The 69,171-nt window shown below is 43.6% G+C and overlaps 8 protein-coding genes and 1 long non-coding RNA gene across 10 annotated transcripts; 5 read left to right on the plus strand and 4 right to left on the minus strand.

Annotated features, from left to right (window-relative positions):
* The first annotated feature begins 522 nt into the window (after positions 1 to 522).
* LOC4352832 (5-methyltetrahydropteroyltriglutamate--homocysteine methyltransferase 1-like) lies at positions 523 to 6,846 on the plus strand. Its single transcript, NM_001404751.1, has 14 exons — positions 523 to 588; positions 2,192 to 2,545; positions 2,643 to 2,730; positions 3,428 to 3,555; positions 3,633 to 3,824; positions 3,929 to 4,131; positions 4,246 to 4,409; positions 4,547 to 4,627; positions 4,720 to 4,886; positions 4,965 to 5,070; positions 5,219 to 5,469; positions 5,560 to 5,632; positions 5,701 to 5,829; positions 5,913 to 6,846. The coding sequence occupies exons 2-14, from the start codon at positions 2,196 to 2,198 to the stop codon at positions 6,279 to 6,281; spliced, it is 2,301 nt and encodes a 766-aa protein (NP_001391680.1). The 5' UTR covers positions 523 to 588; positions 2,192 to 2,195; the 3' UTR covers positions 6,282 to 6,846.
* Positions 6,847 to 12,771: 5,925 nt separating this feature from the next.
* Positions 12,772 to 18,497, plus strand: LOC4352833 (5-methyltetrahydropteroyltriglutamate--homocysteine methyltransferase 2-like). Of its 2 annotated transcripts, none has more exons than NM_001404755.1 (14): positions 12,772 to 12,841; positions 13,976 to 14,329; positions 14,428 to 14,515; positions 15,259 to 15,386; positions 15,464 to 15,655; positions 15,760 to 15,962; positions 16,077 to 16,240; positions 16,369 to 16,449; positions 16,542 to 16,708; positions 16,789 to 16,894; positions 17,047 to 17,297; positions 17,386 to 17,458; positions 17,544 to 17,672; positions 17,763 to 18,497. In NM_001404755.1, exons 2-14 carry the CDS (start codon positions 13,980 to 13,982, stop codon positions 18,129 to 18,131), a joined length of 2,301 nt encoding a protein of 766 aa, NP_001391684.1. In that variant the 5' UTR covers positions 12,772 to 12,841; positions 13,976 to 13,979; the 3' UTR covers positions 18,132 to 18,497. The 2 variants fall into 2 exon arrangements, with proteins under 2 accessions (NP_001391684.1, NP_001391685.1); NM_001404756.1 differs by lacking the exon at positions 12,772 to 12,841 and adding an exon at positions 13,688 to 13,868 and having other exon boundaries at positions 17,763 to 18,427.
* A 124-nt stretch (positions 18,498 to 18,621) lies between these two features.
* On the minus strand, positions 18,622 to 20,284 carry LOC4352834 (extensin). Its single transcript, XM_015764366.3, has one exon. It carries the CDS (start codon positions 20,139 to 20,141, stop codon positions 18,819 to 18,821), a length of 1,323 nt encoding a protein of 440 aa, XP_015619852.1. The 5' UTR covers positions 20,142 to 20,284; the 3' UTR covers positions 18,622 to 18,818.
* A 4,258-nt stretch (positions 20,285 to 24,542) lies between these two features.
* Positions 24,543 to 26,786, plus strand: LOC4352835 (cation/calcium exchanger 1). The gene has a single exon (XM_015763312.3). The coding sequence runs from the start codon at positions 24,694 to 24,696 to the stop codon at positions 26,455 to 26,457; it is 1,764 nt and encodes a 587-aa protein (XP_015618798.1). The 5' UTR covers positions 24,543 to 24,693; the 3' UTR covers positions 26,458 to 26,786.
* Positions 26,787 to 29,665: 2,879 nt separating this feature from the next.
* On the minus strand, positions 29,666 to 33,970 carry LOC107276352 (uncharacterized). Its single transcript, XM_026021822.2, has 5 exons — positions 33,072 to 33,970; positions 31,968 to 32,048; positions 31,776 to 31,895; positions 30,426 to 31,513; positions 29,666 to 30,259 (listed from the first exon to the last, which is right to left on the minus strand). The coding sequence occupies exons 1-5, from the start codon at positions 33,852 to 33,854 to the stop codon at positions 30,247 to 30,249; spliced, it is 2,085 nt and encodes a 694-aa protein (XP_025877607.2). The 5' UTR covers positions 33,855 to 33,970; the 3' UTR covers positions 29,666 to 30,246.
* A 2,287-nt stretch (positions 33,971 to 36,257) lies between these two features.
* Positions 36,258 to 39,002, plus strand: LOC136354659 (uncharacterized). The gene is made up of 2 exons (XR_010738227.1): positions 36,258 to 36,559; positions 36,652 to 39,002. It is a non-coding gene; the product is annotated as an uncharacterized lncRNA (long non-coding RNA).
* Positions 39,003 to 42,266: 3,264 nt separating this feature from the next.
* LOC4352837 (protein SINE1) lies at positions 42,267 to 44,948 on the minus strand. The gene is made up of 3 exons (XM_015763246.3): positions 44,771 to 44,948; positions 43,280 to 44,571; positions 42,267 to 42,972 (listed from the first exon to the last, which is right to left on the minus strand). The coding sequence occupies exons 2-3, from the start codon at positions 44,552 to 44,554 to the stop codon at positions 42,484 to 42,486; spliced, it is 1,764 nt and encodes a 587-aa protein (XP_015618732.1). The 5' UTR covers positions 44,555 to 44,571; positions 44,771 to 44,948; the 3' UTR covers positions 42,267 to 42,483.
* Positions 44,949 to 49,088: 4,140 nt separating this feature from the next.
* On the plus strand, positions 49,089 to 51,924 carry LOC4352838 (uncharacterized). The gene is made up of 2 exons (XM_015762856.3): positions 49,089 to 49,190; positions 50,733 to 51,924. The coding sequence occupies exons 1-2, from the start codon at positions 49,122 to 49,124 to the stop codon at positions 51,591 to 51,593; spliced, it is 930 nt and encodes a 309-aa protein (XP_015618342.1). The 5' UTR covers positions 49,089 to 49,121; the 3' UTR covers positions 51,594 to 51,924.
* A 2,224-nt stretch (positions 51,925 to 54,148) lies between these two features.
* On the minus strand, positions 54,149 to 58,849 carry LOC4352839 (cysteine synthase-like). Its single transcript, NM_001404761.1, has 11 exons — positions 58,525 to 58,849; positions 58,332 to 58,379; positions 58,100 to 58,209; positions 57,842 to 57,899; positions 56,150 to 56,413; positions 55,934 to 56,071; positions 55,762 to 55,813; positions 55,319 to 55,398; positions 55,051 to 55,110; positions 54,830 to 54,910; positions 54,149 to 54,475 (listed from the first exon to the last, which is right to left on the minus strand). Exons 1-11 carry the CDS (start codon positions 58,768 to 58,770, stop codon positions 54,386 to 54,388), a joined length of 1,227 nt encoding a protein of 408 aa, NP_001391690.1. The 5' UTR covers positions 58,771 to 58,849; the 3' UTR covers positions 54,149 to 54,385.
* Positions 58,850 to 69,171: the final 10,322 nt, after the last annotated feature.

Consider the following 69,171-nt stretch of genomic DNA (forward strand, 5'->3'; position numbering starts at 1 on the left):
TGAAGCTAGAAATACATATAAAAGAAAACATAAATAATCATACCAAACAACACAAGACATAAAGGAAGAAACAATCCCAAAATATCTATACTCATTTTAAAAGGGAGTAGTGGCGGTGGTGAGCGATAAACTGGTAAATGTGCCACCACTCCCACCACCAACTCCCTTCCCTGTAGAAAGTAAAATGACATGCGGGGTCAGAAGTTTCACATGGACCAAAGAGCTTATATGTCGGTAATAAATATATATAGAAATAAGAATTATATAGGTAAAAACTAACGATAATAATAGTTTAATAACAAATTTTAATTAAAATTCCGTTACAACACAGTAACAATATATTACTCCATGAAAAAGATGAAACTTTTCATCTAAAAAACCGTGCACCACCAGATCGATCTCACCAACCCCCAACCCCCACCATCCAAAAGCACACTCTCACACATCACAAAAAACCAAGAAAAAAAAAGCAAAGCATATATATCCTCTCTTATAAATAAGCCCTCCCAAACCCCTTCTCCCTCCCGTCCGTCCTCCTCCTCCTCCTCTCTTCCATCGCCGCTGCTCGCTTCCTCCCCCTCTCCCACGGTAAGCCCCGCACCGCCGCCTCTCTTCCTCTCCTCTTTTTTGCGTTCGTGCGTCGATCCGTGTCCATTCGCGTTGCGATCCTGTTCGTCGTCTTGATTGGATGCATGGATGGATTGATTGATCGAGAGTCTTTGTTCCGAGTTGATGGGATCCGATCTGAATGATGTGTGGTTAGGTGCTTAGATCTGGGGGATTATGCTCCGGAAATGGAGTGGAAGATTATTTAGATTTTTTTTTTGTTTCTGTCGGTGTGTGTTGCATGGGTCCGGTTACGATTGGATCTGCGGTTCTTCCGCCGAAAAAGTTTAGGTTTTATTTTAAATTTCAAGTGTTCATGCCAAGCGTGGTTTGTTCACTACTCACTCGTCTATCCATCCGGTGGTTGGGTTTTGGATCTGATGCTGAGGTTTAGTCCGGGTTGACTTATGTTTTTCTCTATTTCTGTTCTGATATTCTATTATATACTAGAAAAATTGCCTGCTCGTTGCAAACAGGAAAAATTAAAATTACATAAACATTGGTACCTCCATTCAGTTTTATTGGGCATATTTTGATTTTGAATAATCAAACTCTGAAATTTTGATTTTTGACCAACAATTGATAAAAAGTTTATTTAATAGATTTATTATACTTCAACGTGCTTTCACAAAAAAAAGGTTTTATAAGTATTAAGAGTTTAAACATGAATATGCATCTGGTCCTGATGTTGACCATTCCTCTGGGTCTGAAGATTGAAAGAACAAAAATTGCAACAGAAGAGTAAACAGTAATATCTCAGCTTTTGTCCCTTTTGTTGTATCCAGAAAGTTCTATAAAAGAATATTGATATGTTAAGAGAATCTAGAATGCCATAATATTTTGTTTGTCAGGACGCTCACTAACTCACCTTAATTCTAGGAATGCTTCACACCTGACATGAACACTTCAATTTTTTTAAGTAGGTAAAGAAATGCATTACGGTGTACTAGACCGTGCGATCTGTACATGTAGGATCGTGCTTCCAGTACTATCGCATCTACTGTCATTTGGTTTCCATCTCAGTGTTATTGATTAGAAGTTAGGAATTTTCTGTATGTTAATAATGAATTGTTGTTTGTATGGTATGCCAAACAACACCCATCAACTTTGCTGCGGGCGGGTGTGAGAGGGACAGTGATCTCCCACCAATTTTAGTTGGTCTTATGTACCCACCCTTTGGGGCTCGGTCCTACATTCTAGTGCTGGTTGGTGGTGTACCTAACCCATATACTAGTATTAGTTTAGTTTATTCTTCTAGTGCCACTGGATCTGGTGATATAACCCCATCTATAGGGATCAGAAGATTTGTGGGAGAACATAAAACAGAAAAAGTATGTTTTAATAGTTGGATGGCATAAAATGTTTTTGGATAACCGCTTCAAACGTGATGTTAGTATCCGTTCAGTTGGAAAACAGTGGCATGCCTTTCATTATCGTGTTTTTTTATTTAACAAGGAGTTCTACATCTAGTGGTTAGAATATGGATCTGAGTAATCCTGTTAGCTAAATCATGAATTTTCCTATGTATTCACATGGCATTTATTTGAATCAAACTGATGGTAGTACAATTGTATTTTTTTTATAGAAAGATGGCGTCTCACATTGTTGGGTACCCCCGCATGGGCCCCAAGAGGGAGCTCAAGTTTGCCCTGGAGTCTTTCTGGGATGGGAAGAGCAGCGCTGAGGATTTGGAGAAGGTTGCGACCGACCTCAGGGCCAGCATCTGGAAGCAAATGGCTGACGCTGGGATCAAGTACATCCCCAGCAACACCTTCTCGTACTATGATCAGGTTCTTGACACGGCTGCCATGCTTGGTGCTGTCCCAGAGCGCTACTCATGGACTGGTGGAGAGATTGGGTTCAGCACCTACTTCTCGATGGCTAGGGGCAATGCCACTGTCCCTGCCATGGAGATGACCAAGTGGTTTGACACCAACTAGTAAGTCCTTTGCTTCCATTTAAGCTGTCTGACAGTAACATTTTATTTAGATTTCACATTCAACATTTTGCTAACTGCTGCTGTTGTGCCTTTACAGCCACTTTATCGTCCCTGAACTTGGTCCCAACACCAAGTTCTCCTACTCTTCCCACAAGGCTGTGAATGAATACAAGGAGGCTAAGGCGGTAAGATACTAGGATTACATCTTACGTCTCTGTCTGGTTCATGATTGTTTTCTCTGCCTGACTACATAGGCGTTGCTAACACATTCTTATTGTCATTAATGTCTTAGTTCGTAAAGTTACTTATTAGTTTAGCGTGTTGCTTTCTGCTATTATAGTGCATTTGCTTAATAATTTTGTCCTAGAAAAGAAATTCTGATGTACATTAAATGGCATGCTTACCATGATTTTTTTTGAAGATTGTCACTCCTTCAGATTGATGGCCTGTAAATCACATGCCCTCCAAGTGACAGTTTGTTTAAGTTCAGTGTTAATACTCGTGTCCAAGCAAATTTTTGGCCCCTTGTTTAGTATTTTGAAACTAGCAATTTCAGATTTGCAAAGACTAAAATTCACTTTACATTTATGAAATAATGTTTTTTTAGCACTATATGTTGTTTCCATCTTTCTCAAAAGATGTCCATGTTGTTTGTGGCGAAATTGTCTGATTTTACCTATGCTTAATTGGTGAGTTTACCTGAAACATGCTTTGGTTGAATTTACTATCTTGTTCCAGTTTGTGAATAGTAACATTTCTATTTTTAAGCATCAAATTCTGAATTAAGTAGTATTCCTTCTGGATTGAAAATCATAGTGTTTTCTTAAAAATTAAGATGTAATCTGGTCGTTTGTATGTCTCATGTAATTGTTCTTCATGCAGCTCGGCGTTGACACCGTGCCAGTACTTGTTGGACCAGTTTCATACTTGTTGCTCTCCAAACCTGCCAAGGGTGTAGAGAAGTCGTTCGCTCTTCTTTCCCTTCTGAGCAGCATCCTTCCTGTCTACAAGTAAGTGTACAAACAAGTCTATAACTGCTGCTAGCGCTAAATCTTCAGTTCATAATTTGATGCATGATGATTTGTAGGGAGGTTATTGCTGAGTTGAAGGCAGCTGGTGCTACTTGGATTCAGTTTGATGAACCCACACTTGTTCTTGACCTTGACTCTCACCAATTGGCTGCATTCTCTGCTGCATACACAGAACTTGAGTCGGCACTTTCTGGATTGAATGTGCTTATTGAGACATACTTCGCTGACATTCCTGCTGAATCATACAAGTATGTTTATTTCCTGTACTATCGTATCATTACCAAACCCGCCTTTCCTTTAGCATGCTTTTTCTTTTTAGTGGCAGAACACTGATACTGCCTTTTCACTGCAGGACCCTCACATCCCTGAACAGCGTGACTGCTTATGGTTTTGACCTTATCCGTGGAGCCAAGACTCTTGACCTTATCAAGAGTGCTGGTTTCCCCTCTGGAAAGTACCTCTTTGCCGGTGTTGTGGATGGACGCAACATCTGGGCTGATGATCTCGCTGCATCTCTCACTACCCTTGAGTCTCTTGAGGCTATTGTTGGAAAGGGTAAGCAATTAAGCATGAAGTTATTATATCTGTTATATTTTAATAGGTACAATTTGCTGTATCCAATAATATCCTCAATTTCTGCACATCCAACAATACCTTTCATTTCTGCAGACAAGCTTGTGGTCTCGACTTCCTGCTCACTCATGCACACCGCTGTGGATCTTGTAAATGAGACCAAGCTCGATAGCGAGATTAAGTCATGGCTCGCTTTTGCTGCCCAAAAGGTGGTTGAGGTGAATGCCCTTGCTAAGGCATTGGCTGGACAGAAGGATGAGGTATGGTACTCTCTTTCACCCTTTATTTATTCTCTCACCTCTTAGTAAGAGATCAGGCTTAGTTCTCAATATTATTCGGAGAAACTTCTGCTGCTGCTCAGGCTTACTTTTGTACATTTGTAAACAATATTGTACAGGCTTACTTTGCAGCAAACGCTGCTGCTCAGGCCTCCAGGAGGTCATCACCTCGTGTGACAAACGAGGAAGTCCAAAAGGCTGTAAGTACCTTGCGTTTTTGGCCAGCATTTGCTGATTTCATATCAACATAACTTCACATGTTTTTCTTAAACACATGATATTGTTTGTGAAGGCTGCTGCTCTGAAGGGGTCTGACCACCGCCGTGCTACCAATGTTAGCGCTAGACTGGACGCACAGCAGAAGAAGCTCAACCTTCCAGTCCTTCCTACAACCACAATTGGTTCATTCCCACAGACTGTGGAGCTCAGGAGAGTCCGCCGTGAGTACAAGGCAAAAAAGTGAGTAACAGTCCACATCAACGCTTCACTTGTTTCCCTTCTTTCGTCTATATTACTCATAGCAAAATACTGCTACAGGATCTCTGAGGAGGAGTACATCAGTGCCATCAAGGAGGAAATCAGCAAGGTTGTTAAGATCCAGGAAGAGCTTGACATCGATGTCCTTGTTCACGGCGAGCCTGAGGTCAGTATCCTTGTGTACTGTTTGTGTTTTCTAGACTTTGCACCTGGCTGTTTGAGAAAACAAAATAAATATATTTATTGAAGCATTAACAAAGTTTGGTTTGTTCTGCATTGAAGTAAGCTAATTGGCATGTATTTTATACTTTCAGAGAAACGATATGGTTGAGTACTTCGGTGAGCAGCTTTCTGGTTTTGCATTCACTGCCAACGGATGGGTGCAATCTTATGGATCACGGTGTGTCAAGCCACCAATTATCTATGGTGATGTGAGCCGCCCCAACCCCATGACTGTGTTCTGGTCCAAGTTGGCGCAGAGCATGACCTCTCGCCCCATGAAGGGAATGTTGACTGGTCCCGTCACAATCCTTAACTGGTCTTTTGTCAGGAATGACCAGCCGAGGTCAGTGCCTGTTGTTGATAATGTAATCTAATTTGTTCTGGTTGTGAATGAGCATTCTTTTCTGAGTCTGACATTCATACGCTGGCTCAGGTTTGAGACATGCTACCAGATTGCTCTTGCCATCAAGAAGGAGGTCGAGGACCTTGAGGCTGGTGGTATTCAGGTTGGTCCTGTTCTATAATTTGGTTCTCAAGAGAATCTTGCTTACGTTTTTTTAATGGTCCTTTGCAGGTCATCCAAATCGATGAGGCTGCTTTGAGAGAAGGTCTGCCACTCCGCAAGGCGGAGCATGCTTTCTACTTGGACTGGGCTGTTCACTCCTTCAGAATCACCAACTGCGGTGTTCAGGACACCACCCAGGTAATTTGCCTTGATTACACTGTCGCTGGAGCCTCGCATTGTCATCGCCTATCTTCTGGAGCTAAGAAATTTCTCTTTGACAGATCCACACCCACATGTGCTACTCTAACTTCAACGACATCATCCACTCCATCATCAACATGGACGCTGATGTGATCACCATCGAGAACTCCCGGTCCGACGAGAAGCTGCTCTCCGTCTTCCGCGAGGGTGTGAAGTATGGTGCTGGCATTGGCCCTGGTGTCTATGACATCCACTCCCCAAGGATCCCGTCCACAGAGGAGATTGCGGACCGCGTCAACAAGATGCTCGCGGTGCTCGACACTAACATTCTCTGGGTGAACCCTGACTGCGGTCTCAAGACCCGCAAGTACAACGAGGTCAAGCCCGCCCTTACCAACATGGTTTCGGCCGCCAAGCTCATCCGCACCCAGCTCGCCAGCGCGAAGTGAGGATATCCATAGCTGCAAGTTCCCTTCGGTTGCGAGGACGATGCCGTCATAGCCATCTGTTTTTGAATAATCTGGGTCCAGTGGATCCAATTGTCTGTGGTTAGGTTTAGTCAGTCTCGGTGGGAAGATCCCTCATACCCGTTTTACTTTTGAATCAATTTGGTGGTTTTTGAGGCAGTTTGTCGGTGTATTTGTATTGTGTGTAATCTGAGTGGGAATCAGCAGTGTTTCATCTGCATCTGAATCGTTGCGGATCAAATTACAAAATTTTCAAGGAGAGTTCTTGATGTTATGGTCTTCCAACTACCTAAGTGTTTTGTGTCAGTTGTTCACCTGAGTTGAGAGTGGTTGATTTCTGATGATTCCTTGCTGGTGGAGATCACTTTGCATTTTATTTAGATATAAAGCCAGTCACTTGAAATAGTTAGATGTTGGGATTTGAACACATTGTTGTAAGCATGCAACATTAGCAAACTGTTCATGGTCATTTCTGGTCTGGTTGCTTGGATCAGGACATGAAATGGATTGAAAGTGGAACAAAAGTATGCTTGCAATGAGCAGTACCATTTTGGTTATTGTGGTCTTTGAGTGTATGCATTTGCATTGCAGGTGGTGTTAATTTACATGTAAATCTCATTAGCTTAACAAATACTGTACTTAATTACATATCACAATTGGCAAATTCATGCTCTTTTTCGTCAGAGACATGAGAAGAGTGGCTGTCTTGCTTCTTTCTAGCTACCACGGTGCGACACGGGACATGAGTCATGACAAGCACCGTCGTATGGGTCCACGCATGAATCTATTAAAAACCTATTAAAAACGTTTTCTTATAATGTGAAACGGGTGTTCCATCGGTTGCTCATATTTCCTAATAAATTTAAACAGCTTATTAGGGAATAAAAATTATTTTATACATAAAACTTTTATATATTTGTTCGTAGCGAATTAAAAGTCAATGATAAAAAAAATTACGTTAAAAATATCTCAAAAATCAATTTCCAAATCAAGTTGAAAATTTTAAATTTTGGTTTATTAGGCGAACCGACGGGGGTTTATTGGATCATGACATGTTTCAGCGTGTGGCCTTGACAAAGATAGTGATGTGCAAGTAGAAAATCCATGGAAATTATCGACGAGTTTTTAGTTTTGACCCCAGCACAGAGATGATTGGCTCTATCTACTACTCCATCTTTGGTGAATCACAGCCATAATAATTTTTTTTTCTGTTCAAAATCTGAATTTTGTGACTGCACTCCCATTTTCACCCAAGTAAGTGTGAACTTCCCCTGATTGCAACCTTGAAAAAATGAAGTGCATATGCATAGAGTCAGAATAACATTTCATTATCCACCAACCCCCATGGGAGTTAGGAGCGCCTAACATTTCTTCTTCTTTGATATCCACCAACCCCCATGGCCCCACATAAGTAAGCATCATTGATCAACTCCCCTCTACCATGACATGAACACATAAACTCCTGCCTAATATTCTCAACAAAATGGACTTCCCATGATACAAAAATACTCAACTTCATGCATGCAAAATGAGGAGATATTTGCAGCTAAGGTGACCCCATCATGGTTGTTAAGAGTAGGAGGAGCACCAATTGAAGGATTTCAAGTATATTCCATGTTCATTCTTGATTGGCACGATCTAATCAAGATTCCAGTAGTTTCAAAAAAGAAAAAAAAAGAAAATCAAGATTCCAGTGAAGCACTTTAAATTTCCACTACTCCTACTGCTCCAGTCTCCACATGGTTTGCATTGAGTTCTAAGATAGTCAGTGCTCAGTACCATGTTGTATATGATGAACATTCATTTGCATTTGGAGTTGGACAAAAGGAGTTCTGCAAATGTAAACTGAGTTTCAGACTTTTTATACATTTCTGATTTCAGTAACATTGCATCTACAGCATAAACGATCTGCTTAACTTTATGGCTAACTTTATACATTGGTTGGCTAAACTCTTGTTAGAGTACTTCCTAAGTGGGATTTGGTATAAGTAAAGGTTCATTGAATCCAGACATATTGCAGACTATCCCAGATCGACAAAAAACTGTGGCTTGAAAGTTCAGTCACACCTCATCTCAAGAAAATTTCCTCTCCAAGCTCTTCTCAGGATTCATCAAAAGTTGGTTAATTTACTGAACCCAAAGCCAGACACAATTTTATTTTTTCAAGGAGCTTGGATCCAACACTGATGTGATTAAAAAACCCCAAACCTGGATCAAATAAATCTTGTACTACTACAATAGTACTCTACTGTACTAGTACTGCAACTACAAACAAGACACATGAAGACAATGTCACGTGAAGATCTGCCATTGGTCCGTGCTGCCTCCAATGGCGATAAAAAACTGTTTACTTTGTCGGTAACTGTAATTAGCGACTGATAATTCGTGTTTACTTATTATAAGCTTGAGGCTCTATATGTTGCAGGACAGCATGGACAGCAATCATGCAAGAACGTGCTATCACAGTCAGTACTCACAGCCTCTTGTCCCTTTCTATGGGAATATAATAGTCCCTTCAATTCTTTTTCTTAATTTTTCTCCTCTAAAATGAATGACTGAATTGTCTAAATTAAGTTGTATGCGAGATTGTTTGTGCAGCATTTTAAGGTAGACTATAGTGGAGAATTTGTTGGTGTTCAGTTTTCTCTTTTGAGAAATAGTGTCATCAGTATGTTTTACTAGCTTGTACCCAAAATTTCCCTACTTCCTTATTTATCATTTAAAATTGTCTCTTCCACTGTGTTTTCATAATTTTAAGAGGGTGGGTAGACAGGAATCAAAGTGGTAAAGAGCTTTAGTAAAATGTCTAGATCCCTCACAGATTCCTTCACAAATTATTCAAGAGGACTGAATTCTCTGGATACAAAATATTTCTTTGTTGATCGTATCTCATATCACAATCCATTGGAAAAGATGGAGGGTAATTCCAAAGGAAAAGTGTATACTGGACTAAACTAAATTAAACAATTTTTAAACTTCACACAAAATGAAACTATGACAACCGTGCAAGAGCCTCCAGGCCACCATCTCACCAACCACAGCCTCTCTCACCAACTCTGCTCCTCCAATTGTTAATTTAAGGAGAGAATGACTTTTCTTTTAGCTAATAACTATACTAATACTATATTTGTGCTCAATAATTACGTGACTTTCGGCACTAAAAAAATGGAGTTACATTTGTACATGTATAGCTAGCTAGCATTAGCCCATAATACGATGTGGTAAACCATTATTTAATTTAGTCGTCATGCCTCATCATGCATAAACGTGGAAAAGGCAGACAAACTTTCTCAAAGGCAGCTTTTTTTGTTTTTGGTGGAAACACAATTGGCTTGAGTTGGGTACATGATCATAGCTACACACAGAAAAAAAAACTTCTGAAATAATCAGATATGTAAACCTTAGCTAACAATAAACAATTATTTTTGAACAGCTTGGTCAGAATATATTTTCAAACAACAGTAATGAAAAACAGGTCAAACTTACAACAAATAATATGAAAAATATTTCTCCATTTTCTTGAGAAAACAAATCAAATCACAACCCACATGTATATTTGAAACTACTATTAAAAATGGATATTTTAGCCACCGAGATATTACATAATAATTTCTAAATTAGTTTTCTATGCGGCAAGAGATGAGGATCATAATCATTAAAAGTATGCATATTATGATACTATGTTAAGTGGAACAAGTCCTAATTTGTAGTGATCCATCATTTAACCTGGACAATTAATCTCTACCCACACTAAAATGGTGCAAGCTTAGCTACACATCATACACAGAAAAACACAATATTGCACAATCTAGAGATGCCGTAGACTCGAATAGTCATTTTCCATGTAAATATGATATTATAATTAACTCATGCGTAGGCTAATGTAGCAATAGGGATATGGACATTGTCAAAAGTGGTTTAAAAGAAGGTTAATTATGATGATATGTGGTAACTGGAGCACGACCTAATTTACGGTGATCATCCATAACTTAACATTGACAATTACTCTTACCGACAATAAAAAAAGGTTCATGACTAATGAAATACTACCAGATTTGAGTATTGTACTGCACAAGCTGGTGTACTTGCACGACACAAACTTGTTTTCAGATAAATATCCCATACTGCAATACTTTTGAATACATATTTTTGTAAATGGAGATGTCATTGGAGCGGTCCGAAGAACTATGATGACATGGTAACTCAAGTACGACCTAATTTACAGTGATCATCCATAACTTAACATTGACAATCAATCTTACGGTCTTACCAACACTAAAAAGGCTCATGGTGAAATGAAATGCTACCATATTTGAGTATTTGACATGGGACACCCCATACCAACTTGTTTTTAGGGGGAAAATAAATATTTAGGACTGGTTTTGTCTGGGGCTTGACCTTAACAATTTTTGCTAATGTTAAATTTCGGCATAGCCTCTTTTGACAATGTAATACTATTAAAAATACCAAATATTTGTAAGGCCAATTTAGGCCACAAATGAAACCAACCTGAATCTCTTTTATTAATATATTCTTATTCTATATCCTTTATAAATGAATTTCCCTAAAAAATTAGCCCCAATCCTATATGCTTAATCCATAAATTATTCTAACCATCAACTAAAAAAACCCTAAAAAAGTTTATTCTTGCAATTGCTCATGATACCCTCTTGTAGCTCATAGGTATATTTTTTCTAAAGTTCAATATTGTCGACGAGTGATACTCGCGGACCGGATGAGTAGAGTATTGGGGTACGTTGGAACGAGGGTTTACATAGTACGACATCAAAGCAGACAAAAGGCAAGGATTATACTGGTTCAGACCCTTATCAGGTAATAGCCCTAGTCCAGTTTATATGGGATTGATGATGATGAGAACAGATTACAAAGAGAGTAGTCAAAACAGATGATACCGACGAGATCGTAGTCGAGGGTTTCGACGAGATCTCTCGGCAAGTTGGCTCCGCGTACTCCAGCTTCGTAAGCTTTGGTGGGTGTGTTGGCGAAGAGATTCTGATCCGAACCTCTCCCAAGGGGTCCCCTTTTATACCGTGAGTCATCTTGATCCCCAAGAAAGGTTTTGAGGATATCGGACCTGGGACGGTCTAACGGAAACTTTATCCCTTACGAGTAGAACTTTATAAATCACTTGACTCGTAAAGATATTTTCCTTAATTTGAAGTAACTTCCATACGACATATATGTAAATAATCCGTATACGTAAAGGTATACCATATTGGTATATTTCACAAGTCGCAGGATAGAAGGTATGCCTTATCCGTAACCCTGACAAATATCCCTCTTACTAACTAGAAATAAAATAATTAGTTCAAACTCCCAAAATGGTGCTATCTATATAGACACTATATATATTACCATTTGCAAAAAAAAAAAGAAGAAGAAGAAGAAGAAGAAAAATATTCCCTTCATTTTTATCTAGTTGACGCGGGTTAGTTCCATTTTGCACTAACCAACATCAAATTTTTTAAAAAGGAGGGATTGTATATTATCACAATAGTTTTTAATACATACATGGGAAAGGCCAAAAGTCGCATAACAACAAAAGGGTAAATGTGCTTTTCATCGAAGAAAAAGAAGTTCAAAATCTACCCTTAGTCCAAATGATCATGACAAACAAAATAGGACATAATCCCTGCGGTTCCATAATTCTTGACGTCCTTACCAATAACACAGGGCATCATTTTTTCGCTTATGCTTATATTTATCAGCCAAAATTTGAATTTTCAACCTTAAATTTGGAGCTGATTTTAAGGATTTTTTTTTATCGAAGTTTATTTTTCAGCTTTTGCTTTTAGATCGCTAAGAACGCACATATAAAAATTTTATTCACATACTACTTTTCGTTTGCAAATATGCCATTTCGCTTATTCCGAGAATAAGTGAAACAATGGCTCCAATAGTCTTTAAAATATATCTTTGATTATGTTTTTATCTTAAATATATATACATATATAATAAATAAATATAATTTTACTTTTATCATAATATTTTTGAAAAATAAATATCTCTATGTATATTGTTCTATTATATTTATAAACTAAATACTTTTAAATTATTTGTACTTCTAATTAAATTTATAAAAGTTTCACCTCGACCGAATTATGAAACCGTTGCGAGTATAAGAGAAAACACAATCTTAACAAAACATTAAGATGAAAAGGATGAAACTTTTCATCTTAAAAAACCGTGCACAAAACACAATCCTAATAAGTACTTCATTCGTTTTATATTATAAGACTTTCTACCATTTCTTTTATTTATATAGATGTTAATGAATTTATACGTAATATGAAACGGAATGAAGTAGTAAAACATTCAGATGAAAAAGATGAAACTTTTCATCTGAAAAACCGTGCACCACCAGATGAGCCTCTGCTTTCAGATCTCACCAACCAACCAAAAAAAAAAATCTCCTCTCTTCTTATATAAATAAGGAACTCTCCCAAACCCCTCTTCTCCGTCCTCCTCCTCCTCCTCCCTCGCCGTCCGCCGCCGCCGCTCGCTTCCTCCCCTCTCCCACGGTAAGCCCGCGCCGCCGCTCTCTCCCTCTCCTCCGTCACCCTTCCCTTCCTCCGAATCGGCCGAGTCTGTCAGCGACGGAGACCGCGCCGGGATCCGTGCCCATTCGCGTAGTAGCGGCGAGCGACGGTTTTTTTTTTTTTTGCCTGCAAAGTCGGTCGCTTTCGTGTGGCGTCGGGTCGGGGAGAATGGATCGATCTGTTCGTCTTGATCGGATGGATTGATCGATCAATCGATCTTGGTGGGATCCGATCTGAATGAGGTTTTTGGGTTAGGAAATGGAGTGAAAGATTGGACTTTTTTTTTTGTCGGTGTGTTGCACGGTTCGTTTAGGATTGGATCTGTGTTTTCTTCCGTGGAAAATCTTCCATTTTTCACTGCAAGTGCACATTTGTGGCCTCTTCAGTACTTGTGTTTCTAAACCCGGGGGGTTTTTGGATCTGACACCGAGGTTTAGTCCGTGTTGTCATATGTTTTTTCTCAAATTCTGTTACGATATTCTCCTATTATAAATGCATTACGGTGTACTAGACCCTGTGATCTGTGGAGTACATGTTAAGGTCGTGCTTCCAGTACCATCGCATCTACTGTCATTTGGTTGCCATCTCGTATTATTTGGTTAGGAATTTGCAATTGCCTGCATGCTAATAAATGAATTGTTGTTTGTATGGCATGCCAAACAAGATCCAACTACTTTGCTGCTGGTGTGAGAGGGACAGTGTCTCCCACCAATTGTAGTTGGTCTTATGTACCCACCACTTTGGGCTGGGTCCTACTACATGCTAGTGCTGGTTGGTGGTGTACCTAACCCATATACTAGTATCAGTTTAGTCTATTCTTTTAGCACCACTGGATCTGGTGATATAGCCCCATGTATAGGAATCAGGAAGATTAGTAGAACAGAAAACACAAAAGTATGCTTTAATAGTTGGATGGCATATACCTTTATTCGGATCACCGTTCCAAATGTGACGTTAGTATCCGTTAGTGGCATGCTTTTTAATCTAACAAGGCGTTCTTCATCGTGTGGTTAGCATATGGATATGTGTAATCTTGTTAGCTAAATCATAATTTTCGTATGTATTCACATGACATTTCGATGAATCAAACTGATCGTAGTACAATTGTTTCTATAGAAAGATGGCGTCTCACATTGTTGGATACCCCCGCATGGGCCCCAAGAGGGAGCTCAAGTTTGCCCTGGAGTCTTTCTGGGATGGGAAGAGCAGCGCTGAGGATTTGGAGAAGGTTGCGACCGACCTCAGGGCCAGCATCTGGAAGCAAATGGCTGACGCTGGGATCAAGTATATCCCCAGCAACACCTTCTCGTACTATGATCAGGTTCTTGACACGACCGCCATGCTTGGTGCTGTCCCAGAGCGCTACTCATGGACCGGTGGAGAGATTGGGTTCAGCACCTACTTCTCGATGGCTAGGGGAAATGCCACTGTCCCTGCTATGGAGATGACCAAGTGGTTTGACACCAACTAGTAAGTACTTTGCTTCCATTTAAGATGTCTGACAGTAAACATTTTATTTAATTTTTATATTCAACATTTTAGCTAACTGGTGCTGTTTACCTTTACAGCCACTTTATCGTCCCTGAACTTGGTCCCAACACCAAGTTCTCCTACTCTTCCCACAAGGCTGTGAATGAATACAAGGAGGCCAAGGCGGTAAGATAATAGAATTATATCTTTACATCTCTGTCTGCTTAATGATTTTTTTTCTCTGCCTGACTAGATGTCGCTAGCACATTGCTTAATGTCATCAATATCCTAGTTCATAAAGTTATTTATTAGTTTATTTTGTTGCCTTTTGTTATGATGCTAATTCAAACATCAAGTTTTAGTAGTGATCAATTGTTTCTTAGTTGTGCATTTATATAATAATTTTGTTTAGAAAAGAATCTGATGTAGATTAAGTGCTGGCTTGTAAATTATGTTTTGGAAGATTGTCACTTCCACAGATTAATGGCCTGTAAATGACAAGCCCACCAAGTCAGTTCGTTTCTTTAGTGCTGTATTAATACGGCCAAACAAATTTTGGCCCCTTGCTTAGAATTTTGAATGTAGCACTTTCAGATTGACTATGACTAGAGTTCACTTTAAAGGTTATGAAATAATTTTTTTGCACTATATGTTGTTTTCATCTTTTTTCAAAAAGCTGCCCATGTTGATCTGTGGCAATATTTTTTTTTTCTAATTTCACATATTCTTTATTGGTGATTGGTGAATTTACCTGAAAAGTTCTTTGATTAAATATGTTATCTTGTTCCAGTTTGTGAATAGTGGCACTGCTGTTTCAAGCATCAAATTCTGAATTTTGTTGTAGTCCTGAAATGAAAATCACAGTGCCCTATTTATTAAGATGTAATCTGGTTGCCTTAATGTCTCCTATGTAATTGTTCTTCATGCAGCTCGGCGTTGACACCGTGCCAGTACTTGTTGGACCAGTTTCATACTTGTTGCTCTCCAAGCCTGCCAAGGGTGTAGAGAAGTCGTTCGCTCTTCTTTCCCTTCTCAGCAGCATCCTTCCTGTCTACAAGTAAGTGTACAAACAAGTCTATAACTACTGCTAGCGCTAAATCTTCAGTTCATAATTTGATGCATGATGATTTGTAGGGAGGTTATTGCTGAGTTGAAGGCAGCTGGTGCTACATGGATTCAGTTTGATGAGCCCACACTTGTTCTTGACCTTGACTCTCACCAATTGGCTGCATTCTCTGCAGCGTACACAGAACTCGAGTCGGCACTTTCTGGATTGAATGTGCTTATTGAGACATACTTCGCTGACATTCCTGCTGAATCATACAAGTATGTTTATTTCCTCTACTATCGTATCATTATCGAACCTGCCTTTCCTTTATCATTCTTCTTTTTATAGTGGCAGAACACTGAATACTGCCTTTTCACTGCAGGACCCTCACATCCCTGAACAGCGTGACTGCTTATGGTTTTGACCTTATCCGTGGTTCCAAGACTCTTGACCTTGTCAAGAGTGCTGGTTTCCCCTCTGGCAAGTACCTCTTTGCTGGTGTTGTGGATGGACGCAACATCTGGGCTGATGATCTCGCCGCATCTCTCACCACCCTCGAGTCTCTTGAGGCTATTGTTGGAAAGGGTAAGCAATTAAGCATGAAGTTATTATATATGTTATATTTTAATGGGCACAATTTGCAGTATCCAATAATATCCTCAATTTCTGCTCATCCAACAATACCTTTCATTTCTGTAGACAAGCTTGTGGTCTCGACTTCCTGCTCACTCATGCACACCGCTGTGGATCTTGTAAATGAGACCAAGCTCGATAGCGAGATTAAGTCATGGCTTGCTTTTGCTGCCCAAAAAGTGGTTGAGGTGAATGCCCTTGCTAAGGCATTGGCTGGACAGAAGGATGAGGTATGGTACTCTTTTTTGCCCTTTATCTATTCTCACCTCTTAATTAGAGCCTGAGCATAGTACTCATTACTCAATAGCATTTGAAGAAACTTCTGCTCATTTATACATTTGTGAACAATATTGTACAGGCTTACTTTGCAGCAAACACTGCTGCTCAGGCCTCCAGGAGGTCATCACCTCGTGTGACAAACGAGGAAGTCCAAAAGGCTGTAAGTACCTTCTGTTTTTAGGCTGCATGCTTGATTCTATTCAACATAACTTGGCCTGTTTTTCTTAATATCATGTTATATTGCTTGTGCAGGCTGCTGCTCTGAGGGGGTCTGACCACCGCCGTGCTACCAATGTTAGCGCTAGGTTGGACGCACAGCAGAAGAAGCTCAACCTTCCAGTCCTTCCTACAACCACAATTGGTTCATTCCCACAGACTGTGGAGCTCAGGAGAGTCCGCCGTGAGTACAAGGCTAAAAAGTGCGTAACAGTCCACATCAACGCTTCACCGTTTTCCCCCTTTTTTTTGTCTATATTGCTAATTACAATTCCTGCTACAGGATCTCTGAGGATGAGTACGTCAGTGCCATCAAGGAGGAAATCAGCAAGGTTGTTAAGATCCAGGAAGAGCTTGACATTGATGTGCTTGTTCACGGCGAGCCTGAGGTCAGTATCCTCGTGTACTACTTGTGTTTAGTGTTTATTACTAGACTTTACACTTGGCTGTTTGAGAAAACAATATTATTAGATTTATTGACTCATTAACAAAGTTTGGTTTGTTCTGCATTGAAGTAAGCTAACTGGCATGTATTTTACAGAGAAACGATATGGTTGAGTACTTTGGTGAGCAGCTTTCTGGTTTTGCATTTACTGCCAATGGATGGGTGCAATCCTATGGATCCCGGTGTGTCAAGCCACCAATTATCTATGGTGATGTGAGCCGCCCCAACGCCATGACTGTGTTCTGGTCCAAGATGGCGCAGAGCATGACCTCTCGCCCCATGAAGGGAATGTTGACTGGTCCCGTCACAATCCTTAACTGGTCTTTTGTCAGGAATGACCAGCCGAGGTCCGTGCCTGTTGTTGATGATGCAATGCTAATTATTCAGGTTGCGATTGAGCTTTCTGTTGAGGCTGACATTTTCACACTTGCTCAGGTTTGAGACATGCTACCAGATTGCTCTTGCCATCAAGAAGGAGGTCGAGGACCTTGAGGCTGGTGGTATACAGGTTGGACCTGTTCTATAATTTTGTTCTCAAGTGAATACGCAAAACATGATCATCTTGCTTACGTCTTTTTAATTGTCCTTTACAGGTCATCCAAATCGATGAGGCTGCTTTGAGAGAAGGTCTGCCCCTCCGCAAGGCGGAGCATGCTTTCTACTTGGACTGGGCTGTTCACTCCTTCAGAATCACAAACTGCGGTGTTCAGGACACCACCCAGGTAATCTTTCTTCCATCAGACTGTCACTGTAGGCTTTCAATATCATCACCAATCTTCTGTAACTTAAACTGAACAACTTTCTCTCGACAGATTCACACCCACATGTGCTACTCTAACTTCAACGACATCATCCACTCCATCATAAACATGGACGCCGATGTGATCACCATCGAGAACTCCCGGTCCGACGAGAAGCTGCTCTCTGTCTTCCGCGAGGGTGTGAAGTATGGTGCTGGCATTGGTCCTGGTGTCTACGACATCCACTCCCCCAGGATCCCGTCCACGGAGGAGATTGCGGACCGCATCAACAAGATGCTTGCGGTGCTCGACACTAACATTCTCTGGGTGAACCCTGACTGCGGTCTCAAGACCCGCAAGTACACCGAGGTGAAGCCTGCCCTCACCAACATGGTTTTGGCCGCCAAGCTCATCCGCACCCAGCTCGCTAGCGCGAAGTGAGGATCGCCTTTGCAGCAAGTTCCCTTCGATTTTGAGGAGGAATGCCATCATAGCCATCTTGTTTTTGAATAATCTGGGTCCAGTGGATCCACTGTCTGTGGTTAGGTTTAGTCAGTCTCTTGGGGCCAAGATCACTCATACCCATTTTACTTTGAATGAATTTGGTGGTTTTTGAGGCAGTCTGTCGGTGTATTTGTATTGTAAACTGAGTGGAAATCAGCAGTGTTTCATCTACATCTGAGTTGTTGCGGATCAAATTACAAAATTTTCAAGGAGAGTTGATGTTATGTTCTGCCAAGTACCCAAGGCTTTTGTCTGGTTTTCACCCGAGTTGATAGTTTTCTGATGATTTCTTGCTGTGTTATCACTTTGCATTCTTTTACTCGTGCTTATGTGCTGTTCATGATGATATATAAATCCAATCACTTGAAAGACTTCCATGTTGGGATTTGAACACAAATTGGCTTACTTCTGTAGGCATATTCAACAATAGCAAACTCTTCATGTTCATTAGGAAATGAAATGGATTGAAAATGTAACAAAAGTATACTTGCAATTAGTAGTACATTTTGGTTATTAATGTGGTGTTTCAGTATACACATTTGCAGGTGTTAATTTACATGTAATCACATTAGCTTAATTACATATCATTCACATTTGGCATCTGTTTGGTCAGAGACACAAGAGTCAAGAGCTCAAGGTGCGCCACACGGATACGATGATCCCGACGAGCACCGCCGCCGCCGCCGCCATGTTCACCATCAGCCTCCTCTCCTCCGCCTCCCTCCTCCCACCTCCGCTCGCCGTCGCCGTCGCCGGCGGCCGCTCCTCCTCCGCTGCTGCCGCTCCAGCTCGACCCATTTCTTGCGCCTCCTTCTCTCTCTTCTCCTCTTTCCTCTTCTGCTTCGAAAGCGGCGTAGTCGCCGGTAGCCTTGGATCGCCGCCGTTTGCTGCTGGACTTGGCGCAGGAAGCGGCGGCCGTGGCGAGTCTTTTGTGCTCGGCGGCGACGAGGATGTCGGCTTGCCGGCGGCGGGCTTTGCTGGTTCAGGGGTGATAGCCGGAGGCGGGGTCCAATACCGCTGTGACGGTTGCTGCGGCGGCGGCGGCGGCGATGGCGGCGGTGGCTTTGGCTTTGTTGGTTCCGGAGGAGTCACTGCCGTTGGAGACCAATAATCCTCTGGCGGCGGTGGCAGCGGCGATGGCGGCGGCGGCGAGGGCTTTGGCTCGAGAACACGTGGCATCTTCACCGGAGCTCGTGGTGGTGGTGGTGGTGGCTGCGGCTTTGGCTCGACAACGGCAGGGGTGTCCCCCGGAGTTCGTGGTGGTACTGTAGGCGGCGGCGGCGGCGGAGATGGTGGTGGCAATGTTGGTGGCGGCTGTGGCTTCGGCTGCACAACGGGGGGCTTCACCGACGGTGGACGTGTCGGCGGCGGCGGCGGCGGAGATGGTGGTTGCAATGATGGTGGCGGCTGTGGCTTCGGCTGCACAACGGGGGGCTTCACCGACGGTGGACGTGGCGGCGGCGGTGGCGGCGGAGGAGGAGGTGGTGGTGGCAATGACGGTGGCGGCTGGGGTTTCACCGGAGGTGGACGGTGCGGCGGCTCAACGCGCGTACGAGTACGAGGAGGCGGCGGCGGCGGCGGCACCGGCGACAGAGCCGGCGGCGTCTTGAACTCCGGCGACGTCGCCGAGGACTCGTCGACGTCGACGGCGGCGGCGACGAGGGGGAGCGTGATGATGAGCTTGTGGTCGTCGAACCTGGCGCGGACGGCGTCGGCGTCGCAGTTGTCGGGGAGGCGGAGGTCCTTCTTGAAGCGCACCCACCTCCCCCCCCTCGCCGCCGGCGGCCGCTCGCCGGTGGCGCGGAGCATGCCGTGGTTGTCCACCTGCACCCTCACCTGCTCCTTCCTGAACCCCGGGAGGGCGATCTCCACCACGTCCTGCTCCTCGCCGGCCTGTCTCCACTCCACCTCCGGCTCCACCTCCTCGTACACTCGCCGCTGCTCCATCGCCGCCGCCGCCGCTCGCCGGAGTTCGATGTGTACACGTCAACTAAGCTTGCTTTTGTGACAGCGACGTGTTGTAATAAACATTATATTACACTTTATATAGATGCATGCAAATGTGTTGTGAGAATGGAATTAGATAGATAGCTTGGATTGGTTGATGGAGATGGCAGGAGCATATGCAATGCAACCTGGGTTAGGTTAGCTAAGCTAATTAAGGTAGCCATGGATGGAGATGGAGTGAGCTTGACGCCATGGGTGACCTCCTTCCTTGGGGCAAGGACATATGCTTCTTTGCTTCCAGGGGCGGATCCAACGTGAATGTAGGGGGGACTCATGGATACCCCGGAGCACCCCTTCGATTTTTTCACCATAAATGATAAACTAAAGGTCCCTAAATAGCTGGATATTGAAGAAACTGTGTAATTGAGCCCCCCCCCAATTTTTTTTTTCCTGGATCCGCCCCTGTTTGCTTCCTTCATGGCAGATTTTTTTTTTTTTTTGCTACACCTGGTGTATTGGATCTTGGGTAATACCAAAAGTTCATCATAGTTGGGCCAATTGGGCCGCCTATATGCTTTTCAGGAATTTCAGCCTATTTGTTTTTTTTAAAAAAAGAAACAATTTTGAATTGGCAATACTTCATTTGGAGTTCTTAGGGAGAAAAAAAATATGTTAGTGCTGATTTTATTATCATGTAGTATTAGTAATAAGCATCTGTGTAAGGTGTTTGTCTATGTCCATGTGGCTTGGATTTGGGTAATACCAAAATCAGAATTGGGCCTGTTCTGTTGGGCATTGGACTTCCAGGGACAGCAGCCTTTTTATTTTCTTTTTAACGAAGAATTTTGAATTGAGAATGTTTGTTTTGAAATTAGTTCTTCAGATTTGATATTTCTTTTAGCTGCAATTCCTTTCAGGGAGAGCAGTCTTTCTTTTTGTTTTAAAGAAGAATTTGAAATTGACCATTATTGTCCTGAAAAAAGTTCTTCAGACTTGATGTTACTTTTAGTTGCAATTCCATTTCTGTTTGTTTTAAACAATAATTCGAAATTGACAATATTTGCCCTCAAATTAGTTCTTCAAGCTTCATGTTTGTTTTAGTTGCAGTTTGCAAAGGTACTTCTTCACTTTCCAAGTTTTAAAGTTGTACTTCTTTTTCAGCATAGTTCTTCATGAGTCTTATCTCTTCAGCCTACCTAGCAAAACTTAGTAATTTAGGCATGTTTTTTTTTTTGGTGATAGGGAGGAAACCATATTGCTAATCCCTTTTTCTTCAGTTAATCTTCTTGTCAGTTCTGAACTGAAGCTCAAACAGAAGGGCACAACGATTTGTACAAGAAAACCAAAACCATCTGGGACTCTGTGCTTGGGTAGCATTATTCAGTTAAGAGATGATGTACACATCCCATGAGTCAAGTGTTTGCAGATCAAGCAACCAGACAAGCAAAGCAAACGTGGAGAATCTGTTTGCATCTTGGGGTGGATCAAATTCTGCATAATTTTTTAATACTGGTCCAATACCAGTACAGGCTGCTGATTTGTTCACACGCTGGTCACCCCCTCTGAAGATATTGTTCCTTGGATGATTGTCCTTGCTGGATAAAGCTCCTTGCATAATGGAGCACAGTTAACAAGGGGGAAGGACAATAAGTTTCACAAGTATCAATCAGTTATATGATGGTAATATAAGGCATAAAGGCTTTTCCGGCACGCGGAAAATTAGTAGGAATGTCTCAAGAATTTCAGAAAAAAAAATCTCATTCAAGGAGTTAGGGAATTTCAGAAAATTCAGAGTAGAAGACAAGATCATGTGAGATCAATCAACTGTACAAAAGAGGTCCCCAGCTTGTTAGGACAATTCCAAGCTGGGATTCAATGAATAGTCCTAGATCAGGGTACCAGGCTACAAAAAGAGTAAAATGCACCAGCGGTCCTTAAACTTGTCAGCAGGTTTCACTTAGGTTCACGAACTTGCAAAGCGCATATCGAGATCCCTAAACTTGGTTTATTCTATCATCCCGGTCCAAAGCCGTGTTTGACCGTGATCTTGCCTACGTGGCATACCACGTGGACGATGAAATAGATTTTTTTTTATTTTTTCTCCCTTCTTCCTTCTCTTTTCTCTTTTATGAAAAGACGATGACGTGTATGAGGCATTTTCATCTTTTCGACAAGGAAGAAAGAGAAAAAAAAGAAGAAAGAAGAGAGAAAAAATAATTTAAAAAATCTATGTCATCGTCCACGTGGCATGCCATGTAGGCAAGACCATGGTCAAACGCGGCTTTGGATTGAGATAATACAATAAACCAAGTTTAGGGACCTTAATGTGCGCTTCGTAAGTTCGTGGACCTAAGTGAAATCTCCTGACAAATTTAAGGACCGCTGGTGCATTTTACTCCTACAAAAAAGTCAGTCTAGTGATCACAAATCCACTTATACTACTACCCACCATGCATTGTGTTCATCATTTCTGACAGACAGGCACTGGCTCACTAGAATTCTCACTCCTGTTAATAAATCAGAAACTTAAGTTGCAAATGGTGGTTCCTTCTTGAGATGATCATCTTGATCTTCCAGAAGAACTTGACTGGAGAAGAGAAGAGACAAGGTGTTGATGATCCTACTGTAACTCATGGATCAGGAGAAGATATATAGTCACCTGTGATAGCTTATCTGAATTACTTACTGCGTGGTTCCAATCTAACAGTAGCATCTCCTGATGTTGAGACCTCGATTAGATGGATGGATGTTGAGGCTAATAGTTGTTCATCCGTGTGGTGCCAATCTGACAGTAGCATCTCCTGGATGCTCTTGTTCATGGAATGGCGTGTCGTCCATGCATTGGTCAGGCAATTTGACAATTTGTTCATCGTCTAGCAGAGAGGATATATGGTCAGGAAAGAGTTGATGAGATAAAATTGCAGTTCGAGTACGGTTATACTGCCGTCTTACCTGATCCAATAATTGGATGGAGAATGTTGTGCCGGTAAGTAAACAGTAACAAGTTGTGAATTTTCATTATCTGCTAGCTAGAGTGTCAGCTCTGAAGAATATATCAGCATATGTAGAAACATGATGAACATTAGTTTCAGCTGATTTGTTTTCTTGTTACTGTCATACATCTCTGGTAATAATAGAAATGGGATAGGTTTTCCACTCTGTCTGAAAAAAATAATTCAGCTGATATTCCAATCTCACTCACCTCACCTGCTGAATTCCCATAGCCAAATAAATTGATTCCATACCACCTATTATAGGGGATAGAAAGGGGAGAGGTTTTCCTCTCTGTCTGGCCAAAAAATATTTCAGCTGATATTCCAATCTAACTCACCTGCTGAATTCCTATAGCCAAAGAAATTGATTTATTAGACATACTCCCTCCGTTTCGAAATGTTTGACACCATTGACTTTTTATCACATGTTTGACCGTTTGTCTTATTCAAAAAATTTAAGTAATTATTAATTCTTTTCCTATCATTTGATTCATTGTTAAATATATTTTATGTAGGCATATAATTTTACATATCTCATAAAAGTTTTTGAATAAGACGAACGGTCAAACATGTGCTAAAAAGTCAACGGTGTCAAACATTTCGAAACGGAGGGAGTACCAATTATTGTATCTTCAGATTAGTGAGCTGCATCAGAAAGTAGTATGCATGATGGAATCAGAGAAACAGGAGTAGCAGCTGCAGCATCTCTCTTCCAAACCTTTAAATACTAATCCAACAATGTTACTTTTGCTTACCAGATAAGTTAACACCACAATGAATTATCAAATCCCAAATGGTACTGAATCAACACAATATAATATGGCATATAAGTTGACACAAATGCAAACGACCACCACAAAGTGATAATTTAGTCCAAAGAGAACATAAAAAAGGAAGATGAGAGGAATTCAGAAGAAGAGTTTTGAGTCAGTCAGTATCAAGGTCATGTGATTGATGATTCAGCATCCCTTGAGGCTCAGTGGCCTAATGAGCTGCCACTTGTCCTAATGACTCCACATTTTCCTGTCAATTTCCACACTAACTCTGAAACAAAGCTCAAAACACAGAGCAAAAATCAAAGACCAAAACTTCCATCTTTCTCTCTAGACCAACCAAGAACACTGCATTTCCAGTACCAAAATAAAACAAGAAAAACAAAGAAAACTACTTCCTCCGTTTCAGATTATAAGATGTTCTGACTTTGGTCAAAGTCAAACTGCTTCAAGTTTAATCAAGTCTATAGAAAAAAATAGTAATATTTTCAATCCAAGCTAATTTTATTATAAAAATATATTTAATTATTAATTTAATAAAAAAACTAATTTGATAATGTAAATATTACTATATTTGTCTATAAACTAAGTCAAACTTAAAGCAGCTTGACTTTGATCAAAGCCAAAACATCTTATAACCTGAAACGAAGAAAGTACAAGACAACTACAAGTTCCCAGCTTTCTCTTCCCATTTCGATTGCGGCCATCTATGCCATCAAAATCGTCGTAGCTTCACTACTCTCTCCCAATCATCACTAAGCTCCAACCTCCTCTCTGTCATCTCCCATGGCGGCCTTCTTGCGAACGCTGCACCGGCGAAGAACGCGCAATGCCGCCGCCGCCGCGTTCTTGGCTCTCGCCGTCGTCGTCGTCGTCTTCTTCTTGTCCGTGTTCGTCGCCACGCGGAATGAGGCTGACATCTTCTTCAGTGGCGTCGCGGCGGCGAGCTCGTCGTCGCCGGATTCCTCGTCCGGTGGGTGCAGGGAGCTGCAGGCGCTCGACGGCGATGGCGCGAGGTGCCGGTATCTGCGGGCGCACGCGCCGTGCGCGCCGGTGGGGTACGTGGACTACCTCCGGCTGCTGTACTGCGGGTTCGGGCGGGCGCCATGGCTGGGCTACGCGGCGCTCGCGCTGTGGCTGCTCGTGCTCTTCTACCTCCTCGGCGACACGGCGTCGGCCTACTTCTGCGCCTCGCTGGAGGGGCTCTCCGCCGTGCTCCGCCTGCCGCCGGCGATCGCCGGCGTCACGCTGCTGTCGCTCGGGAACGGCGCGCCCGACGTGCTCTCTAGCGTCGTGGCGTTCGCCGCGGGGGCACGCGGCGGCGACGGCGGCGGCGGCGGAGGGGAGGATGCCGGGGATGTTGGCCTCAGCGGCGTGCTCGGTGGCGCGCTGTTCGTGTCCACCGTCGTCGCCGGCGTGGTCGCTATCGTCGCCGGGCGTCGCGGTGGTGGCGAGCCGGTGATCATCGAGCGGCGCGGGTTCGTGCGCGACGTGTGCTTCCTCCTCGTGGCGCTCTGCTACCTCCTCGCCGTGCTGCTCACCGGCGCCGTCACCGTCTGGTCCGCCGCGTCGTTCCTCTCCCTCTACGCCGGCTACGTCCTCCTCGTCTGGACCTCGCACTGCTGCGCCAACGCCTCCGACGAACTCGAAGTGGACGACACCAAGCAGCCCACCTCCGACCTCGCCGCGCCGCTCCTCGTCGTCGACGACGACGACGCGTCACCGCCTCCACTCCCCGTCTCCTCCTCCTCCAAGCCCACCTCCGCGCCGAGAACGTTCGCGCGCCGCCTCGTCGACCTCCTCCACTCGCCGCTCTACCTCCCGCGACGCCTCACCATCCCGGACATCGCGGCGCACCGGTGGTCGAAGCCCACCGCGGTGGCCACCGCGCTCCTCTCCCCGCTCCTCCTCGCCGCCACCACCGCGCCCACCACCACAGCGACCACCCTCCTCGCCGCCACGCTCGCGGGCGCCCTCCTCGCCGCCGCCGCGGCGGCCACCACGGACGCCGCGTCCCCGCCCAAGAGCCGCTCGGCCCGCCTCCCGTGGCTCGCCGGCGGGTTCCTGATGTCGGTGCTCTGGTCGTACGTGCTCGCGCGGGAGCTCGTCGCGCTGCTGGTCTCCATCGGCGTGGCGGCCGGCGTGGAGGCCGGCGTGCTGGGCGCGACGGTGCTGGCGTGGGGGAACTCGCTGGGCGACCTGGTGGCGGACGTGGCGCTGGCGACGCGGCGCGGCGACGGCGGCGCCGGGGCGCAGACGGCGGTGGCGGGGTGCTACGCGGCGCCGGCGTTCAACACGGTGGTGGGGCTGGGGCTGTCGCTGACGGTGGCGGCCGGGGCGCGGCACCCGGAGGCGTACGCGGTGGAGGGCGGGGCGGCGGTGTACGTGGCGGTGGGGTTCCTGGCGGCGGCGCTGGTGTGGGCGGTGGCGGTGCTGCCGGCGAGGGGGATGAGGCTGGACGCGGTGCTCGGGGTGGGCCTCCTCGTCATCTACTTCGTCTTCCTCTGCGTCAGCCTCGCCATTCTCACGCCATTGCCTTCACCACATTAACTTCATTTTTCTTCTTTGCAAATTGAATTGCAAAGATGATGATGGTGATGATGCTAGATTGGTTGGGTTGGTTGGTGTCAAGTGTTAATTTGGGTGATTAGTTATTAATTAATTGCATGGTATTTTGTTCATGCAGAATTGGGAAGATGAAATGCTTTGTAGTAGTATATGACTTGTCATGAAATGTAAATAGAAGAGCACATATAGATGCAATGAAATAATGCATAGTAGTACTAGCTTTTTCACCGGAATGGTTGAATAGTGAGATGATTTGTAATAATTATTCGAGCATATAGATGAACAATTTAAATACCATAAAGTTATAAAAATGAATATGAGATAGTTTGCTATATATATATATATATATAGTTTTTTTTTTGGAAAACTACGTTATTTAAAAGTTCAGAAAACGTGCGCATTCTATTAGTCTGAAATATATACAAATTTCCGAAATGTTTTCTTTTCTCTGTGAGTACGTACTACTGAACTAGTACAGCATACAGAATGTGTACTCTACAGTGACTGAAGCGTGTAGCTCGATCAAACAATTTGATTAGCGGAATTTCGTAGTCATTAAATTTGTTTTTAGTGGCTGGGCCACAATAATAATTTGATTTTAGTTGGACTTGCAGAGTGGAGTCCTTGCTGGGCTTCGTTTTCTAGTTGCATTACACGAACGTGTATGATACGATACGATTGCCTATTTGCCATGTGCTTCTCACTCTGATACGATTCCCATATCTGACATCTAGTAGTCATCAACTATATCTAATCTCGTGGTTGTGACGATTATATTACTGGTAATTAGTGACTTAAGAGCTTTGTAAATTACTTGACAACGAGGCACCAGTGGTCTAGTGGTAGAATAGTACCCTGCCACGGTACGGACCCGGTTTCGATTCCCGGCTGGTGCATTTTGTTCTTCTTTTATTTTTCACAGTTTTTCAAATTTTGGCCTGATTAAAAAAGAAAATTTTTGGGTGTTACACTATATGTCGGAAAGAGTTTTTGACACGAATGAAAAAACTAATTTCATAACTCGCTAGAAAATCGCGAGACGAATCTTTTGAGCCTAACTAATTTGTCATTAGCACATGCGGGTTACTGTAGCATTTATAACTAATCATAGACTAATTAGGCTCAAATGATTCGTCTCGCGATTTCCTCTAACTGTGTAATTAGTTTTTTAATCTATATTTAATGCTTCATCCATATGTCCAAAAATTCAATGTGATATTTTTAGTAAAAAAAAGTTTTGGGAACTAAACCAGGCCTTTAACACCGAGTTTTTTTTAAAAAAAATCTTTTTCCCTTAGAAAGGAGAGAGTTTTATACCCATCAAATTTTAATTCAGAGTTTTTTTAATTCCTTCTCCCTTAAAATGAAGAGGATTTTTGTACCGTTTCCGAGTCGGAGCAGCAGTCTTGCCCTGACTATTTACGTGCACGTGATCGAACTCAAACAGTGGATGGATCGATCACCCGGGATGTCACGGCGGCGGAGGAACGACGGCGGCGAGGCCGATGGCCGCGCCAGCAAGACGGCGCGGCGGCGGCCGGCGCAGACGAAGATGAAGCACCTCTACCTGGTGCTCGACGACGGCGACGAGGCTACTACTACTTACACCATCCACAAGCTCGACGTCGACGACGACGCGGGCATTATCCACGCGCCCGACGTCGACCGGCCGGCGACTCGGTTCGCGGCGGCGCCAGCGGCCGGTGGTGGCCAAATGCACTTCCTCGCCATGGCCGGGAAGAACATCGTCGCGGTCGACGGCCAGGGTGGCGGCCCGACGGCCGTGTACGATACGGAGGCGGCCGCGCTGACGTTCGCGTCACCCCTCCCGGGCCGTCTCTCCTCCTCCGGCGCCGGCCTGGCCGTCGTCGTCGAGGACGGTGGCCACGGCGGCGGCGAGGCGCTTTACGCGCTGACGTCGCTCGGCGAGCGCATGCCGGCGTCGTTCGAGGCGCTGTCGTGGGCGCGCGACCCTTGCGCATCGCCGTCGTCGTTGCTGTTCTCCTCCTCCTCCTCGCCGGGGCGCCACTACTACTGGTCCTGGAAGAACGTGGCCGATACGCCGCCGCCGTTCGCCGAGGAGGAGGCCGTCACCGCCTACGCGGTGCACCCCGACGGCCGCACCATCTTCGTGTCCACCACCGGCGGCGGCGGCGGCGGCACATACTCGTTCGACACCGAGCGGCGCAAGTGGCGGCGCCACGGGGACTGGGTCTTGCCGTTCCGTGGGCAGGGCTACTTCGACGGCGAGCTGGACGCCTGGGTCGGGCTCCACAGGGAGGTCCACGGCCGCGTCTGCGCCTGCCAGGTCGCGTCCCGCGGCGGCGCGCGGCCCCCGGAGTACAGAGAGACGCTCGACTACGACAGCGTGTCGTCGTCGAGAAGCAAGAACCGGCGCCAACGCGCCACGCTCACCTACATGGGCGACGGCATGTTCTGCGCCGTGGAGACCTGTGAGACGCCGCCGACATCGTCGTCGTCGTCGGAAGGAGGTGGCGGCGGCGGCGGCGTGGAGGTCCATGTCACGGTGTTCGGGCTCAAGTACAATCGCCGGGGAGAGCTGCAGGCGAGGGTTCGCCGCGCCGCCGGCGCGTTCCCACTGCCCAAGCAACATGTCCCATCGTTTTCTCCTGTAGCCTTCTGGATGTAGCAGCTGCTTGCAGAAATTTTATTTTTATTTTTTTATACTTTTTTATGTATTAATTTTATTGATATACCTTTTGAAAACATATTTCCGAAAATTTTATGAAGTAGTTTGCTTCTCTTGCATTACATTGTGGAATATGATCAGATCAATAGTTTCATGCAAATTAAAGTCTTACATGATGATATTTCGGCCACTACACACCAGATATTGCCCCCAAAAAAAATGATTGCACAAAGTTAACATATGGCTGGACAGTAGATTTCACCTTTTCTTTTTATAGATGTCCCCCAGCTTCTATTAAACTTCAACAGATGTACACACACAAAAAGCAAAGTCTACTGGGTATATATACTTGTTTACAGTACACAACAGACTCAATATTGCTATAGTAAAAAAACACTCATATCCACACCAAAACACCACCCAACATCTGAATCCCTGGAATCATTCACAAGCAGCAATCAACATGGTTAGCAGCTTCTGAGTATTACAGATTGCATTGATGTTTAAAGAAAGACCTTAAGCCTCTTCCGGATTGTGATATAAAAAAAAGGCCAACACACAAAAGGCTAGCGCGTCTGGTATATTAGAAGTAGCACATGCAAAATCGGTTCATGAACATGCAAAAGGCTTCCAGGTTGTGATAAGCTCCACTTTCAATATACTTGTACATAAGAGAACAACAATAAAGTTGAACTGGTAAGAATGGCTGTGGCACATGCGCACAAATTCACAGACAAATGAGTAGAGAGTTTGGTCATAGTAAGGGGGTGTTCGGGAGAGAGGGGCTATTAGCCCCTCTCTAAAAAAAACATAAGTCCTTCTCATAGGGATTTATGTTTTTGTGAGAGGTACTAAAGTTTAGCCCCAGTTTAGTCCCTCCAACCAAACACCACCTAAGGAATCATGAATACCATCACGATCCTTCTGTACAGACTGGCCTTAAGTGACTGAAAAAGGTGTTTCAGTGTCTGCCCTGAATAAGCTGAATTGTGCAGGGCTTCAATTCGCGTATATGAACAGAGTGTTGTCAGGGAAATGATCAGTTGAGTTCTTTCAATGTCACTTGTAAATGTCTGCTGTCTTCGTGGTCAACCTTTTGGATTCCAGAATCTGTGTGGCTTTTAGTGAATTGACCTGAACATTAGCACAAGAAATCAGATGTATCAAACAAATGCGTACATGCGAAGGTCTGATTTTTGCTAGAGTCTACAGATTCACTACACACCAAAAGCAGCCAATGGTATAATACTATAATGCAACTAAGAAAGAATATGAAGATTAGAAGACAAGCAGTACTCACTTTAGCGTATATCCTTGCTTAAACATCACCTTCTGGAAATCGCCCATGAGTCTTGGAAAATTCTGTGCAACTATAAGTACAAATACATCCTCTTTTGCTCTTGCACTGTGCTGCCTGATGTTTCTGAGAAGTTTAAGAAGGCCACAAATGTCATCAGAATAATAAGCTTTCCTTCCTGTGGCAGGATCAATGAAATCAAGTGTTTCCTTCAAATGCGTATTTCCATCTGGAGCTTCAACACCCTTCTTCCATTTGGTGTATTTACTGAGTTTGGTCTTAATTTTCTCGTACGTTGGATTATCTGTTGTCTCCATTTTCTCAAACATGTTATGGAGAGACATGAAGTGGGCAGCTGATCTATATCCATCCTTCAAAGTGATATAGTCCTCTGCTAAACTGTCATAACCTCTGGCACAACGATCAATCAGCTCAATCCACTGTATAATGTCCAAAGGCAAAGTGGTGACCGAAACAAATACCTCCTCGCGAGTCATCTTCACAAATCTATCTGTATCCTTTTCAATGTCACCATCCTCAAGCTTGTTAATCACTCCCTTTGACAGATTACCAAATCTCATGTTACCACAGGTATCCATTAGAAAATTTTCCGATGTAAAATGGCCACCAAATGTCAGTCCAGCCCAGTGAAAATTCTTGAGTAGTACATATGCGTTCCTGATCTTGCATTTCACTTCATTTGACGTTGTGTAAGAAATATGTCTACACATATTCTTCTCTTCTTCTTCAGTTGATGTGCTTGCTCCTTCCTTCGGTTCTAGTGGATTTGTCCATGGAATCTGTTCCGGTGGCGACTTGACTTGAGGTGTTATGGTTTGAAGAATTAACCTGTCCTTATTGAACTTGCAGTAGTTCCTCAGGCTGGTATACATTGTTTCATCCATTTTGCAGACGAAAAGATTATGGTTTAGATGGTATGCCTTTTCTTCAAATGCCCTGTCATACTCAAGTTTCCTTCTTACAGATCTTCTTTGGTAACCATAACATGGTCTTAATTTTTTGCTTGTTGATACGATAGTGTCCCTTGCACCTTGACTTGTTGCTGGAGTCTTGATTAGAGCTTGAATAGCCTGTAAATTATTTGCCATCACAATGATTAACTAAGATCAATTGCCAAAATAACAATCAGCAGATGTGTTTCCATGTCAAATTTTTTTTTCACAAGATAACCAATCAACAGATGCAGCTATTTGCCTATCAAGACATTCAAATTCAGCATATGAGCAGATAATACATTCTAGGACAAATCTTTAAATGTAGCAATGCAAAATTAGTGCTCGCTACCTTCTTGAGAGAGAGAGAGAGAGAGAGAGAGAGATGCTAGCTACTTACAGGTGCATCATTTTCTGGGATCTTTATTCCTTTTATATAGCAGTCGTCAATCCATTGGATGTTAACCACCTTCTTGCCTTCACCGTTCCATATCAGAACAGCTCCCTCCGAATAGTCTCCCTAGCAATTTGAATTAAATGTCAAGAACGAAACATGTGTTACACTAATAAAAATCGGTAGTAATTTTTTTACCGCCATAGCAACATGAGTGCAGATGTCATAGTCTATTGATTGCAGTACGAAGCCTCCTAGTACTTCAATTTTCCTTTTGCTCTGCATCATTTAGTTCAGAATGTTAATAAAACCTGGAGGAAGTAAATTGTTATCAATGGACTCCCATGCTGACAAGCCAGCCATATTAGTGGTAGAAACCAAAATGACATGCTGCACAATTTTACAGGGTTTCAAAATTGAACGCAGATAAATCTTACAGAGCCAATCAACAAAATTAGATACGATTCGACTAACAAAATTCGATAAAGGAACCTTAGATACATTAGTGAAGTATAGATTACTCCTCTAATTCGTTATCAGGAAAATATATGGAGATAAATCCTCTAATTCTTTATCAGCTTGTACCCTTCAGGCCCAAAGAAAGGGAAGGACAAGTCACAAAACTCACCAGATTCTCAAATAGACAAGCAGTTTGGAATTTTGGTGCATACTAGGAATATGGCTTGCTTAGAAGGAGTAAATACTAAGGGGCTGTGTAGCAGAAAACTAAGATGGACTGGAAATGAGTGATTGTGTGATATGTTCCCTACTGTTGATAATCATGAGCGTAATGTTTCAATCTTCAGAGCACTGCTTTCAGGTAGAAAGAACGCAATCTTTTCGCGGAAAGTATATAAAATGGAACTTGTTTTTTACCTTGACATTAGATGAGATGGCATAAATATCAAAATATGCACACGCTGAAAATGCAGTACGAAAAGGAGAAGTTCCTGAGAAGATCTGGTTGACAGACACAATACTTCTGTAAAATTGCTGATATGTTCAATTTAGTTTAAATTTCATCATTCCATAAAAGTCACATGTGTAGATTCCTTAACCTGCTGATAATTTGACTTCATCCTGATAGCCTAGGCACCGATAATTAATCTTTAAAAAACAAGTGTAAGGAACGGGATGTGTGCTGTGTGCATGTTGTGGCCTGAACTAAGGCAGTAAAAATCAATTAAGCTCGATGTCCAGTTCCGCATTTCCCTTAAACCCTAACTCTGCAATTCGATGAAATTGGGGAACACACGCCGACATGTGAATTATGAGCAACTAGAACTGGGGACATTATCTCACCTGTTCTTTTAGAAGGTGTGGGAATCCGTGAAGTATGAAACGCATCCCGGCGAAAGGGCGATTGATTCTGCCCCCGCGATCTGCTCCCGCCGCTGATCCCTCGCCGCTGATATGGCCTCGCGCCTCGAGATCGATCCCCGACTCCTCATCGCCGCTTCGGCGTCCAAATCCGCCGCCGCTTCGGGCTCCTCCCCCGGCCGTGGATGTATCCCCCGGCACCGCCTTGTTCTTGAGCCCCGCCGCGTATCTCCCCACCACAGCCGCCGCCGCCGCAAACGATTTCTCCCCATCCGCAGCGGACCGCTTCCCTGTCTCTGCCTTGACCTTCAGCCCCACCACCGGCTTGCGCTCCTCCACCTCCCCCGCGTATTTCCTCCTCGACCCCACCTCTTCTCCATCCACCACCGCCGCGTCGCACCCCTCCTGCTTCACGGTGGCTTTGCTCCGCGCCACCGCCGCGTCGCATCCCTCCTGCTTCACGGTGGTTTTGCTCCGCGCCACCGCCGCGTCGCACCCCTCCTGCTTCACGGTGGTTTTGCTCCGCGCCACCGCCGCGTCGCACCCCTCCTGCTTCACGGTGGTTTTGCTCCGCGCCACCGCCGCGTCGCACCCCTCCTGCTTCACGGTGGTTTTGCTCCGCGCCACCGCCTTCGCTTCCCCCCCCCCCCCCCCTCTCCGACCGCCACGGCTCCCTCCTCCGTCGCCGCTTTGGCCCGCGCCTCCGCCTCCGCCACCGCCACCGCCGCCGCCGCCGCCGTAGCGGGGTCCCATCAGCGGCGGCATGACCTAGCCGCGGCGCTTGGCGAATTGGGGGCGAACTGCGAGAAGCGAGCGGGAGGAGGCGAGAGGCGAAAGGGGAGGGGAGACGAGCGGGAGGGAGCGGAAATTTCGAGTTCGTTGGGCTATTGGCTACTTGCTGAGCTGTCCTTTCGTTTTGTCTACCCGGTCCGGATGGGGCCTTGTGGGTTTTTCACTTTTTCTTTTTCTTTCCTTTTCTCTCTCTCTGTTTTTTTTTGTGACGATGGGAGTAATAAAACAGTAAATTCCTTCTATTTTCTTGCGGTGAAAAATTCCTTCAGATATCAGTATCACGGCCAAAGGTGCCACAAACCTACTGAATTTAGGCGGTTCCAAAAACAAAAATTTCTATGCTATAACATCGAATGTTTGATACATGCATAGAGTATTTAATGTAGGCAAAAAGAAAAAATCATTACACATATTGCATATAAATTGCGGGACGGATATTTTAAGCCTAATTGTATCATGATTTGACAATATGGTGCTACAGTAAATATTTGCTAATGACGGATTAATTAGGCTTAATAAATTGTTTTGCAGTTTCCTGACGGAATCTATAATTTATTTTGTTATTAGGCTACATTTAATATTTTAAATATGTGTCCGTATATCCGATCTAACAACCAAACCCAAAAATTTTCCCCAACTAAACAAGCCCTTAGGTGGTGTTTGGATCCAGCGACTTAATTTTAGTCTCTGTATTTAGACACTAATTTAGAGTATTAAATATAGACTACTTACAAAACTAATTACATAAATGAAAGCTAATTTGCGAGACAAGTTTTTAAGCCTAATTAATCCATAATTAGAGAATGTTTACTGTAGTATCACATAGGCTAATCATGGATTAATTAGGCTCAATAGATTCGTCTCGTGAATTAGTCTAAGATAATGGATGGGTTTTATTAATAGTCTACGTTTAATATTTATAATTAGTGTCCAAACATCCGATGTGATAGGGACTTAAACACGTTGAACGGTACTCCCTTCCTCCTAAAATAGAAGGAATTTTGGGTGATGTGACATACTATCCTATACCTTATAAATCTGAACGCAAATCCTTTATATTTTGAGGCGGAGAAAGTATTACTAATTAGTACTAATATTTCGTTGCGGCAACATACTGACATGTACATACGCAGCCCGCCTTGTCAGGTTTGCCACCATCAGCCACTACCTTCTCACCACAAGCTCCGTATACCCCACCGACAACATCGACACACCGCTGCGTGCTCGTCGGTCAGCTGAAGGAAGATGATGCCCCTATGTGGAGATAGAGGTGGTGTGTGGCTTCCGTTTTCCAGCGATGGTGGTGCGGCGAGGGGCCAGGAATGATAATGATAAGGTGAATTAGGCTTGGGTAGCAGCGGCTATTCACATTAATTAGACGACTGTACGGCTCGGGCATCCAATCAATTTGGAGAAAAATAGAACGCTGATGTCAGCGCCCAATTTACGTGCAAAACTATTTTAAACTGATTTTTCTCTTAATTACTTATCTAAATCATTATCCGATTGTACCATTAAATTCGTTGCAATTAAATCTTTAAAACAAGACCACACATGGATATATTCCGACGAAATTTTTTTTAGCTTATTATTAAATTATTTTAAATATTGCACGATGTTCAACCAAGTATATCGGAATTGATTCACTTAGTAGATCGAAAATGTTTCGCTTGTTTAAATCAGGTGTTGTTTCACCGTATATAAAAATAATGTTTCAGCAAATAGCTAAAGAATGTTTTAGTTCACAGCAACATTTGATCCATACGTAGTGAAACATTATAAGTACACTAGGTGAAACATTTTTCGGTGGAATAAAAAATAAAACGAATTCCCTTAATAGGGGTTCCCAAAATATATAGGTTTTTTTGTTATAATGAAATATTTCAGTTTACTGCAACATTAGATCTATACATAGTGAAACATTGTGAATACACTTGGTGAAACATTTTGGGTAAAAAAAATAAACCAAATTTCCTTAATATAGAGTTTTCAAAATATCTAGTTGATTTGTTGTAGGTGGAGACAGGTACTGTAGTGGGCCTAGCGGCATGCACCGCGCACAGGGGGCGGGGTAGAGGTGGCCAAATGGGCCGGGCCAAACGGGCGGCCCGCGGCACGGCCGTTCCTGTAGCAGGCACGGCCCGGCACGGCCTGCTACAGTAACGGGCCGTGCCGGCACGGCCCGTGTAGCCGTGCCGTGCTTGGGCCGCTGGCCGAGCCCGCGGGCCGGCACGGCACGGCACGGCTCCTGTAGCAGGCCGGCACGGCACGGCCCGCGGCACGGCACGGCCCGGGCGGCCCGTCAGGCCGAAAGCGCCGGCGGCGCGTGACAGGGCGGGCGGCGGTCCAACGGGAAGGCGACACGTGGCACTAACGGCTATTTGACCGTTCAAATTTGAAAATAACCGTTGGGAGGCTAAAAAATTCATAAAAAATTCGAAAAAATTCCAAAAAATCTCAAATTTCGCCCTATAAATAGGGCATGAACCCCAGCCATTTCTCCTCATCCCACACTCCTCATCTTGTGCTCTCAAGTGTTTTAAGTGCTCTCTTTGTTCTCAAGTGTGCATTTTTTTTTATTTTGACAAAATTTGCTCAAATTTTGTCAAAAATCAAAATTAGTTTCGTAGTTCAACAGTTTGATCGCAGAGGTTTGAAGAGCTCGCGGTTGGAAAGATGTAAGTAATATTCAAATTTGTGTATTATTTGTATTGTGTTTGTGAATTCAATAAATATTCGAAAATTTGTTTATGTCGGTTTAAATTTTCAGAATGGATCCGAACTTTCCATACCAGTCGCCGTCGTTCACCTTGGGTGATTTCGACCCCAACTACATGTCGGGGTTTGACGGTACCTCCGGATCGGCTCCAACTCCACCATCTGTGGAGGAGGTACCGGTTCATACGGCTGTCGTTGAGGAGGTACCGGTTCAGGCGGAGACAGCTTCGGAAGGATTTTCCGGAACCGCGAGCGGAAGTGTTTCGACACACACCAGCTCGAAGAGATCGAGAACCTCCGGTGTGTGGCAAAGCTTCGACGAGATAAAGGAAACATGCCCCGACGGAAGGGAGATATCGAAAGCCCGTTGTAGAATATGTAGGCAAATTTTATCTGCTCGTTCTTCTGGTGGTACAGGTCACCTCAAGCGCCATGCGGAGTCGTGTGCCAAGAAGCAAGGAATACAACTCCGGCAGCAGCAACTTATGGTAAACCCAGACGGTACGGTACGCAGTTGGGAGTACGATCCCATGGTTGCTCGGGAATCTCTTGTCCGGTTAATCGCCAGGCAAGATTTACCCCTGAACTTTGGGGAGTCCCCTGCTTTTGAACATTACATTCAGCAATCTCATAACCCTAGGTTTAAAGCTGTGAGTAGGCAAACATCAACTAGAGATTTAGAGAATGTTTATCACAAGGAAGCAACTGCACTTAAGGAACTGTTTAGTACATGTACTTTCTCTGTTTGTGTTACTTCAGATATATGGAGTAGTAGAGCTAGAGAGGATTATCTTAGCGTAGTTGTTCATTTTGTTGATGATGATTGGCAATTACAAAAGAGAGTTTTAGGGCTTAGGTTAATAGATGTCTCACATACAGGAGAAAACATAGCTGAAAGAATTAGGGAAGTAATTAATGAATTTAATCTTGCTGATAAAATATTTGCTGTCACCCTAGATAATGCATCTGCTAATTCTAGAGCTATTGAAATATTGCAACCTTTATTTTGTGTGTATGCTCAATCTTTTCTACTCCATCAGCGTTGTGCATGTCATATAATTAATTTGATTGTTAAGACTGGCATGAAGAGGGTAGGTGACCACATCGATGCTGTTCGTCAAGCAATCGCGTGGTTAACTGCTTCTAACCCGCGGATTGCTGCATGGAAGAGGTTTTGCAATGCGGCCGGTGTGGAAGCTCGTAAGTTTGCCACCGATGCAGAGCATCGGTGGAATGCAACGTATTTAATGTTAAAAGTTGTTTTACCTTATAGTAGTTTACTTTCTGATTTTGTTCAGTCACGTGGTGGCCCAAGAAACAGTGACGGGTCTTCAGTACTGAACGAGCATGTTTGGGCAATTGTACAAAAATTTTACCAATTTCTAGAAACTTTTTATGATTGTACTCTAACTTTGTCACATGTTTATTATCCAACTGCTAATATAATTTTGCACAACCTTCTTGAAATTGCTACTTTATTTAAAGAATACGAAAATGATGACGTTCTAACTGAACCTGTCTTTCACATGAAACAAAAATATTTGAAATATTGGAAAAATATACCTATGTTGTATGCTCTTGCTTTTGTTTTAGATCCTAGGTGTAAATTAAGGGGATTGTCTGCTATTTTATCACTTGTTGGAGATACTATAGGTGTAGATTATAGTTCTTTTTATACTGAGGTTAGACGTAAATTATATGAGGTTTTTGGAAGATATGAAGTAAAGTTTCAGGAAGTTCGCCAGCGGAGACCCCCTCCTATCCCCACTACAGGTAAGAAGAAGATACAGTGGGGTAGGATTTGGGGTGGATCGTCTTCAAGTTCAATCCAAGGTGGTGGCAGTTCGTCGGCTACAAGTGGAGACGCCTCTTCGCATGTTGTGGCCGAAGAGTTGTCCGGTTATTTGGACAGCGACGCCATCCACCACGAAGCACAAGATTTCAACGTCCTCGGGTGGTGGAATGACCACAAGATAACATATCCTGTGCTTTCAAAACTAGCACGGGATGTGTTGACGGTGCCCGTGTCGACGGTGTCCTCCGAATCGGCCTTCAGTCTATGCGGCCGAATCATCGAAGACCGGAGGACGACTCTGCGCAGCGACCACGTCGAAATGCTACTAAGCGTTAAAGACTGGGAGCTTGCTCGACAACATGCCCAATACACTGCGGACAACCAAGAATTGGCCGCCCACTTCGAGCAACTCTACCTGGATCCAGACCAACCCCAGTAGAATTTTGTTAGAAGTAAGTTCTGACCTTTGAGCTGTACTCTTTTCTTTGTCATGGTTTTCTCATTTTCCCCTATGAGTTTTTACATGACAAAGTTTTTAACGAGGCAGCATGTATCATTGTATCCTGTAATGATATAAACATTAATAAAGGTCATTACTATTTTTAACAAATTCTTTTGCAATATTTTCGCAAGTGTGGATTTACCTTTAAATTATTTCAAAATAATGAATCACAATCTATATTTTTAAATTTTTCAACACAACAAAAAAATACCATTTTTTCTTTTTTTTTAACATTACCAAATCATTACTTTTTTAAAAAACTTTTATTTCCATTTTTTAAATACCATTTTTTCATTTTTTAACATTAGTAAATCATTACTTTTTTTTAAACATTTTATTTCCATTTTTAATTTTTTTTTCCTTATACATTTCCTTTCCTTTTTTTTAAAAAAAAAAAAACACTGTGCACGGCCCGTGGCCCGAACGGCCCGTGGGCCGCGGGCGTGCCGTGCCGGCACGGGCACGGCCCGGCCATCCACGGGCCGTGCTTGGGCCGGCGGCTCGGCACGTGGGCCGGCACGGCACGGCCCGTTTCATCAGCCGTGCCTAACGGGCCGTGCCGAAACGGGCCGTGCCGGAACCGTGCCCGTGCCGGGCCGGGCCGTGCCGCCCGTTTGGCCACCTCTAGGGCGGGGGCGGGGGGAGCGGTCGATTTTTGCTCCCCCCCCCCCCCACCCGGTTGATCGGATAGAATCATTATCGGGAATGATAATGATAAGGTGAATTAGGCTTGGGTGGCAGCGGCTATTCACATTGATGGAGTAGAAGAGCAATGTCTAGTGGATTTGCAGCAGAAACCATAGGAGCCCACCAGATAGGCGGATAGGAGGAAGAAATCAAATTTGTACTAGTACATTTTTATGAGTTTTTAATGTTTCAGAAAATGCATCTTTCTTGGGTTGGATTGAAACGTTGTCCTTGATACTTCGATGGTGTTTCATATTTTTGTTTAAGAATCTTGTAATTGGTTAATGTTCCATATGTGAAAATAATAGTACGTTTCAATACATGAAACATTTTTCAGGTAGCGGTAAAACATCGCCCAAATTTTAAAGAAAAAAAAAGGTTAAAATCAAACACTCGATTTGCTGTCGCCTCCCAGCATTCCTGAACTTGGAGAAAGTTTGTCCGAAACAACGGCGTCACACAGCGCGTCCGACTCCGTTTCTCCTGTAGGTCGAGTCGGAGTCGGTTTCTCACCCCATGTAACCCATGTTCGAATCGGATTCGGACACTACAACCGCCATAACTACCTCGGCTATATATATGCAATGCACGTGTAATCAAAGTGGATCAAACCATCCATCTAGCTCGCGCCCAAACACCGATCGCTCGGGATGCCTAGGCGGCGGCGGGACGACGACGACGACGACGGCGGCGAGGCCTACCGGCGACATCACCACGACAAGAGGCCGCGGCCGCCGGCGCCGCCGCAGCAGAAGCATCTCTACCTGGTGCTCGACGACTGGGACAGAGGCTACAGCATCCACAAGCTCGACGTCGACCTCGACGACGCCGGGGTTATCCACGGCGGCGGCGGCGGTCCAGCCGTCCGGTTCGCGGCGCCGAGGTCGTCGTGCGACGCGCGGTTCTTCCCCATGTGCGGCGACAGTGTCGTCATGGTGTCCGACGCGGCGCCGACGCTGGTGTACGACACGGGCGCGGCCGCGCTGACGGTCGAGTCGCCGCTCCCCGGCCTCCTCGCCGGCGGGATGGCCATCGCCATGCCCGGCGGCGAGAGGCTGTACGCGCTCACGTCTCTCGGCGAGCGCTTCCCTCGCGCCTTCGAGGTGCTGTCGACGGGCGGCGGCTGGTCGTGGAAGAACGCGCCCGTGGCGCCGCCGCCGCCGCCGGTCGAGGAGGCCGTCGCCGCCTACGCGGTGCACCCCGACGGCCACACCGTCTTCGTCTCCACCTCCGGCGACGGCGGCGGCGGCACGTACACGGTGGACACCAAGCGCGGCGAGTGGAGGCGGCACGGTGGCTGGCTCCTGCCGTTCCATGGCCAGGGCTTCTTCGACGCCGAGCTCGACGCCTGGGTCGGCCTCCCGCGCCACGGGGACACCATCTGCGCCTGCCAGGTCCCGTCCCGCGGCGGCGCGCGGCCGCCGGAGTGGGACACCATGGACGATGACGACGTGGTGCCGTCGTGGAAGAAGAGCCGCCGCCGCCCCGGCGGCCGTCGACGCGCCACGCTCACCTACATGGGCGACAGCAAGTTCTGCGTCGTCGACTGCGTGGAATGCGACGGCGACGACGGCGGCGGCGTGGTCACGCCGCCGCAATGTGAGGTCCATGTCGCCGTGTTTGGGCTCAAGTACAACCGGCGGGGAGAACTGAAGGCGACGGCTCGCCGCGCCGCCGGGTCGTTCCGAGTGCCCAAGCATTTCTCATGGTTCTCTCCTGTGGCCTTCTGGATGTAGACGAAGCCATATATAAGCAAAAAACTGCAATGCAATCTACAATATATATTGCGATTCAGATCAAGGAAAAAAGAAAACTAACATTCAGAATGCTAATCAAACAGTGCTTTCCTTTCAGTGAAGTGTAGCATTCTACAGTGCTTTAGGGGGTGTTTATATACAGGGGTGTAAAGTTTTGGCGTGTCACATCGAATATTATATAGGGTGCTGTATGGGGTGTTCGGACACTAATAAAAAATAATTACAGAATCCGTCAGTAAGCCTCGAGACGAATTTATTAAGCCTAATTAATCCGTCATTAGCCGTCAGTAAGCCTCGAGACGAATTTATTAAACCTAATTAATCCGTCATTAGCAAATGTTTACTGTAACACCACATTGTCGAATCATGTAGCAATTAGGCTTAAAAAATTCGTCGCAAATTAGTCACAATCTGTGAAATTACTTATTTTTTTAGCCTATATTTAATACTTATCAGGTGTTTAAACTTTTGATATGACAGGGTGTAAAATTTTTGGGTGAGATCTAAACAGTCCCTTATTTATAGTTTCTCAAAGTTCAGTCATATGCTTGTAAGAATGTAAGTTGTATAATATCCTTTTTGAGTTTTGACAACCATTAATACAATGGATACAATGGAGAGTTTTATCTGCATTTTGAAATAAACAAGAAAGAAATTCAATGTAACAGAGTATCTAGTCCCAGCAACTAGTTACACATGCATGCTGTCCTGTAATGCCACAATCTTAACTCACACAAGATGCTAACCATGTTGATTGTTTGAATCACCGATTACAGAGAACAAGGGTTTCAAACGGCCGGTTTAAATTGAGAAAACCAACGTTTGCAGCGGAAGATAAAAAACCTGGTACCCATGATACCAAGAACGTGCTGCCTTGTAGTACTGAAACTTCTTATCATAGCAGAGAACTTCAACTTCCATGCTGATACATAACACTAAGGATTTTTATGACCACATAAGAGAAAAGTACATCCAGAAATGGTACAACTTTTTAACCATTCCATCACCTTATCACAGAATTTACACCATTCAAAGTCATCCATGTAAACTGCTGCCTATAATTTCTGTATACTAAAGATTGCCACCATACAATTCCTGAAAAAACGGATGGCTTGATGCACATCGCAAAACAAACAGATATGTTTATGTAGGAACAACATAAGGCTCTTTGTAGTCCTTCCACCAAGGAAAGAAGAGAGCAATGATTGCCACAACAAAAACGAAAAGAAAAACTGGATAGTGAGAACGGTTTGCATTTCTTTTCTTGCCTCCAGTCTTCTTCTCATTCACAGCTTGACATTCTTGACATGGAGATTTGGCTGCACCATCAAAATCCTCATCATCATCGTCAGCCGGGAACTTCAAATCTTCTATTAGGGCATCAGTGTTTTGCATATGGCATTGATTTTCCTGCCGAATTGAGTCCCAAAATTCTTTTCTTTCCTTAAGCTCACTGTTTTTTCTGAACTGAAGAATATTAGTACCTGGCCCTGAGCAGTGTTGTATAGCTGGACTTTCAAGTGGTGGGTGACCATCTTGTTCTGGGTCTCTACAGAAGGTGCAAGAATGGAGTTGCTTTCTTGGAGTAGAATTCATCCTCATGTCACCTGATAAAACCTGTGCCCTGGATATCTGAAATAAAACATGAGACAAAGTGAGAGAGATGTAAATTCATTTAATTCTAAGGAAGTTATGTCTTCAACCCAAAATCATGTCAAATATAAACCACTGAAAGACAAATCTTCAGCACGCTAATGAAAATGCATATCCAAACAATTAACATATATGTGGATGGTATATGAAAGTGACATCAAAATATGTTCATGCTATTTGGGGCTAAGGAATGGAAATAATATGTTAAAGAAAAGCAAGTATTTAATCATACAACACATTTGACATTTTAAGTAGATCAAAGCTGCTATGAGTTTCTGCCGCATACCTGAGAGCAGTGATTCGTTTCATGCGCTGCTGAACAGACATAACATGGGCCAGCAACTCTTGTTGGCACATCTGACAACCTCCTGTCTGGCTTAATTGGATCAACAGAGCTGAAATGTGCCATCAAACCTGAAGCCTCATGACTATCTGGAATAACAGTGCGAAATAAGTCATGATTGGACATTCCATGTGATTTGTCAGATTTGTTACACCATAGCTGCCGCCTTGCACGTGTGCTTCCAGAACCACATTGTCCCACTGAATGTTGAGAATCAAAATCAGTAGACAAATGAACAGAGTTCAGGTCACAAGAATGTGAATCACATGAACCATCGTCTCTGATATCCGCATCATCCATGAGAGAATGTGAATATGAACCCTTTCTGCCATTTCTTACAGAATAGTTTGCTAACTGACTCAAATTATTGTCATGCCCACTCTCTTTTTGCCTGCCAACAAGTAGCTTAGCAGTCTCAGATGCCTCGAAAGCTGCAATGCTGATGGCTGGCATAGTGTCGTCCTGGAATTGTTCCATAGCATGGATAATACTACTGATCTCAGAAGATATAATGCCTAGATCCAAACCCTTCATGATGGAATGTATCATTTGAATCGATGAAATAATCATCTGAGAACTGCTTGCCTTAGCACTCTCATCCAGTATCTGTAAGCCCGATCGAATCAAAGATCGGCCATAAGGCTCAAGCATCAGTGGATTTTGTGTCAGCAAAACAACCACCAAGTTTAAGTGCGCGATACTCTGAGCATGCGCCTCCTCTAGGGCCCCTGAGACTTTCAAGCAGACATCATTAACCAGCTCGTTAGACGCAAACCGCCAGTTGTTGGATTGCACAAGCGCGGCGACACAAAGAGCAGAGCCAAAAGAGTTGCTCTCCACCTTAGTGCTCATCAGACAATCTGCAAAGGGACGACAAAGCGAGCCAATGATCGCGCTTTTCAACGCTTCCGTCGCCAGAGGATCAACAACGTACCGCGATAGCGCGCAAACAACCTTGGAGCAACCAACGGCATTCCGCGAGGACATCATCCTAACGATTGCCGAGACGATCAGGGCGATGTGCGGCACAATCTTGCGGCCGTGCGCTTGCGCGGCGGTCTCGAAGATGCACAGCATCTCCTCCTCGGAGAAGGAGCATGGCTTCACGGGGTCACAAACGCGGGCAAGAAATGGCGGGAGCGTGTTCGAATCAAGCTCCTTCACATACTGTCTCAGGCCACTGAAGGCAGCCTTGTTGGTAAGGGGATCCATCACCATCAGAGAGAGCGCGCCCCCTGTCGATACGAAATCCAGCATCAGAGATTGCCGCAACTCGCAATCGATTCAACCGCCCACAAATATTTTCTATGGAGCAAAGAACTAAAACTACTACTCCTAGTCCTAACAAGGGTTTAAGGCAAAGAGGAAAGAGCTTCGAAACCTAGAAGAGGGGAGAAAGAGCGGAGAGGGATGAGAGGGATACGGGGTGCTCACCGGCGGCGAGCGGAAGGAAGAGGAAGTGAGCAGGAGGGGGACGACGCCGGCAACGCTGCTTCACCCTCGCGGGATGGAGATCGGCGGCGGAGGAAGGCGGCGGGGCGGGGCGGGGCGAAGTCGATCTCCGCCTCCGGGAGTCGGGTCGAGTAGGGCCGTCGGTAGGAGTCCCAGGCCCATTAACGCAAAGGCGGTATGGGCATTTTTAGTTACCCATGGCCCAACTTGTCGCTATTAATCTGGACATAGTTAATATCTAGATTCATAATCAGAAGTTGTTTATGTCTAGATTTGTTGATAAAAGTTAGTTTATTTTGAGACGGCGAGAATAAATCTAGATGTTTTTTTAGATACAAGAAAAGCGGTGCATACTAGGGTCTGCTAGCCTCTCAAATCAAATGCTAAGTCTTTATGGTTGAAGTTGAAGTGAGCTCGATGAATCGTTGATGCATTTCTTTTAAGTTGCCCTAATGGCTCAGTGGGCCAGATAGCTTGGGTGCAACCAAATAGGTCAGAGCTATTGTTTTTCCAACCTGGTCTAGACTTGTCTGAATAGTTTGTTTTTCAAATGGCTGGTCAATTTGTTATATACAAATTTGACGCGTAGGACAATGAATTTGTCCAGCTCAACTTCAATAGGCTGAAATGACTAGGCAAGCTGGACTATCCGGATGAAGTTGATCACCAATGGACCGAACAAGTCTAGGCAATGTACTTTCTATGGGTTGGATTAGCCAAACAATCACCAGCTAGACAGTCCGGTGAAGATCGAACTATCTGCCCTTTTATAGCGCAACTGCTAGTTGTTTCAGTGACCATCGCAAAAGTTTAAAGGGTTAGACTATGTCCTATGCACTTCAAAGGCAATGTTTAAAAATGGCTAGTTTGTGTAGTTGAGGTATAAATATACAGTGCTAGTCGAGACTAAATACTCTATGCTATGTACCTGTTCCTATCTCTTGGATAACATTGCAACTTGAGATAACTCGTGGAGGACTTAAGCTTTCAGAGTGATTACTTGAGCGAGGTAGTGGCTTTGTACGCACTCACAAAAGAGTAGTGCTGAGTAGCTTCAAGTGAAGTTTTCATCTTGTTATTCATGGCATCTCTTAAGGATTTTGTGGAAGACCCGATGATCTTGGGAAAGGCTTGGAGAGTTGGAGTTTGGCTTCCATAGTGAAGAATAGCTATACAAAAGAGCGGCTATGGACTTTGTGACCATAAAAAGAAGTGAGACTATAATGTAGAGTGCTCCAATGAGGACTAATAGATTACTGAGTCTATGATACCTTGCTAAAAAGTCTCCGTGTCTCCGTGCTTGATCTTCATATCTCAATCTCTCTACTGCTTGCAATTACATTACTAGAATTGAGTAGGACTTCAAATAAGTTAAAAAAGCTTGTGCCATGCTAGTTTTGAACCCTACGCATGTAGTAGCTTTTGTTTATCACAATTGAGTGTAATCTCAGCCTTTAGTTTTTAAATCTCTATTTAGCCCCTCTATGGCATGTTTGATGCTATAGCTATCATGGTAACAGGGCCTACCCCTTGGTAGGGTAATTAAATTGCTCTGTATATCAGCCATGTTTTAAAAAAATTAAACAAAACTTTAATCTTGTTAAAACTTCTCCCTTTTTTTTAATCATGTGGTTACTAGGCTTACTACCGAAAGGAGTATCCTTACCGTGATAAAGGAAAGGAAATCCTGATTGTGCTTCGTATCCAATGCTAGGGGCTGTTCATGAGTTGGTGCATTTTTCCTTAGAGCCACGACTTTATTAGTCAACCCATACTCCCCCTCTTTTTTTTTCTTTCTGTAAAACCCATGTTGTCTTGATTTTCTAAACAAAACATAGTTTTTGTGAAACCAACCAAGTTGGCGTGTCTATTATGTCGAGAAAAACAATAATACAATGCCATAACTTGTAAACTATAAGCCTAGAAATTAAAGCCATGAACTACAACGAGCACACACTAACATTGTACAGTGGTTGCTGAAGGGTATTATATGAATAGAATACATACAATTTAAAAAGAATTGATGATGGAAATGCTGCCTTTTATAATCACTGAACTAAATAAGAACCCTCTTTGTTTCCTTGTGGAAGAGAACATCTGCTATTAACCAATGCATATGCAAGGAAGGAAGGATACCTCATTTCTATGTGCCCCTGCTCATGGAGTGTGACCAAACTGTCCTCATGGCATCCAAAGCTATATATTTCTATTAATGCTATTCAGGTCAGTAACAGCCAAGAGGCTCTGCACACACAGTTCGTCACCTTCACACACAGTTCGTCATCTTCCAAACTGTCCTCATGGCCCTGTTTGGATCATTAAACCTAGATTACTGACAAAACCCATTCCATAACCGCTAGGCTATTTTGCGAGATGAATCTAATGAGGTATATTAATCTATGATTCGCTACAGTGATGCTACAGTAATCAGCCGCTAATCATGGATTAATATACATCATTATATTCGTCTCGCAAAATAGTCTAGGGGTTATAGAATCGGTTTTATCGGTAATCTACGTTTAATACTCCTAAATAGCAAAATTCTGGAGGGCTATTTAATAGCTCGGAGGATCCAAACAAGGCCATGGTTGCACTTGTTTCTTTCCATCATCACTTAACTCAATCATTTGCTTTTCAGCCTATAAACTGCTATAGAAAATTAAGTTTTAAAACTTAATTTTGGAGTTGATTTCAAGGGGGTTTTCATATTTTTATTTTTTAGCTTTTACTTTTAAATCGCTATACAAGTATATATAAAAAATTTACAAATAAATTATTTTTTCTCGGTGATAAGCCGTTACGGCCTATAATCAACTATAGGTTAAACAAGAGGTTATTCTTCGAAAACAACTAAAGGCACCATTCTTGTGAAAAAGCTTTGGAAGATGAAGTGTAGTAGCAGTACAAGTTCAATTGCCTGAAGAGCAGGTAAAGCCAGAGAGATCAAAGCAGCAAAAAGGCCATGACAACATCATGGAGTATATATTCAGATTCACCTCCTCTTTTTCTTCAGCAAGGAAAGGGAGGTGCAATATTAAAAAAAAATCTGCAGCAGTTTGTGCTGTCCTTTTTGGAAGGAAGTAAGGAAAAGGGGGTCCAAGAGGAGGTTGGCTCACACAATGAGTGACACAATGCCCTGCTGCCTTGCTTTGCTCAGCTTTGCTTTACTTTGCTTGCGTAGGTAGGAAGAGGAAGAGCAGAAAATGGAGGGAGAGCAGTATGAAAATTTGGCAGCAAAATTGGCAGGCGCCAAACATAATAAATGAAATGAATAACTGCAACTAATTTGTTTATAGATTTAGATGGATGTTTCGGATATCTGTAACGATAATCGATAATGTATAATTTTATTTGTCTAACAAGTTTAGAACCACACATGATACACCTATGTAATACCGGTGTTGTAAATTGGGCCCATATGTCGTGTACATGCAAGGGAAAATATATAGTTTTGAATTAAAAAAATGCTAGTTATAGTTTCACGAAATACCTACTTTTGAACAAATAATTACAGTAATGTGAAATTTACTCAATGGAAAAAGTGCAAGAACTGAATTGAATGGGAGAAGGAATATGAAAACAAAACCAGATTTGCTGCAGATTTACGTATTCATTGTGATAGATATATATCCCCAATATATATATTGACATTGTTTTTCCTAATACTAATTTCTTATTAGAAGGAAAAAACACCCACCAAAACACATAGTCGAGCCCAGTTCGTTCCAGGCTCAAGCCTAGCCAAAGCCACAGCTCACCACAGCTCGTCAGTTAGGGCATGTTTAGTTCGCAAAAATTTTTGCCCTGCATACCACATCAGATATACGGATACACATTTAAAGTATTAAATATAGTCTAATAACAAAACAAATAAGATTCCACCAGAAAACTACGAGACGAATTTATTAAGCCTAATTAATCCGTTATTAGCAAATGTTTACTGTAGCACCATATTGTCAAATCAGGGCGCAATTAGGCTTCAAAGATTCGTCACGCAATTTCCTGGCGAATTGTGTAATTAATTCTTTTTGTCTACGTTTAATACTATATGCATGTATTCAAACATTCGATGTGATAGCATGAAAAATTTATTTCGGAACTAAACAGGCCAGTATTATCGCCAGTATTGAGTACTTGCTCGGCTCGGCTCACGAGCCGACGGCTGGGCTCACTGAGCGAGCCAGAGCAATCCGGCTCAGATAAAAGCGAAACCCTCCCTCCCCTCTCCAAGCGGAAACCTACCCCCTCTTCTTCCTCCGCTTCTCTCTCTCTCTCTCTCTCTCTCTCTTTCTCTCTCCTCAACCGTGCGGCTGCCTCCTCCTCGTCGCTGGGCATGGATGTGCACCCGCCGAATGCGGCCGCCTCCTCGCTGGAGGAGTTGTTCCCGCACCAGCCCGCCACGGTCAGTGCTCCGGGCCTCCTAGCTTTGTTGCTTCCCCCTTTCTTTCCCCCCTTCTTGCTGTTGCTGTGTGTGTGTATGTGTGCTTTGGTATAAGTTTTTTTTTCTTGCCAAGAACCGGGCGTGGTTGGGTTGCTCTTCCGTGGGGAGGAGGAATTGGGGAGGAAGATGGTTTCTTTTTCTTGGGGAGTATTGGATGTTTTCTTTGGGGATTTTCTTTTTTTCTTCTTTCTAAATTGGGGATTTCTTGGGAGTTTTTGTGTTGGGGGTTTTGGGGGTTTTTGGTACAAGAATTTGGTGCGGTTGTGGTGGCCTATTCTCTAGTTTCTTGATATTATTGTTCTAGGACCTAGGGTTTGGGTTTTTTTTTCCTTTCACTTGTGTTCTTTACCGTTTAGATGAATTTTCTCCACTATTATGTTTGCATAGAAGAAAATGGGGGATTTTCCTTTGTTTCTTGAACTATCTTACCTTCCTATTCATGCGTGCTGCATTTCCTCGCCCTTTTCTTCACCTTTTCCTACCTATAAATTGGAAAGAATTTTTTTGGTTCATAGAGAAACAAATATATTTACAGTTGTTGAGCAATTCATTCAGCCGCACACTTTTTTCCAGCAGAGCTTCATAGGGAAAATAAACAAGACTATGTTCATGCCAATCTTGCATCTTGTTTTTGGCTTAGTTGTGAGGTCACAGGGAAGAAATGCATGTATTGCTTTGTGACTTTCAATATCGATGTGTGTATATGTTATTCCCTTACCATCACTGTCATTGCATAGACGTGTCCATTGTAAAAATCTTCTTTCGTCGATGGGATGATGTGCATGCAAGATTGCGACAGCCAATTTTTTTTACTTTGTCAATTCGGGTGAAAAACCTTTATTGTTGCCGGAAACAATTGATAAGAGGCACTGAGCTTTATCCTAATTTCTTTTAGGCATTGTTCAATTTTATTGTGTAATTCTAAAGCTTTACTGTTAGAATTCAATAAAGGGCCTACTGCCTGCATCCCCATGTGAAATGTGGTTGCCTAGCTCTCTTTTGGTTTGGAGTTTCTTTTGGTCTGTTGCAGGTATAGCATTTACTGCAATTGATCCTATTGTGTGCCCACTGCCCGCTATAGTGTTTAATTGCAAGTTGTAACTGAGTGATTGCTGTGGCAGTTTTGTATTCCTTGCCACAATTACAAATTGTAGATGCTGCACATTCTATCTTTGAGGGGCCATAAATTTCTTGATGCTTGAGATATATGAACTTCAAGTTTGTTACCGCTGTATACCAGAAACAGCTGATACTGACCCCTGGAATTTTGTCTTTGCTAATTTTTGTCAGAAAAAAAAAACTTTTGAGGAATTTAATTGCGCCATGCTTCAGCTAACTTTATTTTTTGATTTTGGACCTCCATGCATGTCTTGCTGTAATCTAGTAGAACGAGAGCTTTGTAAAGCTATAATTCCTTCACTGTTATGTAATTTAGTTTTTAAAAGATGGATAGATAATTGTTTTCGCCATTGCAATCTTGTCTAACATTTCTTTACTTTGCAGGAAAGTGATAGAAGTGGCATAGAGTGGCTCTCTGTCTATGTAGAGGACTGCTTGTCAACCTCTGCATCCTGCACAAACCCTGTCTCTGCAGAACTACCGCCTATTACAATGGCAAGTCAAGGTGCTGCAAAACCAAAGTTACCACCACGCTCATCTACCAATGCAAGAAAAAAGAAAAGGAGCCTGGCATCTGTCATAAGCGACACTGATGACCAACATTGTATCACGCTGTTTGTCGAGCCACCGCTACTCCTGCTCGATCATAAGGACTGGCTAGCAGAGAGTGAGCTTATCCTCCCCAAGAAGGACAAAGATGAAGAACTTGTCCAAGAGCAAGAACAAGAGGAGGAAGAGAATTACAAAATGAGTGCAGGAATGCAATTCCAGCAGGAGCAACTGGTGATCACTTGTAGCTATTGTTTGTCCAGCCAATCACCACAGTGGTGGGATGGTCCATCAGGGCCTACCTGCGATGCTTGTCGTCTGAGGATTGAGGCGAGGAATGGGCACACCACCAGTTCCAAGAAGCGCTATGGCCAAGAGATTGACAAAGAACAGGACATAGGAAAGCGGCGAGATAAGAAGAAGATCAAGAAGGCTGTTTATGTGAATGATGAGCTGCTATCGGAGGAGCCAATGAAGAGGTGCACCCATTGCTTGTCCTACAAGACGCCACAGTGGAGGACCGGTCCCTTGGGGCCTAAGACGCTATGCAATGCTTGCGGTGTGAGGTTCAAGTCTGGCAGGCTGCTGCCGGAATACAGGCCTGCTAATAGTCCAACTTTTGTGAGTGACATACACTCCAATTCTCATAAGAAGGTCATGCAGCTGAGGAATTCTGTTCCACACCCAAGGAAGTGAACTGGTGGTCGGGAACGTCTCGATCTGTTGCGTTTAGTTTTAGGAACTCTTCAGTTGTAGAAGTAAGCTGATAGTGAAGAACATCTTAATCTGTCTCATTGAATTTTAGGCGGGCTCCTTGGTCGTAGAAGTGAGCTGATAATCACATCTCAATCTGCTGCATTGAGCTTTTAGGGGCTCTCAGCCTTAGATGCTGAGAAAACGAAAGCAGAATCTAGTTAGGCGTCATGAACTCTTTGTTAGCTCTAGCCGTTTTTTAACTTGAGAAATTAATCTGCTAGTTGTTGGAGATCATCAGTTTAATACCAATGGGTGGTTGCTACCTTTGTTATCCCACCATTGTCTTGCAGCATGCTTGTTCTGTGATACTCGCTGAATATGTTTGCAAGATGGAAATCAGAATTCAGAGCAGCCTCTTAGACTATGTTCTGTGATACTTGCTGAATGTGTCTGCAAGATGGAATGAGAGCAAGCCTCTTAGATTATATCCTGCACCATCTATGATCTTTGCACATACTTCAGCCATGCCCCTTTTGGCCTCTTCTCCATATGTTCATAATTCTCATTATAGTAGTATTTGTCATTCTTTTCTGAAGTGGAATGAGAGCTTCTCATTGTGTGGTTTTGTTGGTGGGGTGCAAAACCGCAAATCGTATCTCCTTGGACATGCCATGAGCCCCAGATAGATTTAGGGTTCATGTTTCCTGTTAGTGTGCTAAAATTCAGGCCAATCACCTGAAAATTGCAAGCTACATGGTAAATATCTTGATTAATAACTGTTATAGTCCACCTAATATCTGATCTTATGACAACAAAATCTTAGCAAATGCAACAAAATCATAACTGATTGTTTTCCTGGTAGCAAATTCTGCTCAACAGTAGATCAGATAGACTGCATGAATCAATGCCCTGCAGATTTCAGATTTTTTCAGACCACAAAGTTGTCTTCAATTCAGAAATCTCTCTGCAGGCTCTACTCTTGCACACTGAGACAATTTCCATGGCTGGAGATGACGAACAATGATGCAGCTGTGCTTGTAGTCTTCCTGTCCACTCAAAAGTTAAAGCAAAGGAAAGGAAGGTCTAGTCCAGGCTACCTTTCTGCTGTTCTTTTATCATGTTGGAGCCTTTTTTGGTTGCACATGGTTGGCCCTCTTCTGCCATATTCATGCTTGCAATTTTACTGACAATTAAAGCTCTGTAAATCATAAATCATGGTGGCCGAGAAGCTCAATCCTGTACTTGTCTGAAGAAACTCACCCATGCCGCCATGCGTGTTCTTGCAAGTTAAAAGCTCACTCTTTTTCAGTTCATAGTTTTGCTTGCCTTTCCCTAAATGTCAGCAGAGAAAAGGCAAAGCTGTATACTCCCTCCGTCCCCCCCCCCCCCCCCAAAAAGGCAAACCCTGAGTTTCCGTGCCAACGTTTGACTCTCCGTCTTATATAAAATTTTTTTATAATTAGTTTTTTCATTGTTGTTAGATGATAAAACATGATTAATACTTTATGCATGACTTATCTTTTTATTTTTTTTTCATAATTTTTTCAAATAAGACGAACAGTCAAATGTTGGACACGAAAACCAGATTTGTCTTTTTTTTTTTTTGGAGGGAGGGAGTACATTGGATCAGCCTTGTCCTTTGTCGCTGATGCTATGAATGATTTATACCACTACAAAAATAATAAAGCAGTAGAAACAAGAAAGTCAAGTGCCTAGATAGGAGTAGTAGCTTAGACAATGGACAATGCTAGTCTTGTCTGCAAGTGAATTCACTGAAGATGCTCCTAAAAACTCACCAAAGATGTTGACAAAGTTGGTTTCTTGATTCAGATTAATCCCTAGAAGAAGCAGCTATTGACCTTTTTTTAAATAAAAAAAAATTAAAGCAAAACTATAGATCAGGTCAGGTCAAAATCAATGTGAGCGTGGCTCCATTTCTACAGGACCAAGGTTGTGCATTTACTAGTAGTAACAGGTAACTAAACCAATGAATGATGGTGTACTGCACCCTGGCAATGCCAACAGGCAACAGCCAAAACAGTTCCTGGAACATGAGCATAGCCTGCATTGCACCTTTTTGACTGATGTTGGCTCCTTTTTCCTGCAAAAGCCAGTTAGCAGCAGCAGCAAGGACTAGGAGCATCAATGTTCATCAGTACTACTATTTTGTATTTTCTCTGTCAGTCATGGCCCATGGCCCATAAACTGGTACAACCCTTATTTGGGCCTGATGTCATTCTTCAGAGCACTACTGCTCTCTTGTGAGAATATTTATGGTTCAGACTTTAGAGAAAGATCCAACATGAGACTTGTTCTCTTATGAGAATTTGTGGTTCAGAGAAAGATCCCAAAACATGAGACTTGGGCTGTGTTTAGTTCCTAAAATTAGGGAGAAGTTTAGGAAAAGTTGATAGTTTGGAAAAAAAGTTAGGAGTTTATGTGAGCAAGAAAGTTTTGGATGTGATGTGATGGAAAGTTGGGAGAAGTTTGGTGTGAACTAAACAGGGCCTTGTTCTCTTATAAGAATATTATGGTTCAGACGAGATCCCAAAACATGAGACAAATCATATGATGCTTTATTTCATTCACACTGGCTGACAAATGCCCATGTAAAGGGTTCTGATATACAGGGAAGATAAAATGTAAACTGTTTAACACTACAAGGCTAACACACTGTGTTCCCCATTGCTACACAAGCAGAACAACTTGAAAATGGCAGGACAATGTATGTTTAATCACACAAGCAGAGATACCAAACTTTTATTCCTGTGGATTCCCGGATATTGTGCATTTCATTCAACCACCATGTTTTCAGCTTCCTTCTTGATGGACTGGAAGAGCACCGACGAAAGGTACCGCTCACCAAAGCTTGGGAAGACAACCTACATTGAGGGAAAGGTGTTAGTGTGGGGATGAGCATGATGAAACAAATCGACAATGTTGTCCATGGGTTTATCCCGTCATGGCCTTGGGTCATGACAAATGTGGAGATAGTGCTTGTTTTGGACGGCAGTTCGTTCTATGCGAATTGAAATTATAGATGCCACAATGACAAAACAAGAACTCAGATTCGTTAGCTTTTCCTCTAGGTCACTGGAGTGTAAATTTGGAGTATATCTGTACTGCTGTACATTTGGACTAAAATACCAAATGGATAAACAAATGCAGGTGCAGTCGAAGTAGCTTTAAGCCACAGGGCATTAGAAATTCAGAGGTAAGAAAAATGAAACGCTTACAACAAAAAGTTTTCCTTCATTTTCCGGCCTCTGAGCGAGCCTAACAGCTGCTGCTGCAGCTGCACCTGAAGATATTCCAACCTACAATTATTTACATCACTGATGACTTCAGCAAAGGTACCATCCGAATGATCCGTACATAGAGAGGCTTAACAAAAGCAATTTGTGTACCTACAGATTAATAATAGAGCACAGAAATGAACATCAAACACAAATCTTACCAGCAACCCTTCTTTCAATGCAAGAGCCTTTGCCATCTCGATAGCTTCATCACTTGAAACCTGTCAAACAGTTCAATGCACCAAACGTTCATACCAGATTAAAAGAAGCAGATATTTGCTAAGACATCATGAATAATATAGATCTAGTACCGACTACTATTCGAATGAAGAAAAGTAAAGCTATGGATCAAGTGAGAGAAAAAAAACATGGTGCTAAATTATATATATGTCTTTCTACAGCTCAACTTAATACAGAAGCATAACATACTTGTACAGTTTCATTGATGAGGTCAACATCCAGGACCCCAGGAACAAAACCAGCTCCAATTCCTTGAATCTTGTGTGGCCCTGCATTAGAAGTAAATGGTTCACAAGATCCCTTCTTCAAAAGGATATTCTTTTCTATTGAGAGGTACAAGGATACACTATTGAACCCAGAAAATGAGTCCTTAGGGAGCACATCAACAATCATCAACCACATGATAATTCCAATTTCAAAATGCAGCCATCCAATAATTAAATCTGCTCTCCCTCCTCAACAAGATATTCACATGACTAAGTCCCAGACAACCACAAATCAAAGATTTTGTTTTAGCTTTTGGCTGTTGTGGGAAAACTAAAGTGCGGCAAACAATTTATTATTTTTTTATTGACACAACCAGAAAATGAAATAAAGTCATGACATGGAATTAATGGATGACTCCTTATTACCAGGCTTTCCACCAGATAAGACAGCGCTCTCGACTGGCTCCACACCATAGATCTTACATAAGAAAAAAAATAAAATCAGATACTATTCTTTTCCTAAAGGAACAAATGCTGGAACTTTAATTATTCAATGTGGCAAACCAAAACTGTAGTATAGAGCTTTTCTGGTCCTTACCTTGATATCAGGATTTTGCTCTCTGAGGTATCGTCCAGCTCCAGTAATAGTGCCACCTGTCCCAATACCAGAAACTAAACCATCAACTTTACCTCCTGTTCCTTTCCAGATTTCAGGTCCAGTGGTCTCGTAATGGATCTGCATAATAACATCCCAGTATGAGTCCACAGAACACAAATATAAACAAGGGTATTAAAATGTTAAATCATGCTACACCTTTGGGTTAGCAGGGTTCTCGAATTGTTGGAGGATAAATGAGTTGTTTGTCTTCGCTGCCAGTTCTTCTGCCTTTTGGACAGCTCCTTTCATTCCCAAGAGTGGGTCAGTAAGTATCAATTCAGCACCAAAAGCCTTCAATATGATTCTCCTCTCCATGCTCATGGAGGCCGGCATCGTGAGTACAAGCCTGTAACCCTTTGCAGCAGCCATGAAGGCCAGTCCAATGCCTGTGTTGCCACTAGTTGGCTCAATCAGCACACTCTGGCAATCATTGACAGACAAAGCAAAACATCAGTAAAGCCAGATCTTGCGTTCTTAACTATATGGAAGTTATAATAGATTTAGCTTTACTAGCAGTTTGAAGAAAGTGTTTACCAACAAAAAAAAACTGCTAACTTACTATCACATAAAAAGCATTGTAAAATTCCCTTATTTAAATACTACCTCCTTCCCAAAATATAAGGAGTTCTAGGCTTAGACACAGGTATTAAGAAAGTATGTGGGATTAAATGGACGAGGGTTTGTGATTGGTTGGGAAGAGAAAGTAGGTGGTGAATTTGAATGGTGGAAGGTTGTGATTGGTTGAGAAGGGAATGTAGGTGAAGAAGTTGTTATATTTTGAGACAAATTCTGAATGCTAAAAGTTATATTTTGGGACGGAGGGAGTATGCTTTAAGCTACTAATTGAATCATGCAGATGGCAACTGGAAATATAAAAATTACTTTGGTCAACTGGCAATATAAAAATTACTTTGGTCAACTGGCAAAGTATCTGCAGAAATAAAACACCTAGATGCAGGAGAAAACGAACAATACTGCAAACAAGGCCACATTCATCATTCATGACTCCTAGACACGGCAAATATATTAATCTAGAAGAAGCATGGTATGTCAAAATATGCTGCTATTGAAAATAATATGATTGTTCTTATAAAGAGCAAGCAGATCGAAAAACTTCAGTGATGCAATGGAGCCGTGATCTTATTTGGCTGAAAAAAAATTTACTTGGTCATCTATTCTTTAATAGCATAAGTACTACGAAAACTATTTCTAAAATAAGACAAGACAAGGTCTATTGTACATAACTAGCTAGAAACATATGCTGGTTCATCTAGTACTAATCAGTCCATACAGCAGGTTTCCATTTAATGAAGAAAATCAATTTATTTTTCCAATAAAATCAACTAAACAAAACCAGTCTAGGCCCAAGCATCAATCATTAGGTTATCTCCATTGCAAAAATAATGTTTAGTGGCCTCTTCATCAAGAATAAATTAGGGAAACATGCCACAACATGAGATGGCAGAATAACAGCTATCGGATAACTTATGATTATGCAATCGAGTGACAGCTGGGGATCACATTTCGTTGCCTTCTGACTTAGATAACGCGAGGAACACCTTATTCATTTTCTATAAAATATCTAGACCAATGCAGTAGGTGAATGGTCCATTTCTTATCAATCTAACTACTTATTTGAGCTTTCGCACATGCGCCGGTCAACTCAAACTCTCTGCTATGCACGCCCTTTCATCAGCAGATCAGCTCCAACATACTATCAAACCGCAGTGGGATCCAACAAATAAATAAATGAACAACATTCACATTGATGCAGGAAGAACAACTAGTTTATAAGACCAAACTGTTCCATTGGTACAGAACACCGAAATCATTAAAAAAAATCCTCACCTTGCCTGGAGTGATCAGCCCCTTCTCCTCTGCATCAGTGATCATACTGTATCCAATCCTGTACAAACCCAACACAACCACACATCAAAATTTCATCTCAAAATCCAAGATGCAAGTAAGAGCTCTAATCATAAACAGCTGAGAACTAAACAGAGAAAAATCACATCTCCATTCCGGAAACAACCACAAATAACCGATTTTTCAGACATAATCCACCACCCTAACATGACAAGATGATAAATTTCAGTAGAGCTTCACCTATCCTTGACGCTGGAGCATGGCTCCATGGACTCGAGCTTGGCCGCGACGCGCCCGACGCACCCATCCGTCACCCGGTTGAGGTACACCAACGGCGTGTTCCCAATCAACTACAGCACATCACAAAAAAGATTCAATCTTCTTCTTTTTCTCTCTCAAATCACATCCCAATACCAATCCAAAAAAATGCCACCACGATGAAGAACAAGAAACCATTTTGGCGCTCGCTCACCTCGGTGACATCCTTGGCGATGGTCTCACCCATTATCCCGTCAGGAATCTGAAACAAACCAAATAAAAAACAAAAATCAAGAACACACACACACACACAAAAAAATCACCCTCAAAATCACCACATCAACCCAGAAAAACTCCAATCCAATCCAATCCAATCCGAGACAACAGAGAGGGGGGGCACTGCCTACCGATCTGACAGCGAAACAACAACAATCCTTGCTCCTCCTTGGGAAATGGCGGCTCGTGGAGTTGGAGGAGGAAGCATCAGGACGCGAGGTTTTATACAGGAGAGGAGGAAGGGGAGGTCCATGACTGCGCGGAAAGGCGCGGTCCACGGTGCACCGTGTCACTGCAGGTGGGGCCCGCAGGAGATAGACCCGATGGCCGGTGTACGTGGACCGGGGGAGGGGCGTTCGTTGAACCTGGACGGCCATGGTTTGCCAGAAGGCAGCAACGAGAGAGAGAGGCGATCGAATTCAGTGAGCTGTGGCGTAATTGCCCAAGCCACAGCTCTCTCTCTCCCTCTCTCTCTCTGCCTATAAATAAGTGTTTGCAGCTACGAAAATTCAATCGGGGAAAAACTATATGGGATTATCCTATTGATTTATTTATGGTATGCAGGATATGGAGGCTTCGCAAATTCGTTTGTTGTCGCCTGTGGGACATCGATATCAGAGTAGAATTGTTTAGGCTCGTACTCCCTATGTCAAAAAAAAAACCCACTTCTATAAATGAATCTGGACATACACGGACATAGTGTATGTCCAGATTCGTTTTTTTTACGAAGAGAGCACAACATATGTCTATTGTCGATACTTTTTTGAGATCAGTATATAAAATAGGTGGTACTAGATTAACGATGGGCTAGATGGTTAATAATGAGCATATATGTGCAATAGATGAAACATGTCTATACAAGTATAGTGGTATACTGCTACAGGTAATTTGTTACTATGTGTCAGTTCAATTGTACAGTTTTAAATATTATTACTACTATATCACAATATGATACTTGAGTGTTTTTACTATGGGAGACTCCCCTGCTGTGTTTTGGTTAAGAGTGAGCCCTTCTCATATGAGTGATTCTTACTCTCCCGTCCCAAAAAAAACTCAACCTAGGAGGGGATGTGAGACAACGAATCTGGATAAATGGTAGTCCAGATTCATTGTACTAGGAGGGGTCACATCCCCTCCTAAGTTGAGTTTTTTTTTATGGAGGAAGTATACTACTCCCTCCGTTTCAGGTTATAAGACTTTCTACCATTGCCTACATTCATATATATATATATATATATATATATATATATGGGTTAGAAAGTCTTATAATATAAAACGAAGGTAGTACTGTACATATGATTGGGTATGGGTGTTTCTTATAATTGTGACTTTCAGATAATAAAATAATATCCCATGTTTTTTTTAAACTAAATAATATCCGATGTTTTTATTCCATTATCATAAGGAAAAAAAATCCCATGAATGATATCATTGCCGGCGGTTGCCTGTGGCATGCAAGCAGTTGGCAGATTCTTCTCGTCTCACAGCATATTGTCCCTTGGCCCTTGGGCATTCCAAATTTCTACCAATAATTTCATTCTAAGAACTAAAGTCGACGTCGCCATCCCGGTGCACGCACGCCGGCCATGCTAGCTTGCAGATAGAATTGGAATAGTTAGCCAAGCCAACTCCAACCAAAGACCCTACACATCACCATCCTATCCGTTCTACACGATGAAATATTCACTCCATTTCTAATATACGTTGTCATCGATTTGTAGTGCGTGAACAGTGATTTTATTAAAAAAATGTAAATATAAAAGAATATATGTAAGTCATACTTAAAGCAGCTTTAATGGTAAAAATAAATAACAACAAAAAATATTATTATTATTACATATTTTTTCAGTAAGGTTAAAGATAAAACATGTGTACAGAAGTTAATGGTGTCATACGCTAAGGGGGAAGGGGATAGTGCTAATCTATTCGGTCGCATAGAGAAATACTGTCATTTTTTTAAGAAACACAGTACAAACACAGACGCCCACAACGAGTAATGCCATTTTATTTGGCAAGGTGGCATATATATATATATATATATATATATATATATATATATATATATATATATATATATATATACACACACACACACATATTATACCATAATCATTATGATTATTTGTTTTGGATAATGGGTGCGTTTAACCATATATGTGAAAATTGATGTGGTCAAATTCATTTGTGTAACATAGTATTATACTACTTTTGTAATTTTATATTTACGTAAAGAATTAGTTAGAGAAAAAACATTAATCCTCTGCAAAATTCTGTCCCTTCCCATAAAGAGTATCTTGCACTCTTTCCCATAATATTTGTTTTGTGGGGACTAAGGAAAAATATTCTTGTATAATGGAGTAGTACAGTTGGCAATAAGTCTTGGAACCAATTAATTAGTTGACCAGTCCCAGTTAAAAAAGTCAAAGTCTTTATACAAATCCAAATATCCCATCTACGTACACTTTGCGTGGGAAATCAACATTCACCTGCATAAATCCATGGACTACAGATCGATCTGATTATTCAGAGTCGTCAATTGGATTTGGAAAGATAGTGATAATATTCATGTCCATTCAAACAAACAAGCTCGCATTTCAACCCAAAACGAGATTGCAAACCGTGAGCGAGTGAACCTCGGCAGTTCGCTGCATACACATTGGTGGATCAACCTCATGCAGGTTTTGGTCCAGGTACGGGCAGATCACCGAAAATGAGAGACTGATATTGATTGATTCAGCTTCATATGGATCGATCGTTCTTATTAACTTTACGTGCCTTTCATCAACCAGCCTCATCTTTGCATTTATATTTATGCTTACCAGCCAGAATTTGAATTTTCAATCTTAATTTAAAGTTGATTTTAAGTTTTTTTTATCGAAATTTATTTTACAGCCTTTACTTTTATATATCGCTAATAATACATATATAAAAATTTTATTTATAAATTATTTTTTATTATAAATATATCGTTTGGCTTATTCCCCGAGACCGTTAGAATTTGTGAGAGCAAGAATCATGCATATAGATTAATCGACGTCAAATATCTTTGCTCGTGGCATGCTATCCTTGGCCATACAGTATATGTATATATATATACCACTGCAGCTTAATTATGAAATGATAATGATCCATATCAAGAGATGCCATGCGATCAAATCATAAAATACATAAAAGTACACATGTATGCATGTGTAGATATGTTTTGACAGCATGACGCTGATATAGTTATACTACTCTATACCCCGAGCGTTGCCGCGGGCACTAAATATTGGAAGAATTAGATGGAAAGTTCAGTACAACAATCATAGGGTTAAATCGTATCCTACATGTTTTTTTAACATTGGGCATGGCATTAGGTTTATACAAATCTCAGCCTACTCATATGAGAATATACAAAACCACTAAGAATAAAACATACATTAAGAAGCTCTGTAAATCAGTAGGATCAATCAGCAGAACTGCAGAAGAGATAACCAAGTTGCACATGTCCGGATAGGCATCATTTGTGGCAAAACAGAGTAGTTGTGATAATATGTGAGCACGTCTCCTGCAGTACCTACTTGGTAATCCTGAAATAGTAGGCGCTGTTGAATTTTGCATCAACGCCTAATGGAAATTTCATCACCATGTAAAGGAGCTACAAAATAAACACTAAAATGAAGCCAAAGCGCATAGATCGTTCAGTTTAGTTCTGATAGGAACATAGTTTAACTCTTGAGCTTATAAATTGGAAATTTTATTCCTTTCAGTGTCATATGTCATACCTTGTTAAACGATAGAAATTCCCTCATATAATATTAAGTAATATTCTTCTTTATATGTCATTCTTGATCTGCAATAAGTAAAATGAACTCAGATCAAATATACTTGTCAATCATTACCCGATAGTATGAGACGTGAATTTGAGGTCTCTATCTCTACATAAAACAATAAGAAATGGGACATTTCCTATTACCATTCAATAGGAAGTTGAGGGGAGAATATCTTTTAACAATGGGCTGTCCAAATAGAATTAAAATTTAGCAGTACAATGTAACAAAATGGTTACTCATGTTAACATATGAGCAGAGGAGCATTAGAACTGTGCTTATCTATATCAACAATAAGTAATGATAAGAACTTACCACCATATATCCATGTGGATTATAGAAGTATGTAAGTTTAGATATTACTTATCTAATTTGTATGTTTAGCTATGAATGTAGGATGGTTGGATATGTAGAAAGATAGAAATCAGATATATCAACTTGGGACAAAAGAAAAATCAAACCTGAGGTGGTGGGAACCATATTTAAGAATGCTAAATTTATATTGAAATGGGGTAATTTGATGTGCATACATGACTTAAAGCACATAATTTACATGTGAACAGGAAGTAAGCTACTTTGAAAACATAGCTGAACAACATAAGCACTACAGTTTCTTTAGCTTGAAATAAATTCAACAGTTGTTATTATGTATTGTTGTTAAGTCACTCCTTTCAAAAGAACCATAGAACTGCAAGAGGACTGCATTACTAAAATATATATATGAAGATGGTTCTGTGTTGTGCACTCCGTTGATGACAGATACACTTTAATAAATCAAAGAGCATTGAGAAACGCATTAGCAAGTGTAGGTTGTCTACTGGATGTAATATGGAAAATTCAGGCATAAAAAAGATTATACTAAACAGACTACCAGAGCATAAATTGTAAAACATAAATACCTTGTAGTAAGAAAGCTGATCTATTGGACATGGGTATCTGGGGAGAACTGACAACATTGGCTTAATATATCATGGAAAATGTCAGAATACACAACATTATGTGTCTTTCTTTCATACTCAGCAGAGTTATTTTCAATGAGGATTCGTAATCCTTTTGAAGATGTTACGCGGGAGAAGGCAACATAAAGCTGCCCATGAGAGAACACGGGACTTGGCAAGTAAACACCAACCTTGCTAAGTCTCTATCCTTGGCTCTTGTTTATCGTCATTGCATATGAAACACGCACTGGAAATTGACGACGTCTCATCTTGAAAGGCCATTTCGGGTCTGTCGAAACAGAAACAATTCTAGGGATATAAGCTTTAGAACCTTTAGCGCTTCCTGTTATTATTTGGGCTTCAATTACACGATGAGTGAGCTGCGTCACAATAAGTCTAGTTCCATTGTATAAGCCCTTGGATGGACTCAAATTTCTAAGTAACATTATTGGGACACCAATCTTAAGTTGTAAATGGTGATCTGGAAGGCCACTCATGCGAACCGTGTTGAGAAACTCTGGAGGATACAGGTCTTGAAGAGTGCAATAGTTAGCTGTGGTATCATCAATTGTATCAAAGCTATAATATGACATTTCCTCATTAGCTATCTGGCCAATAATCTGAGCATTTATAGCAGCAGCCACCTCATTTGTTGGGGCCAAAATTGCTCGCTGACACAAATAGGCTGGTAATTCTGAGGCATCTGGTGTTTACTCATAGACAAAAGAAATTAAACCTGTAAGGTTTCTTTCCTGAGCAGGTAACAAAAGATACTCTGGAATTTGGATCCATGTTGTGTCAGGTCGATCTGTTGGCATGCTATTAGGTAGTGTGCCATCACCAATAGAAAGAAGCCAGTGAGAAAACTGTTCTAATTCAATCCTATCAACCTGAGAAAGTGTTGGGCATCTAAGTCTCATGTTTTCAGTTAAATGGAGAACCACACAATTCTGCCACAAATGGGATCGTGTGATTGAAGCATTGAGGATCTGCTGCTTATTTGCATTTGGGATGACAGGCAATGTTTGCCTAAAATCACCACCTAGAACAACCGTGACACCACCAAATTGCTTGTTTGGTAGATAACAATTGTTTGATGGCATGATATCTCTAAGAGTTCGATCAAGTGCTTCAAAACAGTGCTTATGGTTTACAGGTGCCTCATCCCATGTGATTAGTGATGTTCTTTCTATGAGCTCAGCGACATGTGTATTTTTCTTAATAGCACACATGGAATACTCTTGAATATCTATAGGAATTCTAAACCGTGAGTGTGGTGTTCGACCACCTGGCAACAACAAAGCTGCTATACCAGAAGATGCAACTGCTAAGGCTATCTTTCCACGACTTCTTATATTATTGAGAAGTGCATTCCACAGAAATGTTTTGCCGGTACCACCATATCCATATACAAAGAAAGTGTGACCTGAACCATTCAGAACTGAGTGTTCTATGGCATCATAAATAGATCTCTGACTTGAGTTTATTGTTAAGTTGCTCATTTGCTTCTACTAAAGTAGCATCAAGGTCATAAGAGAGCTCATCCACTACCAACCTGTTGTTCAAAACATTGTAATCATGGTGTTCTGGCTCTGGCAAGTTGAAGTGACCTAGGCTATATCCAGAATCTTTGAGTAATTTGTCTAATTCATCCAAGACATATGACCTAATGTGTTGCTGCACTAATGGTTGAGAGATACCTTGTGTGGGCCGAATAGTACGATATGCCAAATCTTCTCCCATTGGCTTGATATAATCTTCAAGCAATTTTATTGGGTCGGTGACTGTCACGCCCCGAACTAGTCCCGACCGGAACTAGCCCGTGACGCTCCAAATTAACCTGTTAATCGATACCAGTCCCAGGAAACAGTGCTGGTATCACAGGGAGACAGAGTATCACAGCAACAGAGGTCTCTTTATTATAGAGTAGAAGTACAGTCATGTTGGGCTGCGGACAGATCCCGAGCTCACAACTGCATTACAAAAGGAAAGCGGAAGCCAGGACTTGGACCAATCATCACAGGCGCGACTTGGGAACTAGGCCGAAACCCTAAAACTCATCGTAGCCGACTTGCTCCTGGAAGAACTCCTCGTCAGTAGGATCCACTTCATCTTCTTCAGCAACTGGGGGGGGATTATTTATATAGAGCAAGGGTGAGTACGGGAGTACTCAGCAAGCCAGGGGAAATAAGTGTTTAATGCAGGCTTCAAGGAAAGGCTGTTGTTTTCGTAATTGATTTTGTTTGAACTCTTTTCTAAAAAGTCTAAGTGAGTGCTTCTCAAACGACACGGATGAGACAGTGCGTCTCGTCCGGTCGGAGTATGTGCAATGTGTCAGTCTTTAGGATTGCAACAAGGTTGGCACCCGGCCAACAGCTTTTCAAACGGCCACCCGGGCCAACAACTTTTCAAACGGCCACCCGGGCCTAGCTGATCCCATCAGCTGCAGATTTTTCAAACATCGAACCCCTTTTCACAACAACAATTTCACAAGCAGTAGTCAAACAAAACTACGCTAGGAATCACCTCACATCCGCCCATGACCGTGGGCACGGCTGTTCGAGCAGTTTGTTAACCTCTGCAGAGGGGGTACACTTTACCCACACGACATTACTAACCCGGATCACCCAGCCCGTGGGGATCAGCCACGTCGGGAGACCTCCAAGCTTTCATGACAAGGCATTTCGAAAGCCGATACAGGTTTACCATATGCCGACGAGAGGGGTCCCAGACCAACAACAGGTTAGGTCCCAGACCATACTGTGCCAGGAAGCCCAGGGGTCCTCCCCGACACCACCCCGGCGAATCCACATGTCTCTCGGCATCAAGGCTCCCCTGATAAGCTAGTTACTCAGCCAGGGGTGTCCCATTCCACCCATGTGGTCGTACTTGTCTTATGTTTGGATGAAATTCCAAGGGAATCGGTCCTTAAGTGCGAGAGCGGGAAACCGTACACCCGGTACGTTCCCCGGTCCGCGGTTTTGGAAATTCATTTAGTTCGCAAGCACCGACCCAGGTGTCGGGTTTTCCAAGTCTTTTGTAAAACTCCAGTTTTACCCAAGTTGTTTCTCAGATTTTAAGTTTGAAGGCGACCGTCGATACTTGCACAGAGTGCACGAATATCGAGGTGCAACTGGGTGGTTACAAGGGGACATGGTATAACAATTAACAAAGGAAGGATCAAATGCAACAAATTAGGTAGGTCTGCCAATCTGCCTTGCAGACGGGACAACAGATTAAGTGTGATCCTATCAATGCATAATATTTCGCAAGCAATATAATTAAATTTCAAATATAGGCTCAAGATGTTCAAAGGTGGCTTGCCTTGCTCGAGATCCGGAGCTTGATCCTCGAAATCCTCGCACTGCGGGTCTTCGGGCTCCGAAACTACACGCGAAACGGGACAACTCAACAAACGGCGAAAATAAAGCCCTATTAATGACCTCTAAGCGTGCCATTAGATAGATCTCGAGATTTGAGGAATTTTGGAAGTTGAACGGAGTCAATCGGATTTACGGTTGGGAAGATATTGAATTTCTAAGATTATTGGATTTTTGGTCTAAAGGAAAAAGGATTTATTTAAATCCTTTTTTGGAAAAGAAAAAGAAAAGAAGGGAGGGAGGGAATATAGACTTTTCTCGGATGGCTAGGGCGCGGCCCAAGAGAAATGGAGCGGTCTGGCCAAGCTAAATGGGCTGGCCGGCCCAAGGCGGCCCAAACTCGCGCGCGCGCGGGAGGGAGGAGAGAGAGAGCCGGTGGACCGGGCTCATCACGCGCGGTCCCGGGTGGGACCCGCTTGTTAGCGGCTCGGCTCACCGTGCGGAGGGAGCACGCGACGCACGCGCGCGGGCGGGGAAGGGACGCGGTGCATGCGCGCGGTCCGCGGTGGACGCAGGTGCGGCGGGCCCACGCGCAGCCTCACGGCTCGCGGTGGAACGCGCGCACGGGGAGGGACTGACCGGGGTCGGCTCGATCCGGTCTAGGCTGAGCTGGCGCCGACGTGGCGCCTACGTGGCGGCCACGTGGGCTGGCGGGAGGTAGACGACGACCCGGCCGCGAATGGACGGCGGGCGGCGGCGGCGAGCGGCGGAGCGAACCACGGCGATACGGGCAAAAGCGTGCACACCGGGCGGTTGCACGTGACAAGGGGAGACGAGCCAACGGCTCGGATTCGCCGGAGGTTGCTCGACGGCGGCGGATTGCGGCGGCGGCAACCGGCGGCGGGAGAAGAGGGAAACGGCGACGAGGTCACGAGAGACCGATTCCCGGCGGTGAGAGCATCCACGCGACCACGGGAATCCGATGCTAGCGTCGGATTGGACGGAGCTACGCCGAGCGAGGCTGGCGACGTGCGGGTGCTACGGAGCTCGAGCGGCGATGGCGGCGAGCACGCGGCGAGCGACGGCAACGGTCGGGGCGGCGCCGGCTAGCTACGGGTAGTCTACTCGAGCTACTACCGAAAGCTAGGGGGAGGAGATGGGGCGAGGAGGAAGAACGGAGGGAGGCACTACCGTGCGGGTCGGGGCGCTGTGACGAGAGGCCGACGGCGCGGGAGTAATATCTCCGGCCTCGGGCCGGGGAAGAGGAAGGAGAGGGCGCGGCCGGAGTCCCCTTCCGCGTCCTTGCTCGTGCCGACTCCTTCGACACGTGCAACAACAAACGGCGACGGCGAACAGAGCACGGGGGCGGCAGCTATGGCGAGGAGGCGAAAACGAGGGAGATTGGAGGGGAAGGAGCTGGGGTTTAAAGGGGGCGGCAATGTCGGTTTGGGAACCGACTTAGGGCGGTCAAGGCGCGAGCTGGCGCTCGGCGGTCGCGGCCAAAGCGGCGACAGGGAGGATGACGCCGGCGGGGGAAAAAGGGGAAAAAAAGGAGGGGGAGAAAGGGGCTTGCCCTTTTGCCGATTCGGGAAAAAGGAGGAGGGGAGCGGGGGCAACGCGGCAGAGGGAGGAGGGGCGCTGCCTCCGTCCCTTGGCGGCTTGCGCGCGGAGGGGCGGGGGCCGGGCGATGACGACGACGATGACGGCGGGGCGGTTTGGAGCGGAGCGGCGACACTGGCGACAGGCGCGTGCAGAGGCTGGCGGCGGCGGCGACCGGGCGGTCGGCCACCACGTGCGCGGGCGCGCACACGCTGGCTCGCGAGGACGAGCGGCTGCGCGGCTGCAGGCGCGGCAGAGCGAGGGGAAAGGGAGGGGGCGCTCGGCGCGGCGGCTTACGCGCACGCGCGCGTGGCGTGCGGGCGAGGCTGAGCGGGGGAGCGGGGAGAGAGGCGCTCAGGGCGGCTCTCGCACGCGCGAGCAGCGTACGGGCGAGGCCGAGCGGGAGGGGGGGAGAGATGGGAGAGTGCGAGAGAGAGAGAGAGAGAGAGAGAGAGAGAGAGCGCCCGGGGAGAGAGGGGAAGATGGGCCGGGGAAGAGGGGAAGATGGGCCGAGCGAGATTCGGCCCATCGACCTCGGGGGAGGCAAAATAGACTTTTGCGGAGGAATTTGATTGGAAGGATTTGGATTCGGAATTGAACTCGACGATAGATCGGGGATTGAGATCTTGAGATGGCACGGACACTAGACAACAAGCAAAGAAACAAATTTCGCAATTAGGGTTTTTAAGAGATAATTTTCCCGCTAGGCGCCACGACGGAACGGGCGCTACAGTGACTTCACAAAAAAGAAGTAATGTGACAAATAGCTGGCGAAGTTGGTATGGTAATGCCCATTGTGCTGCATCAGCCATAGCATTGGACCACTCACAATCATCACCAAGTAAACCTAATGCTTGACATGCAGCACGAAATGTTGGGTATAGTTGGCCAGCCATGGTGTGAAGATCAGAAAAGTCTTGTGCCCCTTTTATAATATGCAATAGCATACGCAGATAAAATCTTTCTCCTTGGTTAGGACTAACATTGGCTATACGGCCAACCTTTCCACGGGCATTACGACGCGGTTTCCAAAATTTTCCATCACCATGCCATGTCCAATGTTCAGGGAACTCTACAAATGTGTGTTGTCGAGCCTCTGGATATGTCTTGTT

This window comes from Oryza sativa, chromosome 12, assembly GCF_034140825.1.
Source record: "Oryza sativa Japonica Group chromosome 12, ASM3414082v1".
NCBI lineage: Eukaryota > Viridiplantae > Streptophyta > Magnoliopsida > Poales > Poaceae > Oryza > Oryza sativa.

Coding starts and splice junctions, on each gene's coding strand:
- LOC4352832 (NM_001404751.1), top strand. CDS start 2,196: ATGGCGTCTCACATTGTTGGGTACCCCCGCATGGGCCCCAAGAGGGAG. Junction 2,546..2,642: donor AAGTGGTTTGACACCAACTA/GTAAGTCCTTTG, acceptor GTGCCTTTACAG/CCACTTTATCGTCCCTGAAC. Junction 5,071..5,218: donor TTGTTCACGGCGAGCCTGAG/GTCAGTATCCTT, acceptor TTATACTTTCAG/AGAAACGATATGGTTGAGTA.
- LOC4352833 (NM_001404755.1), top strand. CDS start 13,980: ATGGCGTCTCACATTGTTGGATACCCCCGCATGGGCCCCAAGAGGGAG. Junction 16,450..16,541: donor ACGAGGAAGTCCAAAAGGCT/GTAAGTACCTTC, acceptor TTGCTTGTGCAG/GCTGCTGCTCTGAGGGGGTC. Junction 16,709..16,788: donor CGTGAGTACAAGGCTAAAAA/GTGCGTAACAGT, acceptor TTCCTGCTACAG/GATCTCTGAGGATGAGTACG.
- LOC4352834 (XM_015764366.3), bottom strand. CDS start 20,141: ATGGAGCAGCGGCGAGTGTACGAGGAGGTGGAGCCGGAGGTGGAGTGG.
- LOC4352835 (XM_015763312.3), top strand. CDS start 24,694: ATGGCGGCCTTCTTGCGAACGCTGCACCGGCGAAGAACGCGCAATGCC.
- LOC107276352 (XM_026021822.2), bottom strand. CDS start 33,854: ATGCCGCCGCTGATGGGACCCCGCTACGGCGGCGGCGGCGGCGGTGGC. Junction 32,049..33,071: donor CACACCTTCTAAAAGAACAG/GTGAGATAATGT, acceptor TAAATGATGCAG/AGCAAAAGGAAAATTGAAGT. Junction 31,514..31,775: donor TCCCAGAAAATGATGCACCT/GTAAGTAGCTAG, acceptor AATAATTTACAG/GCTATTCAAGCTCTAATCAA.
- LOC4352837 (XM_015763246.3), bottom strand. CDS start 44,554: ATGGTGATGGATCCCCTTACCAACAAGGCTGCCTTCAGTGGCCTGAGA. Junction 42,973..43,279: donor AAACGAATCACTGCTCTCAG/GTATGCGGCAGA, acceptor GTTTTATTTCAG/ATATCCAGGGCACAGGTTTT.
- LOC4352838 (XM_015762856.3), top strand. CDS start 49,122: ATGGATGTGCACCCGCCGAATGCGGCCGCCTCCTCGCTGGAGGAGTTG. Junction 49,191..50,732: donor TCCCGCACCAGCCCGCCACG/GTCAGTGCTCCG, acceptor TTTACTTTGCAG/GAAAGTGATAGAAGTGGCAT.
- LOC4352839 (NM_001404761.1), bottom strand. CDS start 58,770: ATGGCCGTCCAGGTTCAACGAACGCCCCTCCCCCGGTCCACGTACACC. Junction 58,380..58,524: donor GTTGTTTCGCTGTCAGATCG/GTAGGCAGTGCC, acceptor GGTTTGTTTCAG/ATTCCTGACGGGATAATGGG. Junction 56,414..57,841: donor GGCTGATCACTCCAGGCAAG/GTGAGGATTTTT, acceptor AATGATTGCCAG/AGTGTGCTGATTGAGCCAAC.